Source organism: Somniosus microcephalus, chromosome 28, assembly GCF_052327205.1.
Source record: "Somniosus microcephalus isolate GS21.2 chromosome 28, FLI_Smic_1.0, whole genome shotgun sequence".
Taxonomy (NCBI): Eukaryota; Metazoa; Chordata; class Chondrichthyes; order Squaliformes; family Somniosidae; genus Somniosus; species Somniosus microcephalus.
Window position 1 is genome coordinate 11,777,728 of NC_141014.1, and position 59,516 is coordinate 11,837,243.

The 59,516-nt window shown below is 47.6% G+C and overlaps 6 non-coding genes across 6 annotated transcripts; all 6 read right to left on the minus strand.

The window, feature by feature from the left end:
* Positions 1 to 620: 620 nt before the first annotated feature.
* On the minus strand, positions 621 to 693 carry trnar-ucu (transfer RNA arginine (anticodon UCU)). The gene has a single exon. It is a non-coding gene; the product is annotated as a tRNA-Arg (tRNA).
* Positions 694 to 4,384: 3,691 nt separating this feature from the next.
* On the minus strand, positions 4,385 to 4,457 carry trnar-ccu (transfer RNA arginine (anticodon CCU)). The gene has a single exon. It is a non-coding gene; the product is annotated as a tRNA-Arg (tRNA).
* A 17,805-nt stretch (positions 4,458 to 22,262) lies between these two features.
* On the minus strand, positions 22,263 to 22,335 carry trnar-ccu (transfer RNA arginine (anticodon CCU)). The gene has a single exon. It is a non-coding gene; the product is annotated as a tRNA-Arg (tRNA).
* Positions 22,336 to 31,652: 9,317 nt separating this feature from the next.
* On the minus strand, positions 31,653 to 31,726 carry trnar-ccu (transfer RNA arginine (anticodon CCU)). The gene has a single exon. It is a non-coding gene; the product is annotated as a tRNA-Arg (tRNA).
* Positions 31,727 to 47,285: 15,559 nt separating this feature from the next.
* On the minus strand, positions 47,286 to 47,358 carry trnar-ccu (transfer RNA arginine (anticodon CCU)). The gene has a single exon. It is a non-coding gene; the product is annotated as a tRNA-Arg (tRNA).
* Positions 47,359 to 51,051: 3,693 nt separating this feature from the next.
* On the minus strand, positions 51,052 to 51,124 carry trnar-ccu (transfer RNA arginine (anticodon CCU)). Its single transcript has one exon. It is a non-coding gene; the product is annotated as a tRNA-Arg (tRNA).
* Between the last annotated feature and the right edge of the window lie 8,392 nt (positions 51,125 to 59,516).

Here is a 59,516-nt window from a genome sequence, read left to right on the forward strand (position 1 = left end):
CCCTGTGTCCATTCGGGTAGACATGTTGGTGGCTACTCCAGACCCAAGCCCATCACTTCTAGTTCCCTTTTTTCTTCTTTACCCCTCCTGTCACATCATGCCTCCTTTTATTCCTTCCCTCTCAAGTATTCTGCCCTCCACAATCCCTACCCCCACCTTTTACTAATCCTGACCTTCCTACACTCCTGCTGCCGGCCCGGGCTTGACTCCCTCTGGGATAATCTGACAGCTTCCCTCTGTGCGTCTTGACACCCTCCGAAGGGCCCATCGCTACCTCCTTACGAGCTCCAAACACAACTGCCCCATCGCACTGTCTCGCCGACCCTCCCACCCAGATTGCCAGCTGGGAGATAATCTTGTCCTTCCCAGCCCACTCACCCCGTGGACTCCACCAGCAGATCAGCGATCACTGCCCCCTCGCCACAACGTCCCATCACTTGTGAACAAGATCCTTACCATCCATGAGCTTATTGGGGGTGATTGCATTGACATCAGAGCCTTGATGGAACTTGACTCATGGGTGATGACACCTTCCTGTTAATGAAGCCTCCCCGCCCAGCTATACCTTCCACCACTAGCCCTAACTGAACTTTCCATCGTGTTAATGATTGAAAACACAGCACCCCAGATGGGACTCGAACCCACAATCCCTGGCTTAGAAAGCCAGTGCCTTATCCATTAGGCCACTGGGGCTGAATACAAAAAGCCACCCACCTGAGGGCAATTGACCGCTCCGAATTGTGACATCTGCCTCACATTTTCAGAGTCTTAGAAAGATAAGCACAGATGGGAGCTATTTTCACCCATCATATCTGCCACTGCTCGCGCCATACCAGAGCCATCTACAACAACAACTTGCATTGGTATAGCGCATTTATCGTAGTAACACAGGAGCATTTCTCAAACAAACTTTGACACCAAGCCACATAAGGATCTATTAGGACAGATGACCAAAATCTGGTTAAAGAGGGAGGTTTTATAGAGCATCTTAAAGGAGGAGAGAGAGGTAGCGAGGCGGAGATATTTAGGGAGGGAATTCCAGAGCTTAGGGCCTGGGCAGCTGAAAGAACGGCCGTTGATGAAACGAAGGAAAAAAGGAAAAAGACTTGTATTTATATAGCGCCTTCCGTGACCTGGACATCCCAAAGCGCTTTACAGCCAATGAAGCACTTTTTGAAGTGTAGTCACTGTTGTAATGTAGGAAATGCGGCATCCAATTTATGCACAGCAAGCTCCCACAAACAGCAACGTGATAATGACCAGATAATCTGTTTCAGTGATGCTGGTTGAGGGATAAATATTGGTCACAGGACACTGGGGAGAACACCCTTACTCTTCTTTGAAATAGAGCCATGGGATTGTTTGCCATGGCATCAGGCCAAACATGGGCAAGGAAACCTCATGCTGATTACCACCTACCACCCTCCAGTCAATGTCCATCACCAAAGGTGGCTCGGTACCACCACTACTGACCGAGCTGGCCCAGTTGCCAGACTGGGCCTGTGGCAGGTGGTGAGAGAACCAACATGAGGGAAAACCTAATTGACCAAAGCACCAACTCGCCAAGGTTTCTTCTACAGCACCTCCCAAATCCGTGACCGCGAAGGACAAGGGTAGCAGGCACATGGGAACACCACCAGCTCCATCTTCCCCATCAAGTCACACACCATCCTGACTTGGAAATATATCGCCGTTCCTTCATCATCGCTGGGTCGAAATCCTGGAACTAGATCCCTAACAGCACTATGGGAGCACCTTCACCACACGGAAAGCAGCGGTTCAAGAAGGCGGCTCACCACCACCTTCTCAAGGGCTATTAGGGATGGGCAATAAATGTTGGCTTTGCTAGCGACGCCCACATCCCGTGAATGAATAAAAAATTTGGAGGAAATTTCTGCTCATACAATACCGGATGTCAGATAAATCAGAGACAGTGACGGGGTCGCGAGAGATGGTGGTGAGGTGCAGCTGGGTATCGTCACTCTACATGTGGAATCTGACATTGTATTTTCAGCTGATGTTGCCAAGGGGCAGCATGTAGATGAGAAATAGGAGGGGGCCAAGGATAGATCCTTGGGGGACTCCAGAGGTAACAGTGTGGGAGCGGGAAAAGAAAACATTGCAGGTGATTCTCTGGCTACGATTGGCTGGATAAGAGTGGAACCAGGCGAGTGCAGACCCACCCAGCTGGACGATGGAGGACAGGCGTTGTAGCATGATGGTGTGGTCAACCATACTGAAGACAAGTTGAGAAGGTTGAAGAGGGATAGTTTACCATGGACACAGACACAAAGGATGTTATTTGTGACTTTGATAAAAGCCTTTTCAGTACTGTGGCGGGGCGGAAATCTAATTGGAGGGATTCAAACATGGAGTTGAGGGAAAGATGGGCATAGATTTGGGAGGTGACAGCAAGTTCAAGGACCTTGGATGAAAAGGGAGGTTGGAGATGGGGCGGTAGTTTGCAAAGACAGAGGCGTCAAAAGTGGATTTTTTGAGGAGGGGCGTGATGGCAACCGATTTGAAGGGGAGGGGGAGAGTTCCTGAGGAGAAGGAACCATTTAAATATCAGCTAACATGGGGTCAGGAAGTAAAGCTGTGTGGTGAAGCGCCACGGGACGTTTTACTATGTTAGAGGTGCTATATAAATGCAAGTTGTTGTAGATGTCTCTGGTATGTTGCTAGCGGCAGATACGATGGGTGAAAATAGATTCCATCTGTGCTTCACTTCCTAAGACTGAAAATGTGAGGATGATGTCACATTTCGGAGCGGTCAGTTGCCCTCAGGCAGGTTTCAGTGTATATTCTGCCCCAGTGGCCTAATGGATAAGGCACTGGCCTCTTAAGCCAGGAGTTTGTGGGTTCAAATCCCATTTGGGGTGATGTGTTTTTAAATATCGACACAACGGCAGTTCAGATGGGGCAAGTGGTGGAAGGAGCACTTAACGAAGTGGAAAATTGCCCAGAATACTCTAAACTTGTAGTTTGGGCAAAAATGCAGCCACTGTTAGAGACTGGAGAAATTAAACAATGGAAGAGAGGAGATTTGGGGGAGGGATGGCATCAGATGCCCAAAGATCTAGTTTAGAGCGCGGGTGGTGCCAGCCCAGGAACCATCTTCAATTTCCTACAAGGAAAGATTTTTTCATTTCATTGAGTTACCATGAAAATGGGACTCATCAATTGAGCTCATTCAAAATTCTGCTGCCCGTATCCTAACTCGCACCAAGCCTGGTTCACCCGTCACCCTGTGCTCACTAACCCACACTGACTCCCAGTCCAGCAACGCTTCGATTTTAAAATTCTCATCCTTGTGTTCCAATCCCTCCATGGCCTTTCCCCTCCCTGCCTCTGTAACCTTCTCCAGCTCTACAATAAACCAAGATCTCTGCGCTCCTCCAATTCTGGCCTCTCTCACATCCCCTATTTCCATCGCTCCACCATTGGCGGCCGTGCTTTCAACTGCCTGGGCCCCAAGCTCTGGAATTCACTTCCTAAACATCTCCAACTCTCTACCTCCCTCTGCTCCTTTAAGATGCTCTGTAAAACCTACCTGCTTAACCAAGCTTTTAGTCATCTGTCCTAATAGCTCCTTATCTGGCTTGGTGACAAATTTTGTTTGACAATCGCTCCTGTGTTACTACGATAAATGCGCTATACCAATGCAAGTTGTTGTTGTTGCTGGCCTGGTATGGCGCGAGCAGTGACAGATACGATGGGTGAAAATAGCTTCCATCTGTGCTTAATTTTGTGAGACACTTAAAATGTGAGCCAGATGTCATATTTCAGAGCGGTCAATTGTCCTCAGGTGGGTCACCTTGTCCATTAAGCTCCAGTGGCCTAATGGATGAGGCACTGGTCCTCCTAAACCACGGATTGTGGGTTCAAGTTCCATCTGAGATGATGATTTTTAAAGATTGACAATACGGCGGTGGTTTTATAGGGCAAGTGGTGAAAGGTACAGCCAGGTGGGGAGGCTGCATTAAGGAGGACGGTGTCATCACCTGTGAGACAAGTTTGAATCCACAATCCTTGGATTAGGAGACCAGTGCCTTATCGCTCACCGAATCTCCCACCCAGATCGCCAGCTGGGAGATAATCTTATCCTTCCCATCCCACACACCCCTGACCCTGTGGACTCCGCCAGCAGATCAGCTATCACCGCCCCTCTCCACAACTAATCCGGAATGTCCAATCACTTGTGAACAAGCTTCCAACCATCCATGGGCTTATTGTGGGTGATTGCATTGACATCACAGCCTTGATGGAATCTTGGCTCATGGGTAATGACACCTTCCTGTTAATGAAGCCTTGCCGTCCAGCTGTACCTTCCACCACTGGCCCTGATTAAACCTTCGATCGTGTCAATCTTTAAAAAAGACAGCACCCCAGATGGGACTCGAACCCACAATCCCTGGCTTAGGAGGCCAGTGCCTTATCCATTAGGCCACTGGGGCTGGATACAAAAACTAGCCCACCTGAGGGCAATTGACCGCTCCGAATTGTGACATCAGCCTCACAGTTTCAGAGTCTTAGAAAGATAAGCACAGATGAGAGCTATTTTCACCCATCATATCTGCCACTGCTCGCGCCATAACAAGCCATCTACAACAACAACTTGCATTGGTATAGCGCATTTATCGTAGTAACACAGGAGCGATTCCCAAACAAACTTTGACACCAAGCCACATAAGGAGCTATTAGGACAGATGACCAAAAGCTTGGTTAAAGGGGGAGGTTTTATAGAGCATCTTAAAGGAGGAGAGAGAGGTAGCGAGGGGGAGATATTTAGGGAGGGAATTCCAGAGCTTAGCGCCTGGGCAGCTGAAGACACGGCCGTTGATGAAACGAAGGAAAAATGAAAAAAGACTTGTATTTATATAGCGCCTTCCATGACCTGGACATCCCAAAGCGCTTTACAGCAAATGAAGCACTTTTTGAAGTGCAGTCACTGTTGTAATGTAGGAAATGCGGCATCCAATTTACGCACAGCAAGCTCCCACAAGCAGCAACGTGATAATGACCAGATGATCTGTTTCAGTGATGCTGGCTGAGGGATAAATATTGGTCACAGGACACTGGGGAGAACACCCTTACTCTTCTTTGAAATAGAGCCATGGGATTGTTTGCCATGGCATCAGGCCAAACATGGGCAAGGAAACCTCATGCTGATTACCACCTACCGCCCTCCAGTCAATGTCCATCACCAAAGGTGGCTCGGTACCACCACTACTGACCGAGCTGGCCAAGTTGCCAGACTGGGCCTGTGGCAGGTGGTGAGAGAACCAACATGAGGGAAAACCTAATTGACCAAAGCACCAACTCACCAAGGTTTCTTCTACAGCACCTCCCAAACCCGTGACCTCGAAGCACAAGAGTAGCAGGCACATGGGAACACCACCAGCTCCATCTTCCCCATCACGTCACACACCATCCTGACTTGGAAGTATATCGGCCGTTCCTTCATCATCGCTGGGTCGAAACCCTGGAACTCCCTCCCCAACAGCACTATGGGAGTACCTTCACCACACGGACTGCAGCGGTTCAAGAAGGCGGCTCAACACCACTTTCTCAAGGGCTATTAGGGATGGGCAATAAATGTTGGCTTTGCTAGCGACGCCCAGATCCCGTGAATGAATAAAAAATTTGGAGGAAATTTCTGCTCATACAATACCGGATGCCAGATAAATCAGAGACAGTGACGGGGTCGCGAGAGATGGTGGTGAAGTACAGTTGTGTATCGTCAGTGTACATGTGGAATCTGACATTGTATTTTCAGCTGATGTTGCCAAGGGGCAGCATGTAGATGAGAAATAGGAGGGGGGCAAGGATAGATCCTTGGGGGACTCCAGAGGTAACAGTGCGGGAGTGGGAAAAGAAACGATTGCAGGTGATTCTCTGGCTACGATTGGCTGGATAAGAGTGGAGCCAGGCGAGTGCAGTCCCACCCAGCTGGATGACGGAGGAGAGACGTTGCAGCATGATGGTGTGGTCAACCATACTGAAGACAAGTTGAGAAGATTGAAGTGGGATAGTTTACCATGGACACAGACACATAGGATGTTATTTGTGACTTTGATAAGAGCCTTTTCAGTACTGTGGCGGGGAGGAAATCTAATTGGAGGGATTCAAACATGGAGTTGAGGGAAAGATGGGCACAGATTTGGGAGGTGACAGCAAGTTCAAGGACCTTGGATGAAAAGGGAGGTTGGAGATGGGGCGGTAGTTTGCAAAGACAGAAGCGTCAAGAGTGTATTTTTGAGGAGATGGCGGCTGATTTGAAGGGGAGGGAGAGAGTACCTGAGGAGAAGGAACCATTTAAATATCAGCTAACATGGGGTCAGGAAGGAAAGTTGGGTGGCGAAACGCCACGGGACGTTTTACTATGTTAAAGGTGCTATATAAATGCAAGTTGTTGCTGTAGATGGCTCTGGTATGGTGCTAGCGGCAGATACGATGGGTGGAAATAGATTCCATTTGTGCTTCACTTTCTCAAACTGATAATGTGAGGCCGATGTCACATTTCGGAGCGGTCAGTTGCCCTCAGGAGAGGCATTTTGCATATTCAGCTCCAGTGGCCTAATGGATAAGGCACTGGCATCCTAAGCCAGGGATTGTGGGTTAAAATCCCATCTGGAGTGGTGTGTTTTTAAGGATTTATACAACGGTGGTTTAGGTGGGGCAAGTGGTGGAAGGAGCACTTCACAAAGTGGAAAATTGCCCAGAATGGGCAGTGAGCCCAGGTTACTTTAAACTTGTAGTTTGTGCTAAAATGCAGCCACTATTAGAGGCTGGGGAACTTAAACAATGGAAGAGAGGAGATTGGGGAGAAATGGTGAAGGATGGCATCTGATGGCCAAGGATAGAGTCGCAGAGCGAGGGAGCTGCCAGCCCAGGAGACATCTTGAATTTCCTTCAAGGAAAGTGTTTTATTTTATTGAATTAGCTCTTTTACTTTCATTCACTCATTTTATTCTTTCAGTTTACTGATTTGTTATGAATCAGTTGTGCGTTAATGCTTTCTCTTTTGTTTAGATGTATTCATTCATTAGGGAACAGTGGCATAATGGTTATGTTACTGGACAAATAACCCACAGACCTGGGCTAAAGATCCATAGACATGAGTTTAAATCCTGTGATGGCAGCTGGGGAATTTAAGTTCAGTTAATTAAATAAATCTGGAATAAAAGCTAGCATCAGTAATGGTGACAGATTTGTTATCAGTTAATGCTTTCTCTTGTGTTGCGATGTTTTCATTCTTCAGTTGTACTCATTAATTCTACTTATACTACAATTGTGCTCCTTTCTGTTACTCATCACTTTGGTGCTTCTCGTGTCAAGTAAATTATTTCAGTGAATTAAAGCTTTTTCTTCCATTTAGAAATTTTATTTCTTCTGTTGAACGGGGAAACACTATGAAAATGGGACTCATTAATTGAGCTCATCCATAATTCTGCTGCCCGTATCCTAACTTGCACCAAGTCCGGTTCACCCGTCACCCTGTGCTCACTAACCCACACTGACTCCCAGTCCAGCAACGCTTCGATTTAAAATTCTCATCCCTGTGTTCCAATCCCTCCATGGCCTCGCCCCTCGCTGTCTCTGTAACCTTCGCCAGCTCTACAATAATCCAAGATCTCTGCGCTTCTCCAAATCTGGCCTCTTTCAAATCCCCTATTGTAATCGCTCCACCATTGGCGGCCGTGCCTTCAACTGCACTTTGTCCAGTTTACAGCCCATCGCCCATCGTTGCTGTTACCTGCTGAGTCTGTGACTGCCCCACTGGCTTATTTTGCTGCTGTCTGGGTCCTGACCAGAAATTCACTCTCCTGGGCCGACGTCCATTTCTCCACCGTTTCCGGATCTTATGGTGGCCTCCAACTTCACCACCGCTTTCTGCCCCACGGCAATTCTCCACATTTCCACGGAAATATCTCTCGGTAACTCTGCCCTCACAAACCCCTACAGAATGTCCATCCACTTGTGAACATGGTCCTCACCATCCATGAGTTTACGGTGGATGATTACATTGACATCACGGCCTTGACGGAAACTTGGCTCACAGGTGATGACACCATCCTCCTTCATGCAGCCTCCCCGCCTGGCCATACAATTCACCACTTGCCCTGCCTAAACCGCCTTAGCATCAATCTTTAAAAAAGCATCACTTTAGATGGGACTCAAACCCACCATAAGGCGAGTGCCTTATCCATTAGGCCACTGGGGCTTAAACGACAATATTGCCCGCCTGAGGGCAAGTGACCGCTCCGAAATGTGACATCTGCCACATATTTTCAGAGTCTCACAAAGTTAACCCGAGATGGGAGCTATTTTCACCCATCATATCTGTCACTGCTCGCGCCATACCAAGCCATCTACAACAACAACTTGCATTGGTATAGCGCCTTTAGCGTAGTAACACAGGAGCAATTGTCAAAGAAAATTTGACACCAAGCCACATAAGGAGCTATTAGGACAGATGATCAAAAGCTTGGTTAAAGAGTTAGGTTTTACAGAGCATCTTAAAGGAGGAGAGGGCGGTAGAGAGGCGGAGACATTTAGGGAGTGAATTCCAGAGCTTGGGGCCCAGGCAGTTGAAAGCACGGCCGCCAATGGTGGAGCGATGGAAATAGGGGATGTGATAGAGGCCAGAATTGGAGAAGTGCAGAGATCTTGGATTATTGTCGGGCTGGAGAAGGTTACAGAGACAGCGAGGGGCGAGGCCATGGAGGGATTGGAACACAAGGATGAGAATTTTAAAATCGAAGCATTGCTGGACTGGGAGTCAGTGTGGGTTAGTGAGCACAGGGTGAAGGGTGAACCGGACTTGGTGCGAGTTAGGATGCGGGCAGCCGAATTATGGATGAGTTGAATTGATGAGTCCCATTTTCATGGTGTTTCCCCGTTCAACGGAAGAAATAAAATTACTAAATGGAAGAAAAAGCTTTAATTCACTGAAATAAATTACTTAACACAAGAAGCACCAAAGTGATGAGTAACAGAAAGGAGCACAATTGTAGTATAAGTAGAATCAGTGAGTACAACTGAAGAATGAAAACATCTCAACACAAGAGAAAGCATTAACTCAGAATTAATTCAAAACAAATCACTAAACTGAAAGAATAAAATGGGTGAAAGAAAGAAAATCCGTTAATTCAATGAAATAAAACACTTTCCTTGAAGGAAATTCAAGATGTCTCCTGGGCTGGCAGCTCCCTCGCTCTGCGACTCTATCCTTGGCCATCCGATGCCATCCTTCACCATTTCTCCGCAATCTCCTCTCTTCCAATGTTTAAGTTCCTCAGGCTCTAATAGTTTTGCATTTTAGCCCAAACTACAATTTGAAATTCACCTGGGCCTCAATGCTCACCCGTGGTAATTTTTCACTTTGTTAAGTATACGTTCCACCATTGACACAGGATTATATTACACAGGATATACGGCACAGAATCAGGCCCTTCGGCCTGTAGGATTTCGCAAAATTTTTGAAATTTTCTACAGCTCCGAAGATTTATTTTTAATTATAGAATACCTGGGTAGAATACACCTTTAAAAATCCAGGGATCAAAAATGGACGTCAGACCTCGTGGCAGAAGAAAAGGCAGCCTGTGTGTCTGTGAAAAGGATAATCAAAGATGGCTGTCCGACCTCATGGCAGAAGACACAACACAGCCCGTGTGCTGTGAAAAGGAAAATCAAAGATGGCTGACAAAGGATTTTAAAAAAAACCCAGCCCCTGAAGTAGTAAGGTATTTAAACCGTCAATCAAATGCGGTTTGGGAAACTGCTACAATGTTGACTCAAAAGATTAAGTGCTTGAGACTGTCAGCATGAACAAAGGAACTTTGTTTACACGAATGCTTTACAATATTGACTTAAGAGATTAAGCACTTCAGACTGCCAATCAATTGCGATTGGGCATGACCACAGGACAATCAGATTGTTTACATTAACCTCCAAGGGCTGTTTACTCAGCAATTAAGGAAATAGACATGTTTTCTTCAAACGGAGACAGCTTTATTCAACCCATCACTATGAATGGGGATACATTCAAAAACCCATCACAAGGGAAATGGGGAATTCATCCAAAACCCATCACAATGAATGGGACAGATCGATTCCCTTTTGTATAGTCCAGGTACATCCGGATTTGGCCGGGAAGATTTCGGCTCCAAATGGGGTATAAGATAGCTTCTCAGGAAGCCATCTCTCTCTCTCTCTGCAGCCTCACCTCCATGCCCTATCTACAACTCAGGAGCCTGCCCAAGGGAGTGGAATACCAGCAGTTACTTTTAAACACTGGGGTATCTCCATTTCAGGGTGGTGAAGAATCTAAGACCGCAGGGGCACGGAGCAGGCGTTTCACTGGTGAGCATAGTTTTTCTGTCCCATCACAAAGCAACTTAGATAGGTATTTAGGGGTGGGAATTAAGGGGGATTTTGTTAAAACTGTAATTTTAGTCAATTTTCCCTCGTTGTGTCTGTTTTCTCCTCCCCTGTTAAGTAACAGTGTTGCACTAAGCAAAAGAGTGCTGTAGTGGACACTAAGTACTGTGAGAAGTAAAGTGCTGCACTAGTTAAAGGTGCTGTATTTAAGTAAGTGTGTACTTTATTAAAGGTGCTGTATTTAAGAAAAGGAGTGTTGCACTGTTAAGTAAAAGTGCTGTATCGAGCACAGGTGTGTTGTATTCATTATTTAAAGTTGTTTTTTTTTGTTTCAATAAATACTGGTCTGTTTTGCACCCAACCACGAGTCTCGTTTCTGTCTACATCGCTACCGAATAAGTCCGGCGGTCAGGACCAGGAAAAGGGGAGCACTTCAAAACCGCACGGGGCTCTGGAGAAGCTCAGAGGCTTCTGACTGGCCAGAAACAATAACCCCATCCCCGTTAATAATTCCTACAGGCCCAACCAGTCCATGCCGGCGTTTATGCTCCACTCAAACCACCTCCCGTCTTTCCTCATCTAACTCTATCAGTGTAACCCTCTATTCCCTTCTCCCTCATATGCTTATCCAGCCTCCCCTTAAATGTATCTATACTATTCGCTTCAACCACTCCCTGTGGTAGCGAGTTCCACATTTTCACCACTCTCTGGGTAAAGAAGTGTCTTCTGAATTCCCTATATGATTTCTTGGTGACTATCTTATATTGATGGCCTCTAGTTTTGCTCTTCCCCACAAGTGGAAACATTCTCTCTGTATCCACTCTATCAAAACCTTTCATAATTTTAAAGACCTCTATTAGGTCACCCCTCAGCCTTCTCTTTTCACTTGCCCCGGTTAAACACTGAAATGTTAGTCTTTAAAACACATCCCCCAGATGGGTCTTGAGCCCACAATCCCAAGCTTAGGAGGCCAGTGCTTTATCTATTTTTTTTAATGGATTTAGTCAACATTTAAAACATTTACAACAACATGATCATTCCATTGTATCAGACAAATCCATGCCGTCACTCTGTAAAGTCATTCCTCCACCGTTCATTAACATCAAAAACTGAAGTTTAATTTGTCTGCATTAAGCCACTGGGGCTGAATACACAACAAGGCAACCCACCTGAGGGCAACTGACCGCTCCGAAATATCACATCTGTCTCACATTTTCAAAGTCTTAGAAAGTTAAGCACAGATGGATGCTATTTTACTCGACCCTACAAATAGCTTCTGGACTCACTCGTCCTCCATACCTGTCTCTGAACATGGACATAATTTCATCGATGCTCCAAGCTGACTCCACCCCATCGACCTCAACTTTATCCCACCACGGGACCTCCTGATTTTAACTTTGGACTCCCTTTCATTGTCTCCTCTCTATTCCCCGTTTATTACCAGGACATGTCTGGTCTAATCTTGCTGTGTAACCAGGCCTCTGTAACTTGACTTTCCCTGTGTCCATTCGTGTGTGCGTGTTGGTGGTCGCTCCAGACCCGAGCCCATCACTTCTAGTTCCCTTTTTCTTCTTTACCCCTCCTCAGCCTCTCTCCTGTCATCATGCCTCCTTTTATTTCTTCCCTCTCAGGTATTCTGCCCTCCACAATCCCTACCCCGACCTTTTGTGAACAAGATCCTTACCATCCATGAGCTTATTGTGGGTGATTGCATTGACATCAGAGCCTTGATGGAAACTTGACTCATGGGTGATGACACCTTCCTGTTAATGAAGCCTCCCCGCCCGGCTAAAGCTTCCACCACTGGCCCTGACTGAACTTTCCATCGTGTTAATCACTAAAAACAGAGCACCCCAGATGGGACTTGAACTCACAATCCCTGACTAAGGAGGCCAGTGCCTTATCCATTAGGCCACTGGGGCTGAATACGAAAAGCAGCCCACCTGACGGCAATTGACCGCTCCGAATTGTGACATCTGCCTCACATTTTCAGAGTCTTAGAAAGATAAGCACAGATGGAAGCTATTTTCACCCATCATATCTGTCACTGCTCGCGCCATACCAAGCCATCTACAACAACAACTTGCATTGGTATAGCGCATTTATCGTAGTATCACAGGAGCGATTCTCAAACAAACTTTGACACCAAGCCACATAAGGAGCTATTAGGGCAGATGAGCAAAAGCTTGGTTAAAGAGGGAGGTTTTATAGAGCATCTTAAAGGAGGAGAGAGAGGTAGCGAGGCGGAGATATTTCGGGAGGGAATTCCAGAGCTTAGGGCCGAGGCAGCTGAAAGCACGGCCATTGATCAAACGATGGAAAAAAGAAAAAAGACTTGTATTTATAAAGCGCCTTCCATGACCACTGGACATCCCAAAGCGCTTTACAGCCAATGAAGCACTTTTTGAAGTGCAGTCACTGTTGTAATGTAGGAAATGCAGCATCCAATTTACGCACAGCTAGCTCCCACAAGCAGCAACGTGATAATGACCAGATAATCTGTTTCAGTGATGCTGGCTCAGGGATAAATATTGGTCACAGGACACTGGGGAGAACACCCTTACTCTTCTTTGAAATAGAGCCATGGGATTGTTTGCCATGGCATCAGGCCAAACATGGGCAAGGAATCCTCATGCTGATTACCACCTACCGCCCTCCATTCAATGTCCATCACCAAAGGTGGCTCGGTACCACCACTACTGACCGAGCTGGCCAAGTTGCCAGACTGGGCCTGTGGCAGGTGGTGAGAGAACCAACATGAGGGAAAACCTAATTGACCAAAGCACCAACTTGCCAAGGTTTCTTCTACAGCACCTCCCAAACCCGTGACCTCGAAGGACAAGAGTAGTCGGCACATGGGAACACCACCAGCTCCATCATCCCCATCAAGCCATACACCATCCTGACTTGGAAGTATATCGGCCGTTCCTTCATCATCGCTGGGTCGAAATCCTGGAACTCCCTCCCCAACAGCACTATGGGAGTACCTTCACCACACGGACTGCAGCGGTTCAAGAATGCGGCTCACCACCACCTTCTCAAGGGCTATTAGGGATGGACAATAAATGTTGGCTTTGCTAGCGACGCCCAGATCCCGTGAATGAATAAAAAATTTGGAGGAAATTTCTGCTCATAAAATACCGGATGTCAGATAAATCAGAGACAGTGATGGGGTCGCGAGAGATGGTGGTGAGGTACAGTTGGGTATCGTCACTGTACATGTGGAATCTGACATTGTATTTTCAGCTGATGTTGCCAAGGGGCAGGGTGTAGATGAGAAATAGGAGGGGGCCAAGGATAGATCCTTGGGGGACTCCAGAGGTAACAGTGCGGAAGTGGGAAAAGAAACCATTGCAGGTGATTCTCTGGCTACGATTGGCTGGATAAGAGTGGAACCAGGCAAGTGCGGTCCCACCCAGCTGGACGACGGAGGAGAGGCGTTGTAGCATGATGGTGTGGTCAACCATACTGAAGACAAGTTGTGAAGGTTGAAGAGGGATAGTTTACCATGGACACAGACACATAGGATGTTATTTGTGACTTTGATAAGAGTCTTTTCAGTACTGTGGCGGGGCGGAAATCTAATTGGAGGGATTCAAACATGGAGTTGAGGGAAAGATGGGCACAGATTACGGAGGTGACAGCAAGTTCAAGGACCTTGGATGAAAAGGGAGGTTGGAGATGCGGCGGTAGTTTGCAAAGACAGAGGCGTCAAGAGTGTATTTCTGAGGAGATGGCGGCTGATTTGAAGGGGAGGGAGAGAGTACCTGAGGAGAAGGAACCAATTAAATGTCAGCTAACATGGGCTCAGGTAGGAAAGTTGGGTGGTGAAATGCCGCGGGACGTTTTACGATGTTAAAGGTGCTATATAAATGCAAGTTGTTGTTGTAGATGGCTCTGGTATGGCGCTAGCGGCAGATACGATGGGTGGAAATAGATTCCATCTGTGCTTATCTTTCTCAAACTGAAAATGTCACATTTCGGAGCGGTCAGTTGCCCTCATGTGGGCTCTTTTCAGTGTTCAGCCCCAGTGGCCTAATGGATAAGGCACTGGCTTTTTAAGCCAGGGATTGTGGGTTCAAGTCCCATTTGGGGTGATGTGTATTGAAGCAATGGTTGATTAGGCAGGGCTAAGTGGTGGAAGGTACACTTTACAAAGTGGAAAAATGGGCAGTGGGCCCAGGATGCTTTAAACTTGTTGTTTGGGCTAAAATGCAGCCACTTTCAGAGGCTGAGGAAATTAAACAATGGAAGAGAGGGGAGAAATGGTGAAGGATGGCATTGGATGGCCAAGGATAGAGTCGCAGAGCGAGGGAGCTCCCGAGGGAGCTGCCAGCCCAGGACACATCTTGAATTTCCTTCAAGGAAAGTGTTTTATTTTATTGAGTTAATGCTTTTACTTTCATTCACTCATTTTATTCTTTTAGTTTACTGATTTGTTTTGAATTATTTGTGAGTTAATGCTTTCTCTTGTGTTGCGATGTTTTCATTCTTCAGTTGTACTCACTGATTCTACTTATACTACAATTGTGCTCCTTTCTGTTACTCATCACTTTGGTGTTTTTTGTGTCAAGCCATTTATTTCAGTGAATTAAACATTTTTCTTCCATTTAATAATTTTATTTCTTCCGTTGAACAGGGAAACACCATGAAAATGGGACTCATCAATTGAGCTCATCCAGAATTCTGCTGCCCGTATTGTAAAGTCTGTAGGTATTATGGCGAATTAATACACAGACTACAAGAGTAACTTTAACAGGACTTTACTATTCGAAGGTCAGGGCGAATCTGCCCAATAAATCCTGACACAGCACTTATATACCAGTGTGGTCACCGTCGGTATTACAGTATACAGCAGCCAAGATAAAGTAGTGCCACACCTAAAATAGTTCTCTTAAAGGTGGACGGTTACATACAATAGTTCTCTTAAAGGTAGAACAGTTACATACGCTACAATCCTCCCTTTTTAGCTTACAACATACTTATTCCCCATTAACATAACATCATAACATATATACAACTTATGCAAAACAGTTCACAGATTCAGTCTCTCTGGGGCTTCCTGACTCTGTCCGGATAACGCCTCGGTGGTGTAGTAGTTTTCGGCGGGGTAGTCCGTTCTTCTGGCAAGGTCGATTCGGCTTGAAGGACAGTGTCAGGTTCATCTGATTCTAGTATTACCAGGTCGGAGGTAGGTGCTCTGGGTATCTCTGCTTCAACATTAACCGTGTAAGGTTGTGGAGTAGGTTGGTCCTTTGTGGATGACCCTATGATCTGGTCAACATGTCGCCTTATAATGCAGTCACCAATGTCCACGGTATACATCAGCGGGCCTAGCCTTTTCCCAATAGTTCCAGGCTGCCATTTCTCGGTACGGTAGTCCCGGGCCAAAACTTGTTGACCTATCTGAAAGGATCTAGTTGGCCTTTCATTCATGCCCTGTAATTGCCGGTTCTCTACGTCCCTTCTGACGTTTGGCTTAATCAAATCCAGCCGGCATCTTAGTCTTCTATTGAAAAACATCATGGCGGGAGTTTGGTTTGTGACCGCATGTGTTGCATTCCTGTACGCCAACAAGAAGTTATCTACCTTATGTTGTAGGTTGATGTCTTCATTACCCATGGCCTTTATGGCCTTCTTGAAGGTCTGGACAAACCTTTCAGCTAATCCATTGGTGGCGGGATGGTATGGGGCTGACGTGTAGTGCTTGACCCCATTCCTTTTTAAGAACTTCCTGAATTCTTCGGACACAAATTGCGGTCCATTATCAGAACAGATCTGTTCCGGCAGCCCATTCCTGGCAAATATGGTCCGTAATACTGTGATGGTTTTTTCCGTGGTGGTGGAGGACATCTTTATTACCTCCGGCCACTTGGAGTGTGCATCCACCGCGATTAGAAACATTGAGTCCATAAATGGACCAGCAAAGTCGACGTGTACCCTTTGCCAAGGAGATGAGGGCCACTCCCATGGATGCAGAGGAGCTTGTGGTGGCGCGTTTTAGACCTTCTGGCATCCTAGACAGCTCTTGGTTATTTCTTCGATGTCTCCATCAATACCTGGCCACCACACAAACGCTCTTGCTAGGTTCTTCATTTTCACTCCACCCAGATGCCCCTCGTGAAGCTCCTTTAGCACCTTATGCTGAAGTTTGGGTGGAATCACCACTCCAGATCCACACATCAAGGTTCCTCGGCACACTGACAGCTGTTCTTTTCTTTGCGAAAATGCGGGCAGCGTTGGTTCGCCATGTGCTGGCCATCCCTCCACCGTTAAATCGTAGACTCGTGAGAGAGTCGGATCATTTCTTGTTTCATTTTCGATCATCGAATTTGTTACTGGTAGACATTCCACTATGGATGAGTGGAACATCTCTACCGGGTCCACTGTAGCCGCCTCTTCTACTACTGGCAACGGTAGGTGCGATAACCCATCAGCATTTCCATGCTGTTTGGACCTTTTGTATTCGATGTCATATTGGTGTGCCCCAAGTAACACGGACCACCTCTGTAGCCTTTGCGCTGTCATAGTGGAAACGGCCTTGTTAGGGTTGAATATGGACACCAACGGCTGGTGGTCTGTCAGTAATGTGAACTTCTTGCCCTGCAGGTAATGATTGAATTTCTTTACTCCCCACACAAGGCTGAGGGCCTCCCTATTTATCTGAGCATAATTTCGCTCAGCGGAGGTCAATGATCGGGACGCAAATGCGACTGGCCTTTCCGAGCCATTTGGTAACTTGTGTGAAAGTACTGCTCCAATTCCATAACGGGAAGCATCACAAGCTAGACGAAGAGGTAACGTTGGGTTGAAATGAGCCAACACTTCCTCAGAGGTAATCAATGCCTTGCTTCTGCGAAAGGCCTTCTTACAGTCCTCGCTCCACTTCCATGGTACTTCTTTCCGCAACAGCGCATTCAGCGGATGCAGCACCGTGGATAGATTTGGCAGAAACTTGTGGTAATAATTAATCAACCCCAGAAACGATCTCAACTGTGATACATTTTCCGGCGCGGGGGCCTTCACGACAGCTTCTATCTTGTCAGGTGACTTGTGCAGCCCCTCTTGGTCAATGACATGACCGCAGTACGAGATCCGTTTCTGGAAGAACTCACATTTCTGGCGATTAACTCGAAGGCCATATTCCTTCAACCTGGTGAGCACCAGTTTCAAATTTGCGAGGTGTTCCTCCTCGTCCTCTCCTGTAATCAGGATATCGTCCAAGTAACACTGAGTGCTTGGAATCCCCTGTAAGACCTGCTCCATGGCCCTCTGCCAAATTGCTGGAGCCGAAGCTACTCCAAAAACCAGTCTATTATATCGATACAAGCCTCTGTGTGTGTTGATTGTGAGATACTGGCGCGACTCTTCCTCGACTTCCATTTGTAAGTATGCTTGTGCCAGGTCTATCTTGGTGAAGTGTTCCCCGCCAGACAATGAAGCAAAGATATCCTCAATCCGCGGAAGCGGGTATTGTACCGTGTGAAGCACCGGATTAACTGTGATCTTGAAGTCTCCGCAGATGCGGACCTTTCCCGGTCCCCCTGGCTTGTTACTTGATGAAGACTTCATGACGGGAACAATGGGCGTGGCCCACTCACTCCAGTCCACCTTAGACAGTACCCCTGAACGTTCAAGCTCTTCCAGTTCTGCCTCCACAGCAGGTCGTATCGCGTAAGGCTTTGAAAAATTTTGGGCTTGCATGTTCTGCAATCTTGATTTTTGCCTTAATTCCTCTCAGTGTTCCCAGTCCTTGCTGAAATACCTCTTTAGCTTCGTCCAATATTCTGGACAACCGTTCAGGTTTGACATCTTCCTTTCCGGAATCTACCGTCATTGTGTTTAGTGAGTGCCAGTCTATCTTTATTTTCCTGATCCACTACCGTCCCAGAAGTGGTGGACCTCCCTCGGGTAGCACATACATGTCCATTCCTCGGTGATCTTTGCCCTTGTGTCTCACCTTGACTTTTATCTTTCCGATGGGGTATACTTTATGCCCCGTGTATGTCTGCAATACTATCTCCGTATCCCGTAGGGGAATATGTTTGAACCACTTTTTGTAATCTTGCTTATTCATGACCGTCAACGCCGATCCGGTGTCCACTTCCATTTTCACTTGGACTTTTGCAATCTGTAGTGTGACCCAGATAGTTTGTCGGTCAGCTTCTTTACTCACATTGTGAATCCTCAGACTACCTAGTTCCTTGCTGTTGGAGTCTGAATCCGAATTCTGTTCATTTGTACTCTTCCCAGTCACCTTATGTACCTTTCTGTACTTCTTCTGCGGTGACTTATTATTGCTGGTCTTCTTTCCTGACCGGCATACTTTAGCTATGTGACCAGGCTTGCCACATTTCCTACATTCCTGGTTTTTAAACCAGCATTGGTTCTGATCGTGTGTTGTCTTCCCACAACGATAACATTTCGTTGTACCCGAAGTCAATTGATCCATACTGAGTACCGCTGTCTTCCGCTGCATTTCCGCCGTGCCTCTCGCTGCGGCTTCGTGCGATGCTGCAATAAGGACAGCCTTCTCAAGTGTAAGATCGTTCTCTTCGAGCAGTCGTTTTTGTATTCCTTCCTTCGACATTCCGCACACGAACTTGTCTCTCAGTGCCTCTGACAGATTTACCCCAAACTGGCAGTATTTTGCTAGTCTACGCAGTTCAACCAGGTACTCTGCGTTGCTTTCCTCTTTTAGTTGCGTTCTCATGTAAAATTTAGATCGTTCCGCTAACATCAGCGGTGCGGGGTTAAAATGATCCTTCAGGACAGCAACAATATAAGTGAAAGACTGATCCGCCGGTTTAGCTGGTGATAGAAGATGCTTTAATAACCCGTATGTCTTCGCACCCATTGAGTTTAGTAAGGTTAGAGCTTTGTCATAATTTGCTATCTTATTGACCTTACAATATATCTCGATGCGTTCTACATATGTGGCCCAATCTTCCACATCGGAATCGAAACCGTTGATGTTACTACTCTTAGGCATCTTCACACTCTTCCTGAGAAACAACAATGAAATATTTCTTTAACTTTTTTTTTTCCAAAATGGCGGTTTCCCGCGCTTGTCTTCTTTCCCCGCCCACTTTCAAAATGGCGGTTTCCCGCTTCTGTCTTCTTCCCCGCCTACTGGCGGCTTCCCGCATTTCTTCCCCTGGCGGGAGGGGTAAGCTTTTCCCTCGGGCGACGACCGCTGGCTTTCGGGGTTCGCAGCCTGCGCGTCGGCTTCAGTGCGTTCCTTGTTCCCTTTTCTCGGCAGGGCAACCGGCGCTGGGTACAACCCATTGACGGCGAACAGTTTCAGCCGCTGGGCTGGATCTCGCTCAGTCTCCCTCGCTCGGGCTCTGTCCCTCCCGCTCGCTCGGGCTCTGTCTCTCCCTCAGCGGCTTCCAATCGCGCCTCCCAGCCCTCTCGCAGTCCGGTGCTTTCCTCCCCGGCTGCGGCTGAGTTCTCCGCGATTTATTTATTTTTATATCTTCCCGCGCCTTACGATCCCGGTTGCAGCGCTTCGTGGCCTCGGTCGCTGCCCGGCCTTTTTCGCCGGTCACGGTCTAGCTGTCTCACGACGCCGTTGCGTCTCCCAGCCCGCTTGTACCGCGGCTTCTGTGCTCCACGCTGCCCCAGTCTCAGCGCCTCTGGGCCCGACTTCTGTCCGGCTCCTTTCCCCCCGACCGTGGTCGAGTTCACCGCCCTTATTCTCCGTTTATTTTTTTTATTTTCCCTTTACTCACAGTCACCGTGGCCGACTTGCTTCTCGTGCTGATCGGCTCACTCACCACCGTGGCAGAAGGGACAATCAGTGCCTGTGGCTGATGGAAGGCTTCGTGTCTGAATTCTTCTTTCTTCCTTGCTCTGCAGACTCGAGTTTTCTCTCAGCAGAACGACGAGGGCGGGTGCCTCTTCTCGACGCTCGTTAACTGCTTCGGAAGTATTGTTGCCGCAGGGTAAGATCGAACTCGTCGCCACTGTAAAGTCTGTAGGTATTATGGCGAATTAATACACAGACTACAAGAGTAACTTTAACAGGACTTTACTATTCGAAGGTCAGGGCGAATCTGCCCAATAAATCCTGACACAGCACTTATATACCGGTGTGGTCACCGTCGGTATTACAGTATACAGCAGCCAAGATAAAGTAGTGCCACATCTAAAATAGTTCTCTTAAAGGTGGACGGTTACATACAATAGTTCTCTTAAAGGTAGAACAGTTACATACACTACACGTATCCTAACTCGCACCAAGTCTGGTTCACCCGTCACCCTGTGCTCACGAACCCACAATGACTCCCAGTCCAACAAGGCTTTGATTTTAAAATTCTCATCCTTGTCTTCAAATCCCTCCATGGCCTCGCCCCTCGCTGTCTCTGTAACCTTCTCCAGGCCGACAATAAACCAAGATCTCTGCGCTTCTCCAATTCTGGCCTCTATCACATCCCCTATTGTAATTGCTCCACCATTGGCAGCCTTTGTCCAGTTTACAGCCCATCGCTGCTGTTACCTGCTGAGTCTGTGACTGTCCCACTGGTTTATTTTGCTGATGTCTGGGTCCTGACCAAAAATTCCCTCTCCTGGGCCAACGTCCATTTCTCCACCGTTTCCAGATCTTATGGTGGCCTCCAACTTCACCACCGCTTTCTGCCCCACGGCAATTCTCCACATTTCCACGGAAATATCTCACAGTAACTCTGCCCTCCCAAATCCCTACAGGATGCCCATCCACTTGTGAACCTCACCATCCATGAGTTTACTGTGAATGATCACATTTACATCACAGCCTTGACATAAACTTGGCTTACAGGTGATGACACCATCCTCTGTCATGCAGCCTGCCTGCCCGGCTGCACCTTCCACGACTTGCCCTGCCTAAACCACCGTACAGTCAATCTTTAAAGCAGCGTCACCCCAGATGGGACTTGAACCCACAATACCTGACTTAAGAGGCTAGTCGCCTTATCCATTAGGGCACAAGGGCTGAACATGCAATATAACCCACCTGAGGACAACTGACCACCCCGAGATGGAAGCTATTTCCACCCACCATATTGGCCACTGCTCGCGCCATACCAAGCCATCTACAACAACAACTTGCATTGGTATAGCGCCTTTAGCGTAGTAACACAGGAGCGATTGTCAAACAAAGTTTGTCACCAAGCAACATAAGGAGCTATTAGGACAGATGACCAAAAGCTTGGTTAAAGAGTTAGGTTTTACAGAGCATCTTAAAGGAGGAGAGGGCGGTAGAGAGGCGGAGATATTTAGGGAGTGAATTCCAGAGCTTGGGGCCCAGGCAGTTGAAAGCACGGCCGCCAATGGTGGAGCGATGGAAATAGGGGATGTGAGAGAGGCCAGAATTGGAGAAGCGCAGAGATCTTGGATTATTGTCGGGCTGGAGGAGGTTACAGAGGCAGGGAGGGGAAAGGCCATGAAGGGATTGGAACACAAGGATGAGAATTTTAAAATCGAAGCATTGCTGGACTGGGAGTCAGTGTGGGTTAGTGAGCACAGGGTGACGGGTGAACCAGACTTGGTGCGAGTTAGGATACGGACAGCAGAATTTTGAATGAGCTCAATTTATGAATCATAATTTTCATGGTAGCTCAATGAAATAAAATAAATCTTTCCTTGAAGGAAATTGAAGATGGTTCCTGGGCTGGCACCGCCCGCGCTCGAAACTAAATCTTTGGGCATCTGATGCCATCCCTCCCCCAAATCTCCTCTCTTCCATTGTTTAATTTCTCCAGCCTCTAATAGTGGCTGCATTTTAGCCCAAACTACAAGTTTAAAGTATTTTGGTCAATTTTCCACTTTTTTAAGTGCTCCTTCCACCGCTTGCCCCGCCTAAAGCGCCATTGTGTCAATCTTTAAAAACACATCACCCCAGATGGGATTCGAACCCACAATCCCTGGCTTAGGAGGCCAGTGCCTTATCCATTAGGCCACTGGGGCTGAATACACAAAGGACCCAACCTGAGGGCAATTGACCGCTCCGAAATGTGACATCAGCCTCACAGTTTCAGAGTCTTAGAAAGATAAGCACAGATGGGAGCTATTTTCACCCATCATATCTGTCACTGCTCACGCCATACCAGAGCCATCTACAACAACAACTTGCATTGGTATAGTGCATTTATCGTAGTATCACAGAAGCGATTGTCAAACAAACTTTGACACCAAGCCACATAAGGAGCTATTAGGACAGATGACCAAAAGCTTGTTTAAAGAGGTAGGTTTTATAGAGCATCTTAAAGGAGGAGAGAGAGGTGGCGAGGCAGAGATATTTCGGGAGGGAATTCCAGAGCTTAGGGCCCGGGCAGCTGAAGACACGGCCGTTGATGAAACGAAGGAAAAAGGAAAAAAGACTTGTATTTCTACAGCGCCTTCCATGACCACTGGACATCCCAAAGCACTTTCCAGCCAATGAAGCACTTTTTGAAGTGTAGTCACTGTTGTAATGTAGGAAACGCGGCAGCTAATTTATGCACAGCAAGCTCCCACAAGCAGCAACGTGGTAATGACCAGATAATCTGTTTCAGTGATGTTGGTTGAGGGATAAATATTGGTCACAGAACACTGGGGAGAACACCCTTACTCTTCTTTGAAATAGAGCCATGGGATTGTTTGCCATGGCATCAGGTCAAACATGGGCAAGGAAACCTCATGCTGCTTACCACCTACTGCCCTCCATTCAATGTCCATCACCAAAGGTGGCTCAGTACCACCACTACTGACCGAGCTGGCCAAGTTGCCAGACTTGGCCTGTGGCAGGTGGTGAGAGAACCAACATGAGGGAAAACCTAATTGGCCAAAGCACCAACTTGCCAAGGTTTCTTCGGCAGCACCTCCCAAACCCGTGACCTTGAAGGACAAGGGTAGCAGGCACATGGGAACACCACCAGCTCCATCTTCCTCATCAAGTCACACACCATCCTGACTTGGAAGTATATCAGCCGTTCCTTCATCATCGCTGGGTCGAAATCCTGGAACTCCCTCCGCAACAGCACTATGGGAGTACCTTCACCACACGGACTGCAACGGTTCAAGAAGGCTGCTCACTACCACCTTCTCAAGGGCTATTAGGGATGGGCAATAAATGTTGGCTTTGCTAGCGACGCCTGTAGTGTATGTAACTGTTCTACCTTTAAGAGAACTATTGTATGTAACCGTCCACCTTTAAGAGAACTATTTTAGGTGTGGCACTACTTTATCCTGGCTGCTGTATACTGTAATACCGACGGTGACCACACCGGTATATAAGTGCTGTGGCAGAATTTATTGGGCAGATTCGCCCTGACCTTCGAATAGTAAAGTCCTGTTTAAGTTACTCTTGTAGTCTGTGTATTACTTCACTATACAACCCACAGGCTTTACAGTGACGACGAGTTCGATCTTACCCTGCGGCAACAATACTTCTGAAGAAGTAAACGAGCGTCGAGAAGAGGCACCCGCCCTCGTCGTTTTGCTGAGAGAAAACTCGAGTCAGCAGACCAAGAAAGGAGGAAGATTTCAAACACGAAGTCTTCCATCAGCAACAGGCACGGATTGTCCCTTCTGCCACGGTGGTGAGTGAGCCGATCAACACGAGAAGCAAGTCGGCCACGGTGACTGTGAGTAAAGGGAAAATAGAAACAAATAAACGGAGGATGAGGGCGGTACACTCGACCACGGTCGAGGGGGAAAGGAGCCGGACAGAAGTCGGGCCCAGAGGCGCTGAGACTGGGGCAGCGTGGAGCAGAAGCCGCGGTACAAGCGGGCTGGGGAGCGTCGTGAGACGACTAGACCGTGACGGCGATAAAGGCCGGACAAATACCGCGACCACGAGGCGCTGTGACCGGGATTGTAAGGCACGGGAAGATATAAACATAAATAAGCCACGGAGAACTCAGCCACAGCCGGGGAGGAAAGCACCGGAGTGCGAGAAGCTGGGAGGCGCGATTGGGGTGAAAAAGGCCAGACAGTGACTGAGGCCACGAAGCGCTGCGACCAGGATCGTAAGTCGCGGGAAGAGATAAAATAAATAAATCACGGAGAACTCAGCCGCAGCCGGGGAGGGAAGCACCGGACTGCGAGAGGGCTGGGAGGCGCGATTGAGAGCCGCGCGAGCGGGAGAGACAGAGCCCGAGCGAGAGCCGCGCGAACGGGAGAGACAGAGCCCGAGAGAGAGCGAGCGAGAGCCGCGCGAGCGGGAGAGACAGAGCCCGAGGAAGACTGAGCGAGATCCAGCCCAGCGGCTGAAACTGTTCGCCGTCAACGGGTTGTACCCAGCACCGGAGAGACAGAGCCCGAGCGAGGGAGACTGAGCGAGATCCAGCCAGCGGCTGAGACCGTTCGCCGTCAACGGGTTGTACCCAGAGCCGGTTGCCCGGCCGAGAGAAGGGAACGCGCTGAAGCCGAAGCACAGGCTGCGAACCCCGAAAGCCAGCGGCCGTCGCCCGAGGGAAAAGCTTACCCCTCCTGCCAGGGGAAGAAAAGCGGGAACCGCCATCTTGAAAGTGGGCGGGGAAAGAAGATAAGCGCGGGAAACCGCGGGAAGCCGCCAGTAGGCGGAGAAAAAGACAGAAGCGGGAACCGCCACTTTGAAAGGGGCGGGGAAAGAAGATAAGCGCGGGGAAACCGCCATCTTGGAAAAAAAAATAAAAACAAAAAGAGTTAAAGAAATATTTCGTTGTTGTTTATCAGGGAGGTGAAGATGCCTAAGCGTGGTAACATCAACGATTTCGATTCCGAGGTAGAAGATTGGGCCACGTATGTAGAACGCATTGAGATATATTGTGAGGCCAATAAAATAGAGGATGATGATAAAGCTATAACCTTGCTAAACTCGATGGGGGCGAAGACATACGGGCTATTGAAGCATCTTCTAGCACCAGTTAAACCGGCGGATCAAACCTTCGATAATATTGTTGCTGTTCTGAAGGATCACTTGAACCCCACACCGCTGATGTTGGCGGAACAATTCAAATTTTATGCGAGAACGCAACGGAAAGAGGAAAGCAACGCGGAATACTTGGTCGAACTGCGTAGGCTAGCGAAATACTGCCAGTTTGGAGGAAATCTGACAGAGGCATTGCGAGACAAGTTCGTGTGCGGGTTGTCGAAGGAAGGAACGCAAAAGCGACTGCTCGAAGAGAACGACCTTACACTGGATAGGGCTGTCCTTATTGCAGCATCACACGAAGCCGCAGCGAAAGGAACTGCGGAAATGCAGCTGAAGGCAGCGGTCCTCAGTGTGGATCAAATTACTTCGGGTGCAACGAAATGTTATCGTTGTGGGAGGACAACACACGACCAGAACCAATGCTGGTTTAAAAACCAGGACTGTAGGAAATGTGGCAAACTGGGTCACATAGCCAAAGTATGCCGGTCAGGGAAGAAGACCAACAACCAAAAAAAAAAGCCATCACAGGAAAAGTACAACAAAGTACACAAGGTGATTGAGAAGAGTTCAGATGAACAGAATTCGGATTCAGACCCAAGCGGCCAGGAACTGGGTAGTCTGAGAATTCATAATGTGAGTAAGGAAGCTGACCTACAAACTATCTGGGTCATGCTAAAAATAGCCGGAGTCCAAGTGAGAATGGAATTGGACACTGGATCAGCCCTATCAGTCATAAATCGAAGGGATTACAACCGGCTATTCTCACATATACCCTTGAGAGATACCAAGTTCATATTGCAGACATACACGGGGCATAAAGTATACCCCATGGGAAAGATAAGAGTCAAGGTGAGAGACAGGGGCAAAGAACACCCCGGAATGGACTTATACGTACTACCTGAGGGAGGACCACCACTTCTAGGACGGGAGTGGATCAAGAAAATAGACATGGAATGGCACTACCTCAAAGCAATAACGAGTGAGGACTCGGGGCAGACAATCAGCTCAGACTCTGAAACGGATGACGATAAGACCAGCCCAAGCATGAAAGACAAGTCTAAAATGAACTTGCTGACTAAGGTTGGTAGAACGAATGTGGGCATAAAGGCTTATGCTCCAGAGGAGAACAAAGTTTCAGAACAGAATTCCTCTGAACAACAACAACATAGCTTGACAGAGAATTCTGAGTCTGTTCAAGTTACAGACATATATATTACTGAGGAACATCGAGCTCGAACGCAAACTTATTTCAGATTACGACAGCAATTAGAACAATTGAATTGCCGTCTCGAGCAAGAGATGAAAGCAATGAAAAAGTTCTATGATACCGAATGGGAGAATCTGGAAAGACAACAGAAGCAGCTGGGGAAGAAAAGAGAGCAGGAGCACACAAACCGTCTGCACGAGGAGGCCAAACGAATCAAAGCTGATTCGGCTTCTGAAGGGGCGTGCTCCAATCCGGTGGAACAAGATGTGCCGCAACTGAAGGCGATGGTTAGCAGGCAGAAAAAGCTGAGTTGGTCGACATGACTTCCGAGCTCCTACTGAAGTTGGGTGCAGCATCACCGGACGATTCATTTGTGGAAATTCGAATGATGGGGGCTGCGGATGATGGCGAAGTAGAAGCAGCAAAGGAGCCCCAGGACAAGGTTCTAAACAGCCCTGCAGCTAATGGAAAAGGGATGAGGACAGAAGAGTTAACAGTCAGCCAACTCCTCCAGGGCAAGGTTATAAACAGCCCTGTAGTTAATGGAAAAGGGATGATGGCAGAAGAGTTAACAGTCAGCCAACTCATTCATATGCTGAGGGATAAAACTCTAAAATGGGAAAAACTTAAATACGAGCCTCAATCTTCAAAGGGAAGGGAGCTCTCAAAAGTCATTGGAAGAGCTGAGGTGGCAACCCAGACTGAGAAGTCCGCAGCAGAACAGCCCTTGGATGCCAAAAGTACGCTGACGCATGGCAATGTAGAACAACAGAATACTGAAACAGCGACTTCAGTAGAGGGATTGAATAGTCCGATCAATCAATCTCCGAATGAAGTTGAAGTATTGAAATCACAAATGAGGTCATTAGTAAAAGACTTGCAGGAAGCCCAGAAAAAGCGGGATGAATCTGAACGCATGATGAAGTCTCTTCAGGACAGATGTCGGGATTTGGAACAAAATTCGGCTAACGTCCAGCTGGGTAAGGAGGAAATAGAAGACCCTCTCGCTGGCCTAGCTCAGGACGACACCGAATATTACCATGATCTGTTGAGTGACACTGAATATTACGAGGACCTGGTCTGCCCAGCTTGTGCCGAGAACTCCCAAAGTGCCGAAATCAGGATGAATCACTTAAAGTCTAAGGAACATAGGGAGATGGTGGCGTTACAGCTGGCAGCTGACAATGGAGCTCCGAGAGTCTCCAAGAAGCAAAAAAGGAAAAGACGAAGCAGAAGATGATAACCATCTGAACCATTATTACCTCTACCCGATCACACACGTGGTCCCCCGAACGGAGCCAAATCAGTTGGAAAGTAGGAAAATTTCCCAAGGCAATCCAACTGTTTTTTTTGTTTATTTTAAAATGTCAGCAATGCTGGTTCAGAAGTGATGGAAGTAAAGCTGTTAAGTCTAGGGAAGGACTATGGGATGAGTCCCTCTAGCAAGGTGACCCGACTACACCACGGAGGCATGGTCCGGACCGAGTCAAGAAGATCAGAGACTGAATCTGTGAACTGTTTCCCGCAGAGACTGAACCTGTGAACTGTTTCCGCAGAGACTACCTCTGTGAACTGTTGTAACATGAAGTTGGATATGTTATGATGTTATGTTAATGGGAAATAAGTATGTTGTAAGCTAAAAAGGGAGGATTGTAGTGTATGTAACTGTTCTACCTTTAAGAGAACTATTGTATGTAACCGTCCACCTTTAAGAGAACTATTTTAGGTGTGGCACTACTTTATCCTGGCTGCTGTATCCTGTAATACCGACGGTGACCACACCGGTATATAAGTGCTGTGGCAGAATTTATTGGGCAGATTCGCCCTGACCTTCGAATAGTAAAGTCCTGTTTAAGTTACTCTTGTAGTCTGTGTATTACTTCGCTATACAACCCACAGACTTTACAACGCCCAGATCCCGTGAATGAATAAAAAATTTGGAGGAAATTTCTGCTCATATAATACCGGATGTCAGATAAATCAGAGACAGTGACGGGGTCGCGAGAGATGGTGGTGAGGTACAGTTGGGTATCGTCACTGTACATGTGGAATCTGACATTGTATCTTCAGCTGATGTTGTCAAGGGGCAGCATGTAGATGAGAAATAGGAGGGGGCCAAAGATAGATCCTTGGGGGTCTCCAGAGGTAACAGCGCGGGAGCGGGAATAGAAACCATTGCAGGTGATTGTCTGGCTACGATTGGCTAGATAAGAGTGAAACCAGGCAAGTGCAGTCCCACCCAGCTGGACGACGGAGGAGAGGCATTGTAGCATGATGGTGTGGTCAACCATACTGAAGACAAGTTGAGAAGATTGAAGAGCGATAGTTTACCATGGACACAGACACATAGGATGTTATTTGTGACTTTGATAAGAGCCTTTTCAGTACTGTGGCGGGGCGGAAATCTAATTGGTGGGATTCAAACATGGAGTTGAGGGAAAGATGGGCACAGATTTGGGAGGTGACAGCAAGTTCGAGGACCTTGGATGAAAAGGGAGGTTGGAGATGCGGCGGTAGTTTGCAAAGACAGAGGCGTCAAGAGTGTATTTTTGAGGAGATGGCGGCTGATTTGAAGGGGAGAGAGTACCTGAGGAGAAGGAACCATTTAAATATCAGCTAACATGGGGTCAGGAAGGAAAGTTGTGTGGTGAAACGCCACGGGACGTTTTACTATGTTAAAGGTGCTATATAAATGCAAGTTGTTGTTGTAGATTGCTCTGGTATGGTGCTATCGGCAGATACGATGGGTGGAAATAGATTCCATCTGTGCTTATCTTTCTCAAACTGAAAATGTCACATTTCGGAGTGGTCAGTTGCCCTCATGTGGGCTGCTTTATGTGTTCAGCCCCAGTGGCCTAATGGATAAGGCACTGGATTTTTCTAAGTTAGTTATGATTGTGGGTTCGAGTTCCATCTGGGACGAAGTGTTTTTAAGGATTGACGCAATGGTGGTTTTGACAGGGCAAGTGGTAGAAAGTGCACTTTCGAAAGTGGAAAAAGGGGCAGTGGGACTAGGGTGCTTTAAACTTGTCATTTGGGCTAAAATGCAGCCACTATTAGAGGCTGGGGAAATTAAACAATGGAAGAGAGGAGATTGGGGAGAAATGGTGAAGGAGGGCACCGGATGGTCAAGGATAGAGTCGCAGAGCGAGGGAGCTCCCGAGGGAGCTGCCAGCCCAGGAGACAACTTGAATTTCCTTCAAGGAAAGTGTTTTATTTCATTGAGTTAACGCTTTTACTTTCATTCTCTCATTTTATTCTTTTAGTTTACTGATTTGTTTTGAATTATTTGTGAGTTAATGCTTTCTCTTGTGTTGCGATGTTTTCATTCTTCAGTTGTACTCACTGATTCTACTTAGACTACAATTGTGCTCCTTTCTGTTACTCATCACTTTGGTGCTTTTCGTGTCAAGTCATTTATTTCAGTGAATTATCATTTTTCTTCCATTTAATAATTTTATTTCTTCCGTTGAACGGGGAAACACCATGAAAATGGGACTCATCAATTGAGCTCATCCAGAATTCTGCTGCCCGTATCCTAACTCGCACCAAGTCCGGTTCACCCGTCACCCTGTGCTCACTGACCCACACTGACTCCCAGTCCAGCAACGCTTCAATTTTAAAATTCTCATCCTTGTCTTCAAATCCCTCCATGGCCTCGCCCCTCGCTGTCTCTGTAACCTTCTCCAGCCCGACAATAAACCAAGATCTCTGCGCTTCTCCAATTCTGGCCTCTATCACATCCCCTATTGTAATTGCTCCACCATTGGCAGCCTTTGTCCAGTTTACAGCCCATCGCTGCTGTTACCTGCTGAGTCTGTGACTGTCCCACTGGTTTATTTTGCTGATGTCTGGGTCCTGACCAAAAATTCCCTCTCCTGGGCCAACGTCCATTTCTCCACCGTTTCCAGATCTTATGGTGGCCTCCAAATTCACCACCGCTTTGTGCCCCACGGCAATTCTCCACATTTCCACAGAAATATCTCACAGTAACTCTGCCCTCCCAAATCCCTACAGAATGCCCATCCACTTGTGAACCTCACCATCCATGAGTTTACTGTGAATGATCACATTTACATCACAGCCTTGACATAAACTTGGCTTACAGGTGATGACACCATCCTTCGTCATGCAGCCTGCCTGCCCGGCTGCACCTTCCACGACTTGCCCTGCCTAAACCACCATACAGTCAATCTTTAAAGCAGCGTCACCCCAGATGGGATTGGAACCCACAATACCTGACTTAAGAGGCTAGTCGCCTTATCCATTAGGGCACAAGGGCTGAACACGCAATATAACCCACCTGAGGACAACTGTCCACCCCGAGATGGAAGCTATTTCCACCCACCATATTGGCCACTGCTCGCGCCATACCAAGCCATCTACAACAACAACTTGCATTGGTATAGCGCCTTTAGCGTAGTAACACAGGAGCGACTGTCAAACAAAGTTTGTCACCAAGCCACAAAAGGAGCTATTAGGACAGATGAGCAAAAGCTTGGTTAGAGTTAGGTTTTTCAGAGCATCTTAAAGGAGGAGAGGGCGGTAGAGAGGCGGAGATATTTAGGGAGGGAATTCCAGAGCTTGGGGCCCAGGCAGTTGAAAGCACGGCCGCCAATGGTGGAGCGATGGAAATAGGGGATGTGAGAGAGGCCAGAATTGGAGAAGCGCAGAGATCTTGGATTATTGTCGGGCTGGAGGAGGTTACAGAGACAGCGAGGGGCGAGGCCATGGAGGGATTTGAACACAAGGATGAGAATTTTAAAATCGAAGCATTGCTGGACTGGGAGTCAGTGTGGGTTAGTGAGCACAGGGTGACGGGTGAACCGGACTTGGTGCGTGTTAGGATATGGGCAGCAGTATTTTGAATGAGCTCAATTTATGAATCATAATTTTCATGGTAGCTCAATGAAATAAAATAAATCTTTCCTTGAAGGAAATTGAAGATGGTTCCTGGGCTGGCACCGCCCGCGCTCGAAACTAGATCTTTGCGCATCTGATGCCATCCCTCCCCCAAATCTCCTCTCTTCCATTGTTTAATTTCTCCAGCCTCTAATAGTGGCTGCATTTTTGCCCAAACTGCAAGTTTAAAGTATTTTGGTCAATTTTCCACTTTTTTAAGTGCTCCTTCCACCGCTTGCCCCGCCTAAACCGCCATTGTGTCAATCTTTAAAAACACATCACCCCAGATAGGACTCGAACACCACAACCCCTGGCTCAGGAGGCCAGTGCCTTATCCATTAGGCCACTGGGGCTGAATACAAAAAGCACACAACCTGAGGGCAATTGACCGCTCCGAATTGTGACATCAGCCTCAGTTTCAGAGCCTTAGAAAGATAAGCACAGATGGCAGCTATTTTCACCCATCATATCTGCCACTGCTCGCGCCATACCAGAGCCATCTACAACAACAACTTGCATTGGTATAGCGCATTTATCATAGTAACACAGGAGCGATTGTCAAACAAACTTTGACACCAAGCCACATAAGGAGCTATTAGGACAGATGACCAAAAGCTTGGTTAAAGAGGTAGGTTTTATGGAGCATCTTAAAGGAGGAGAGAGAGGTAGCGAGGCGGAGATATTTCGGGAGGGAATTCCAGAGCTTAGGGCCCGGGCAGCTGAAGACACGGCCGTTGATGAAACGAAGGAAAAAGGAAAAAAGACTTGTATTTATATAGCGCCTTCCATGACCACTGGACGTCCCAAAGCACTTTACAGCCAATGAAGCACTTTTTGAAGTGTAGTCACTGTTGTAATGTAGGAAATGCGGCATCCAATTTACGCACAGCAAGCTCCCACAAGCAGCAACGTGATAATGACCAGATAATCTGTTTCAGTGATGCTGGCTGAGGGATAAATATTGGTCACAGGACAATGGGGAGAACACCCTTACTCTTCTTTGAAATAGAGCCATGGGATTGTTTGCCATGGCATCAGGCCAAACATGGGCAAGGAAACCTCATGCTGATTACCACCTACCACCCTCCAGTCAATGTCCATCACCAAAGGTGGCTCGGTACCACCACTACTGACCGAGCTGGCCAAGTTGCCAGACTGGGCCTGTGGCAGGTGGTGAGTGAACCAACATGAGGGAAAACCTAATTGGCCAAACCACCAACTCACCAAGGTTTCTTCGGCAGCACCTCCCAAACCCGTGACCTCGAAGGACAAGGGTAGAAGGCACATGGGAACACCACCAGCTCCATCTTCCCCATCAAGCCATACACCATCCTGACTTGGAAGTATATCGGCCGTTCCTTCATCGTCGCTGGGTCGAAATCCCAGAACTCCCTCCCCAACAGCACTATGGGAGTACCTTCACCACACGGACTGCAGCGGTTCAAGAAGGCTGCTCACCACCACTTTCTCAAGGGCTATTAGGGATGGGCAATAAATGTTGGCTTTGCTAGCGACGCCCAGATCCCGTGAATGAATAAAAAATTTGGAGGAAATTTCTGCTCATACAATACCGGATGTCAGATAAATCAGAGACAGTGACGGGGTCGCGAGAGGTGGTGGTGAGGTACAGTTGGGTATCGTCACTGTACATGTGGAATCTGACATTGTATTTTCAGCTGATGTTGCCAAGGGGCAGCATGTAGATGAGAAATAGGAGGGGGCCAAGGATAGATCCTTGGGGGACTCCAGAGGTAACAGTGCTGGAGTGGGAAAAGAAACCATTGCAGGTGATTCTCTGGCTATGATTGGCTGGATGAGAGTGGAATCAGGCAAGTGCAGTCCCACCCAGCTGGACAACGGAGGAGAGGCGTTGTAACATGATGGTGTGGTCAACCATACATAGAAACATAGAAACATAGAAGCATAGAAGATAGGAGCAGGAGTAGGCCATTCGGCCCTTTGAGCCTGCCCCGCCATTCAACGAGATCATGGCTGATCATCCAAACCCTAGCACCCGGTCCCTACCCGGTCCCTACCCTACACCGACTGAAGACAAGTTGAGAAGGTTGAAGAGGGATAGTTTACCATGGACACAGACACATAGGATGTTATTTGTGACTTTGATAAGAGCCTTTTCAGTACTGTGGCGGGGCGGAAATCTAATTGGAGGGATTCAAACATGGAGTTGAGGGAAAGATGGGCACAGATTTGGGAGGTGACAGCAAGTTCAAGGACCTTGGATGAAAAGGGAGGTTGGAGATGGGCCGGTAGTTTGCAAAGACAGAGGTGTCAAAAGTGGATTTTTTGAGGGGGGGCGTGATGGCAACCGATTTGAAGGGGAGGGGGAGAGTACCTGAGGAGAAGGAACCATTTAAATATCAGCTAACTTGGGGTCAGGAAGGAAAGCTGTGTGGTGAAGCGCCACGGGACGTTTTACTATGTTAAAGTTGCTATATAAATGCAAGTTGTTGTAGATGTCTCTGGTATGGTGCTAGCGGCAGATACGATGGGTGGAAATAGATTCCATCTGTGCTTCACTTCCTAAGACTGAAAATGTGAGGATGATGTCACATTTCGGAGCGGTCAGTTGCCCTCAGGCAGGGTTCACTGTGTATTCTGCCCCAGTGGCCTAATGGATAAGGCACTGGCTTCTTAAGCCTGGAACTGTGAGTTTAAATCCCATCTGGGGCGATGTGTTTTTAAAGATGGACACAACGGCAGTTCAGGCGGGGCAAGTGGTGGATGGAGCACTTAACAAAGTGGAAAATTGCCCAGAATACTTTAAACTTGTAGTTTGGGCTGAAATGTAGCCACTATTAGAGGCTGGAGAAATAAAACAATGGAGGAGAGGAGATTTGGGGGAGGGATGTCATCAGATGCCCAAAGATCTAGTTTAGAGCGAGGGAGGTGCCAGCCCAGGAACCACCTTCAATTTCCTACAAGGAAAGATTTTTTTATTTCATTGAGTTACCATGAAAATGGGACTCATCAATTGAGCTCATTCAAAATTCTGCTGCCCGTATCCTAACTCGCACCAAGTCCGGTTCACCCGTCACCCTGTGCTCACCAATCCACACTGACTCCCAGTCCAGCAACGCTTCGATTTTAAAATTCTCATCCTTGTGTTCCAATCCCTCCATGGCCTTTCCCCTCCCTGTCTCTGTAACCTTCTCCAGCTCTACAATAAACCAAGATCTCTGCGCTCCTCCAATTCTGGCCTCTCTCACATCCCCTATTTCCATCGCTCCACCATTGGTGGCCGTGTTTTCAACTACCTGGGCCCCAAGCTCTGGAATTCACTTCCTAAACATCTCCAACTCTCTACCTCCCTCTGCTCCTTTAAGATGCTCTGTAAAACCTACCTGCTTAACCAAGCTTTTGGTCATCTGTCCTAATAGCTCCTTATCTGGCTTGGTGACAAATTTTGTTTGACAATCGCTCGTGTGTTACTATGCTAAAGGCACTATACCAATGCAAGTTGTTGTTGTTGCTGGCCTGGTATGGCGCGAGCAGTGACAGATATGATGGGTGAAAATAGCTTCCATCTGAGCTTAATTTGGTGAGATACTAAAAATGTGAGCCAGATGTCATATTTCAGAGCGGTCAATTGTCCTCAGGTGGGTCACCTTGTCCATTAAGTTCCAGTGGCCTAATGGATAAGGCACTGGTCCTCCTAAACCATGGATTGTGGGTTCAAGTTCCATCTGAGGTGATGATTTTGAAAGATTGACAATACGGCGGTGGTTTTATAGGGCAAGTGGTGAAAGGTACAGCCAGGCGGGGAGGCTGCATTAAGGAGGACGGTATCATCACCTGTGAGACAAGTTTGAATCATCAATCCTTGGCTTAGGAGACCAGTGCCTTATCGCTCACCGAACCTCCCGCCCAGATTGCCATCTGGGAGATAATCTTATCCTTCCCATCCCACTCACCCCTGTCGCTGTGGACTCTGCCAGCAGATCAGCTATCACCGCCCCTCTCCACAACTAATCCAGAATGTCCAATCACTTGTGAACAAGGTGCTTACTGTAAAGTCTGTGGGTTGTTTAGCTAATTAATACACAGACTACCAGAGTAACTTAAAACAGGACTTTACTATTCGAAGGTCAGGGCGAATCTGCCCAATAAATCCTGACACAGCACTTATATACCGGTGTGGTCACCGTCGGTATTACAGTATACAGAAGCCAACAAAGTAGTGCAACACCTAAAGTAGTTCTCTTAAAGGTGGACGGTTACATAGAATAGTTCTCTTAAAGGTAGATGGGTACATACACTACAATCCTCCCTTTTTAGCTTACAACATACTGATTCCCCACTAAACATACATTGTAACATATATACAACTCTATGCAAGACAGTTCACAGATTCAGTCTCTCTGGAGGTTTCCGGACTCTGTCCGGATAACGCCTCGGTGGTGTCGTAACTCCCGGCGGGGTAGTAGGTGCTTCTGGCAAGGTCGATTCGGCTTGAAGGACAGTGTCAGGTTCATCTGATTCCAGTATTACCAGATCGGAGGTAGGTGTTCTGGGTATCTCTGTCTCAACATTAACTGTGTAAGGTGGTGGAGTAGGTTGGCCATTTGTGGCTGACCCTATGATCTGGTCAACATGGCGCCTTATTATACTGTCCCCAATGTCCACCGTATACATCAACGGCCCTAGCCTTTTTCCAATAGTTCCAGGCTGCCATTTCTCGGTACGGTAGTCCCGGGCCAAAACTTGTTGACCTATCTGAAAAGATCTAGTTGGCCTTTCATTCATGCCCTGGAATTGCCGGTTCTCTACGTCCCTTCTGATGTTTGGCTTAAGCAAATCCAGCCGGCATCTTAGTCGTCTATTAAAAAACATCATGGCGGGAGTTTGATTTGTGACCGCATGTGTTGTATTCCTGTACGCCAACAAGAAGCTATCCACCTTATGTTGTAAGTTAATGGCTTCATTACCTATGGCCTTTATGGCCTTCTTGAAGGTCTGGACAAACCTTTCAGCCAATCCATTGGAGGCGGGATGGTATGGGGCTGACATGTAGTGCTTAACCCCATTGCTCTTTAAGAATTTCTTGAATTCTTCGGACACAAATTGCGGTCCATTATCAGAACAGATCTGTTCCGGCAGCCCATTCCAAGCAAACATGGTCCTTAACACTGTGATGGTTTTTTCCGTGGTGGTGGTGGACATCTTTATTACCTCCGGCCACTTGGAGTGTGCATCCACCGCTATTAGAAACATTGAGTCCATAAATGGACCAGCAAAGTCGATGTGTACCCTTTGCCAAGGAGATGAGGGCCACTCCCATGGATGCAGAGGAGCCTGTGGTGGCGCGTTTTGGACCTTCTGGCATCCTAGACAGCTCCTAGTGATTTCTTCGATGTCCCCATCAATGCCTGGCCACCACACAAACGCTCTTGCTAGGTTCTTCATTTTCACTCCACCCAGATGTCCCTCGTGCAGCTCCTTTAACACCTTCTGTTGAAGTTTGGGTGGAATCACCACTCTAGATCCACACATCAGGGTTCCTCGACACACTGACAGCTGTTCTTTTCTCTGCGAAAATGCTGGCAGCGTTGGTTCGCCCTGTGCTGGCCATCCCTCCACCGCTAAATCATAGACTCGTGAGAGAGTCGGGTCATTTCTTGTTTCGTTTTCGATCATCGAATTTGTTACTGGTAGACATTCCACTATGGATGAGTGGAACATCTCTACCGGGTCCACTGTAGTCGCTTCTTCTACTATCGGCAATGGCAAGCGCGATAACCCATCAGCATTTCCATGCTGTTTGGACCTTTTGTATTCGATGTCATATTGGTGTGCCCCAAGTAACACGGACCACCTCTGTAACCTTTGCGCTGTCATGGTGGAAACGGCCTTGTTAGGGTTGAATATGGACACCAACAGCTGGTGGTCTGTCAGTAATGTGAACTTCTTGCCCTGCAGGTAATGATTGAATTTCTTTACGCCCCACACAAGGCTGAGGGCCTCCCTATCTTTTTGAGCATAATTTCGCTCCGCGGAGGTCAATGATCGGGACGCGAATGCCACTGGCCTTTCCGAGCCATTTGGTAACTTGTGTGAAAGTACTGCTCCAATTCCATAGGGGGAAGCATCACAAGCTAGACGAAGAGGTAACGTTGGGTTGAAATGAGCCAACACTTCTTCAGAGGTAATCAACGCCTTGCTTCTGCGAAAGGCCTTTTTACATTCCTCACTCCACTTCCATGGTACTTCTTTCCGCAACAGAGCATTCAGCGGATGCAGCACCGTGGATAGATTCGGCAGAAACTTGTGATAATAATTAATCAACCCCAAGAATGATCTTAACTGTGATACGTTTTCCGGAGCGGGGGCCTTCACGACAGCTTCTATCTTGTCAGGTGACTTGTGCAGCCCCTCTCGGTCAATGACATGACTGCAGTACGAGATCCGTTTTTGGAAGAACTCACATTTCTTGCGATTAACTCGAAGGCCATATTCCTTCAACCTAGTGAGCACCAGTTTCAAATTTGTGAGGTGTTCTTCCTCGTCTTCTCCCGTAATCAGGATATCGTCTAAGTAACACTGCGTGCTTGGAATTCCTTGTAATACCTGCTCCATGGCCCTCTGCCAAATTGCTGGAGCCAAAGCTACCCCAAAAACCAGTCTATTATAACGATACAAGCCTCTGTGTGTGTTGATGGTGAGGTACTGACGCGACTCTTCCTCGACTTCCATTTGTAAGTATGCCTGTGCCATGTCTATCTTGGTGAAGTGTTTCCCTCCAGCCAACGAAGCAAAGATATCTTCAATCCTCGGAAGCGGGTATTGTACCGTGTGAAGCACCGGATTCACTGTGATCTTGAAGTCTCCGCAGATGCGGACCTTCCCCGGTCCCCCTGGCTTGTTACTTGGTGAAGACTTCATGACGGGAACAATGGACGTGGCCCACTCACTCCAGTCCACTTTTGACAGTACCCCTGATCGCTCAAGTTCTTCCAGTTCTGCCTCCACAGCAGGTCGTATCGTGTAAGGTACCGATCTGGCTTTGAAAAATTTTGGGCTTGCATGTTCTGCAATCTTAACCTTTGCTTTAATTCCTCGCAGTGTTCCCAGTCCTTGCTGGAATACCTCTTTAGCTTCGTCCAATATTCTGGACAACCGTTCAGGTTTGACATCTTCCTTTCCGGAATCTACCGTCATGGTGTTTAGTGAATGCCAGTCTATCTTTATTTTCCTGATCCACTCCCGTCCCAGAAGTGGTGGACCTCCCTCAGGCAACACATACAGGTCCATCCTTTGGTGATCTTTGTCCTTGTATCTCACCTTGACTTCTATCTTTCCGATGGGGTATACTTTGTGCCCCGTGTATGTCTGCAATACTAGTTCCGTATCCCGTAGGGGAATATGCTTGAATAACTTCTTATAATCATGCTTATTCATGACCGTCAACACCGATCCGGTGTCCACTTCCATTTTCACTTGGACTTTTGCAATCTGTAGTGTGATCCAGATAGCTTGTCGGTCAGCTTCATTACTCACAATGTGAATTCTCAGACTATCCAGTTCCTTGCAGTTGGAGTGTGAGTCCGAATTCTGTTCTTCCGGACTCTTCCTAGTCACCTCATGTACCTTCCTGTACCTCTTTTGTGGTGACTCATTATTGTTGGCCTTCTTTCCTGACCGGCATACCTTAGCTATGTGACCGAGCTTGCCACATTTCCTACATTCCTGGTTTTTAAACCAGCATTGGTTCTGGTCGTGTGTTGTCTTCCCACAACGATAGCATTTCGTTGTACCCGAAGTAATTTGCTGCACACTGAGTGCCGCTGCCTTTAGCTGCATTTCCGCCGTTCCTTTCGCTGCGGCTTCGTTCGATGCAGCAATAAGGACAACCTTATCAAGTGTAAGATCGTTCTCTTCGAGCAGTCGTTTTTGTGTTTCTTCCTTCGACATTCCGCACACGAATTTGTCTCTGAGTGCCTCTGCCAGATTTTCCCTAAACTGACAGTGTTTCGCTAGCCTACGCAGTTCAATCAGGTACTCCGCGTTGCTTTCCTCTTTCCGTTGCGTTCTCGCGTAAAATTTGGATCGTTCCACTAACATCAGTGGTGCGGGGTTAAAATGATCCTTCAGGACAGCAACAATATCATCGAAAGTCTGATCCGCCGGTTTAGCTGGTGCTAGTAGATGCTTCAAGAGCCCGTATGTCTTCGCGCCCATCGAGTTTAGCAAGGTTATAGCTTTGTCATCTTCTTCTATTTTATTGGCCTCACCATAGATCTCAATGCGTTCCACATACGTGGCCCAGTCTTCTACCTCGGAATTAAAATCGTTGATGTTACCACGCTTAGGCATCTTCCTCTCTTCCTGATAACACCACGGATTATTTCTTTAAATTTTCTTTTTTTTTCTTCAAGATGGCGGTTCCCGCGAAAATGGCGGTTTCCCGCGCTTATCTTCTCTCCCCGCCCACTTCAATGGTGGTTCCCCGCTTCTGTCTTCTTCTCCACCTAATGGCGGCTTCCCGCGTTTCTTCCCCTGGCGGGAGGGGTACACTTTCCCGACGGGCGACGGCCGCTGGCTTTCAGGTTCACAGCCTGCGCGTCGGCTTCAGTGCTTTCCCTTTTCTCGGCAGGGCAACCGGCGCTGGGTACACCCCGTTGACGGCGAACAGTTTCAGCCGCTGGGCTGGCTCTCGCTCAGTTCCCCTTGCTCGGGCTCTGTCTCTCTCCCGCTCGCTCGGCTCTACCGGCGCTGGGTACACCCCGTTGACGGCGAACAGTTTCAGCCGCTGGACTGGCTCTCGCTCAGTCTCCCTGGGTCGGCTCTGCCTCTCCCGCTCGCTCGGCTCCCAATCGCGCCTCCCAGCCCTCTCGCAGTCCGGTGCTTCCCTCCCCGGCTGCGGCTGAGTTTTTATATCTTCCCGCGCCTACGCTCCCGGTCGCAGCGCTTCGTGGCTTCGGTCGCTGCCCGGCCTTTTTCGCCGGTCGCGGTCTAGCTGTCTCACGATGCCGTTGCGTCCCCAGCCTGTCTGTACCGCGGCTTCCTTGCTCCACGCTGCCCCTGTCTCAGCGCCTCTGGGCCCGACTTCTGTCCGGCTCCTTTCCCCCTCGACCGTGGTCGAGTGCACCGCCCTTATCCTCCGGTTATTCTTTTTACTTTTCCCTTACTCACAGTCACCGTGGCCGGCTTGCTTCTCGTGCTGATCGGCTCACTCCTCACCGTGGCAGAAGGGACAGTCAGTGCCTATTGCTGATGGAAGTCTTTGTCTCTGAATTCTTCCTCCTTTCCAGCTCTGCAGACTCGCGTTTTCTCCCAGCAGAATGACGAGGGCGGTTGCCTCTTCTCAACGCTCGTTAACTGCTTCGGAAGTATTGTTGCCGCAGGGTACGATCGGACCCGTCGCCACTGTAAAGTCTGTGGGTTGTTTAGTTAATTAATACACAGACTACCAGAGTAACTTAAAACAGGACTTTACTATTCGAAGGTTAGGGCGAATCTGCCCAATAAATCCTGACACAGCACTTATATACCGGTGTGGTCACCGTCGGTATTACAGTATACAGAAGCTAACAAAGTAGTGCAACACCTAAGTTAGTTCTCTTAAAGGTGGACGGTTACATACACTAGTTCTCTTAAAGGTAGACGGGTACATACACTACACTTACCATCCATGAGCTTATTGTGGGTGATTGCATTGACATCACGGCCTTGATGGAATCTTGGCTCATGGGTAATGACACCTTCCTGTTAATGAAGTCTCCCTGCCTTACTATACCTTCCACCACTGGCCCGGATTAAACCTTCGATCGTGTCAATCTTTAAAAATACATCACCCCAGATGGGACACGAACTCACAATCCCTGAACTTAGGAGGCCAGTGCCTTATCCATTAGGCCACTGGGGCTGAATACAAAAAACACCCAACCTGAGGGCAATTGACCGCTCCGAATTGTGACATCAGCCTCACAGTTTCAGAGTCTTGGAAAGATAAGCACAGATGGGAGCTATTTTCACCCATCATATCTGCCACTGCTCGTGCCATACCAGAGCCATCTACAACAACAACTTGCATTGGTATAGCGCATTTATCGTAGTAACACAGGAGCGACTGTCAAACAAACTTTGACACCAAGCCACATAAGGAGCTATTAGGACAGATGACCAAAAGCTTGGTTAAAGAGGTAGGTTTTATGGAGCATCTTAAAGGAGGAGAGAGAGGTAGTGAGGCGGAGATATTTCGGGAGGGAATTCCAGAGCTTAGGGCCCGGGCAGCTGAAGACACGGCCGTTGATGAAACGAAGGAAAAATGAAAAAAGACTTGTATTTACCTAGCGCCTTCCATGACCACTGGACATCCCAAAGCACTTTACAGCCAATGAAGCACTTTTTGAAGTGTAGTCCCTGCTATAATGTAGGAAATGCGGCATCCAATTTACGCACAGCAAGCTCCCACAAGCAGCAACGTGATAATGACCAGATAATCTGTTTCAGTGATGTTGGTTGAGGGATAAATATTGGCCACAGGACACTGGGGAGAACACCCTTACTGTTCTTTGAAATAGAGCCATGGGATTGTTTGCCATGGCATCAGGCCAAACATGGGCAAGGAAACCTCATGCTGATTACCACCTACCGCCCTCCATTCAATGTCCATCACCAAAGGTGGCTCGGTACCACCACTACTGACCGAGCTGGCCAAGTTGCCAGGCTGGGCCTGTGGCAGGTGGTGAGAGAACCAACATGAGGGGAAACCTAATTGGCCAAAGCACCAACTTGCCAAGGTTTCTTCGGCAGCACCTCCCAAATCCGTGACCGCGAAGGACAAGGGTAGCAGGCACATGGGAACACCACCAGCTCCATCTTCCTCATCAAGTCACACACCATCCTGACTTGGAAGTATATCGGCCATTCCTTCATCATCGCTGGGTCAAAATCCCGGAACTCCCTCCCCAACAGCACTATGGGAGTACCTTCACCACACGGACTGCAGCGGTTCAAGAAGGCTGCTCAGTACCACCTTCTCAAGGGCTATTAGGAATGGGCAATAAATGTTGGCTTTGCTAGCGACGCCCAGATCCCGTGAATGAATAAAAAATTTGGAGGAAATTTCTGCTCATACAATACCGGATGTCAGATAAATCAGAGACAGTGGTGGGGTCACGAGAGATGGTGGTGAGGTACAATTGGGTATCGTCACTGTACATGTGGAATCTGACATTGTATTTTCAGCTGATGTTGCCAAGGGGCAGCATGTAGATGAGAAATAGGAGGGGGCCAAGGATAGATCAGAGGAGAGGCGTTGTAGCATGATGGTGTGGTCAACCATACTGAAGACAAGTTGAGAAGATTGAAGAGGGATAGAGTTACCGAGAGATATTTCCGTGGAAATGTGGAGAATTGCCATGGGGCAGAAAGCGGTGGTGAAGTTGGAGGCCACCATAAGATCCGGAAACGGTGGAGAAATGGACGTCGGCCCAGGAGAGGGAATTTCTGGTCAGGACCCAGACAGCAGCAAAATAAACCAGTGGGGCAGTCACAGACTCAGCAGGTAACAGCAACGATGGGCGATGGGCTGTAAGCTGGACAAAGTGCAGTTGAAGGCACGGCCGCCAATGGTGGAGCAATTACAATAGGGGATTTGAAAGAGGCCAGAATTGGAGAAGCGCAGAGATCTTGAATGATTGTAGAGCTGGAGAAGGTTACAGGGACAGCGAGGGGCGAGGCCATGGAGGGATTGGAACACAGGGATGAGAATTTTAAATCGAAGCATTGCTGGACTGGGAGTCAGTGTGGGTTAGTGAGCACAGGGTGATGGGTGAACTGGACTTGGTGCGAGTTAGGATACGGGCAGCAGGATTCTGGATGAGCTCAATTACAGCACCAAAGTGATGAGTAACAGAAAGGAGCACAATTGTAGTGTAAGTAGAATCAGTGAGTACAACTGAAGAATGAAAACATCGCAACACAAGAGAAAGCATTGACTGATAACAACTCTGTCACCATTACTGATACTAACTTTTTATTCCAGATTTATTTAATTGACTGAACTTAAATTCCCCAGCTGCCATCACAGGATTTGAACTCATGTCTATGGATTTTTAAGCCCAAGTTTCTGGCTTATTTAATCCAGTAACATGACCATTATGCCATCGTCCCCTAATGAATGACTGCATCTAAACAAAAGAGAAAGCATTAACTCTCAAATAATTCATAACAAATCAGTAAACTGAAAGAATAAAATGAGTGAATGAAAGTAAAAGCGTTAACTCCAAAGTTAAGTCCAAAGATGTGCGGGTTAGGTTGATTGGCCATGATAAAAATTGACCCTTAGTGTTAGGGGGGATTAAATACGTGGGGTTACGGGGTTACGGGGATCGGGCTTGGGTGGGATGGCTGTCGGTGTAGGGACCGGGTGCTATGGTTTGGATGATCAGCCATGATCTCGTTGAATGGCGGAGCGGGTTCGAAGGGCCGAATGGCCTACTCCTGCTCCTATCTTTTATGTTTCTATGTTTCTATGTAACTCAATAAAATAAAACACTTTCCTTGAAGGAAATTCAAGATGTCTCCGGGGCTGGCACCTTCCTCGCTCTGCAACCCTATCCTTGGCCATCCGATGCCATCCTTCACCATTTCTCCCCAATCTCCTCTCTTCCAATGTTTAAGTTCCTCAGGCTCTAATAGTTTTGCATTTTAGCCCAAACTACAAGTTGAAATTGACCTGGGCCCCAATGCTAATCCGGGGTAATTTTTCACTTTGTTAAGTATACGTTCCACCATTGACACAGGATTACATTACACAGGATATACGGCACAGAAACAGGCCCTTCGGCCTGTAGGATTTCGCAAAATTTTTGAAATTTTCTACAGCTCCGAAGATTTATTTTTAATTATAGAATACCTGGGTAGAATACACCTTTAAAAATCCAGGGATCAAAAATGGCCGTCAGACCTTGTGGCAGAAGAAAAGGCAGCATGTGTGTCTGTGAAAAGGATAATCAAAGATGGCTGTCCGACCTCATGGCAGAAGACACAACACAGCCCGTGTGCTGTGAAAAGGAAAATCAAAGATGGCTGACAAAGGATTTAAAAAAAAAACCAGCCCCTGAAGTAGTAAGGTATTTAAACTGTCAATCAAATGCGGTTTGGGAAACTGCTACAATGTTGACTCAAAAGATTAAGCGCTTGAGACTGTCAGCATGAACAAAGGAACTTTGTTTACACAAATGCTTTACAATATTGACTTAAGAGATTAAGCACTTGAGACTGCCAGTCAATTGCGGTTGGGCGTGAGCACAGGACAATCAGATTGTTTACACTAACCTCCAAGGGCTGTTTACTCAGCAATTAAGGAAATAGACATGTTTTCTTCAAACGGAGACAGCTTTATTCAACCCATCACAATGAATGGGGATACATTCAAAAACCCATCACAAGGGAAATGGGTAATTCATCCAAAACCCATCACAATGAATGGGGCAGATCGATTCCCTTTTGTATAGCCCAGATACATCCGGATTTGGCCGGGAAGATTTCGGCTCCAAATGGGGTATAAAATAGCTTCTCAGGAAGCCATCTCTCTCTCTCTCTGCAGCCTCGCCTCCATGCCCTATCTACAACTCAGGAGCCTGCCCAAGGGAGTGGAATACCAGCAGTTACTTTTAAACACTGGGGTACCTCCATTTCAGGGTGGTGAAGAATCTAAGACCGCAGGGGCACGGAGCAGGCGTTTCACTGGTGAGCATAGTTTTTCTGGCCCATCACAAAGCAACTTAGATAGGTATTTAGGGGTGGGAATTAAGGGGGATTTTGTTAAAACTGTAATTTTAGTCAATTTTCCCTCATTGTGTCTGTTTTCTCCTCCCCTGTTAAGTAACAGTGTTGCACTAAGCAAAAGAGTGCTGTAGTGGACACTAAGTACTGTGAGAAGTAAAGTGCTGCACTAGTTAAAGGTGCTGTATTTAAGTAAGTGTGTACTTTATTAAAGGTGCTGTATTTAAGAAAAGGAGTGTTGCACTAAGCAAAAGAGTGCTGTAGTGGACATTAAATGTACTGTGTTAAGTAAAAGTGCTGTATCGAGCACAGGTGTGTTGTATTCATTATTTTAAGTTTTTTTTTTGTTTCAATAAATACTGGTCTGTTTTACATCCAACCACGAGTCTCGTTTCTTTCTACATCGCTACCGAATAAGTCCGGCGGACAGGACCAGGAAAAGGGGAGCACTTCGAAACCGCATGGGGCTCTGGAGCAGATCAGAGGCTTCTGACTGGCCAGAAACAATAACCCCATCCCCGTTAATAATTCCTACAGGCCCAACCAGTCCATGCCGGCGTTTATGCTCCACTCGAGCCTCCTCCTGTCTTTCCTCATCTAACTCTATCAGCGTAACCCTCTATTCCCTTCTCCCTCATATGCTTATCCAGCCTCCCCTTAAATGTATCTATACTATTCGCTTCAACCACTCCCTGTGGTAGCGAGTTCCACATTCTCACCACTCTCTGGGTAAAGAAGTGTCTTCTGAATTCCCCATTTGATTTCTTGGTGACTATCTTATATTGATGGCCTCTAGTTCTGCTCTTCCCCACAAGTGGAAACACTCTCTGTATCCACTCTATCAAAACCTTTCATAATTTTAATGACCTCTATTAGGTCACCCCTCAGCCTTCTCTTTTCAGTTGCCCCGGTTAAACACTGAAGTGTTAGTCTTTAAAACACATCCCCCAGATGGGTCTTGAGCCCACAATCCCAAGCTTAGGAGGCCAGTGCTTTATCTATTTTTTTTAATGGATTTAGTCAACATTTAAAACATTTACAACATCGTGATCATTCCATTGTATCAGACAAATCCATGCCGTCACTCTGTAAAGTCATTCCTCCACCATTTATGAACATCAAAAACTGAAGTTTAATTTGTCTGCATTAGGCCACTGGGGCTGAATACACAACAAGGCAACCCACCTGAGGGCAATTGACCACTCTGAAATATCACATCTGTCTCACATTTTCAAAGTCTTAGAAAGTTAAGCACAGATGGATGCTATTTTACTCGACCCTTCAAATAGCTTCTGGACTCACTCGTCCTCCACACCTGTCTCTGAACCTGGACATCATTTCATCGATGCTCCAAGCTGACTCCACCCCATCGACCTCAACTTTATCCCATCACAGGATCTCCTGACTTTAACTTTGGACTCCCTTTCATTGTCTCCCCTCTATTCCCCGTTAATCACCAGGACATGTCTGTTCTAATCTTGCTGTGTAACCAGGCCTCTGTAACTTGACTTTCCCTGTGTCCATTCGTGTGTGCGTGTTGGAGGCCGCTCCAGACCCGAGCCCATCACTTCCAGTTCCCTTTTTCTTCTTTACCCCTCCTCGGCCTCTCTCCTGTCATCATGCCTCCTTTTATTCCTTCCCTCTCAAGTATTCTGCCCTCCACAATCCCTACCCCCACCTTTTACTACTGCTGACCTTCCGACACTCCTGCCGCCGGGCCAGGCTTGACTCCCTCTGTGATAATCCGACAGCTTCCATCTGTGCGTCTTGACACCCTCAGAAGGGCCCATCGCTGTCTCCTTATGAGCTGCAAACACAACTGCCCCATCGCACTGTCTCGCCGAACCTCCCACCCAGATCGCCAGCTGGGAGATAATCTTGTCCTTCCCATCACACTCACCCCTGACTCTGTGGACTCTGCCAGCAGATCAGCTATCACCGCCCCTCTCCACAACTAATCTAGAATGTCCCATCACTTGTGAACAAGATCCTTACCATCCAAGAGCTTATTGTGGGTGATTGCATTGACATCAGAGCCTTGATGGAAACTTGACTCATGGGTGATAACACCTTCCTGTTAATGAAGCCTCCCCACCCGGCTATACCTTCCACCACTGGCCCTGACTGAACTTTCCATCGTGTTAATCATTAAAAACACAGCACCCCAGATGGGACTCGAACCCACAATCCCTGGCGTAGGAGGCCAGTGCCTTATCCATTAGGCCACTGGGGCTGGATACGAAAAGCTACCCACCTGAGGGCAATTGACCGCTCCGAATTGTGACATCGGCCTCACATTTTCAGAGTCTTAGAAAGATAAGCACAGATGAGAGCTATTTTCACCCATCATATCTGCCACTGCTCGCGCCATACCAAGCCATCTACAACAACAACTTGCATTGGTATAGCGCATTTATCGTAGTAACACAGGAGCGATTGTCAAACATACTTTGACACCAAGCCACATAAGGAGCTATTAGGACAGATGACCAAAAGCTTGGTTAAAGAGCGAGGTTTTATAGAGCATCTTAAAGGTGGAGAGAGAGGTAGCGAGGCGGAGATATTTCGGGAGGGAATTCCAGAGCTTAGGGCCCGGGCAGCTGAAGACACGGCCGTTAATGAAACGAAGGAAAAAAGAAAAAAGACTTGTATTTATATAGCGCCTTCCATGACCACTGGACATCCCAAAGCGCTTTACAGCCAATGAAGCACTTTTTGAAGTGTAGTCACTGTTGTAATTTAGGAAATGCAGCATCCAATTTACGCACAGCAAGCTCCCACCAGCAGCAACGTGATAATGACCAGATAATCTGTTTCAGTGATGCTGGCTGAGGGATAAATATTGGTTACAGGACACTGGGGAGAACACCCTTACTCTTCTTTGAAATAGAGCCATGGGATTGTTTGCCATGGCATCAGGCCAAACATGGGCAAGGAAACCGCATGCTGATTACCACCTACCGCCCTCCAGTCAATGTCCATCACCAAAGGTGGCTCGGTACCACCACTACTGACCGAGCTGGCCAATTTACCAGGCTGGGCCTGTGGCAGGTGGTGAGAGAACCAACATGAGGGAAAACCGAATTGACCAAAGCACCAACTCACCAAGGTTTCTTCGGCAGCACCTCCCAAACCCGTGACCTCGAAGGACAAGGGTAGCAGGCACATGGGAACACCACCAGCTCCATCTTCCCCATCACGTCACACGCCATCCTGACTTGGAAGTATATCAGCCGTTCCTTCATCATCGCTGGGTCGAAATCCTGGAACTCACTACCCAACAGCACTATGGGAGTACATTCACCACACGGACTGCAGAGTTTCAAGAAGGCTGCTCACCACCACCTTCTCAAGGGCTATTAGGGATGGGCAATAAATGTTGGCTTTGCTAGCGATGCCCACATCCCGTGAATGAATAAAAAATTTGGAGGAAATTTCTGCTCATACAGTACTGGATGTCAGATAAATCAGAGACAGTGACGGGGTCGCGAGAGATGGTGGTGAGGTACAGTTGGGTATCGTCACTGTACATGTGGAATCTGACATTGTATTTTCAGCTGATGTTGCCAAGGGGCAGCATGTAGATGAGAAATAGCAGGGGGCCAAGGATAGATCCTTGGGGGACTCCAGAGGTAACAGTGCGGGAGCAGGAAAAGAAACCATTGCAGGTGATTCTCTGGCTACGATTGGCTGGATAAGAGTGGAACCAGGCAAGTGCAGTCCCACCCAGCTGGACGACGGAGGAGATGCGTTGTAGCATGATGATGTGGTCAACCATACTGAAGACAAGTTGAGAAGGTTGAAGAGGGATAGTTTACCATGGACACAGACACATAGGATGTTATTTGTGACTTTGATAAGAGCCTTTTCAGTACTGTGGCGGGGAGGAAATCTAATTGGAGGGATTCAAACATGGAGTTGAGGGAAAGATGGGCACAGATTTGGGAGGTGACAGTAAGTTCAAGGACCTTGGATGAAAAGGGAGGTTGGAGATGGGGCGGTAGTTTGCAAAGACAGAGGCGTCAAAAGTGGATTTTTTGTGGAGGGGCGTGATGGCAACCGATTTGAAGGGGAGGGGGAGAGTTCCTGAGGAGAAGGAACCATTTAAATATCAGCTAACATGGGGTCAGGAAGGAAAGCTGTGTGGTGAAACGCCACGGGATGTTTTACTATGTTAAAGGTGCTATATAAATGCAAGTTGTTGTAGATGTCTCTGGTATGGCGCTAGCGGCAGATACAATGGGTGGAAATAGATTCCATCTGTGCTTCACTTCCTAAGACTGAAATTGTGAGGATGATGTCACATTTCGGAGCGGTCAGTCAGCCTCAGGCGGGGCGCATTGCGTGTTCAGCCCCAGTGGCCTAATGGATAAAGCACTGGCCTCTTAAACCAGGAACTATGGGTTCAAATCCGATTTGGGGTAATGTGTATTTAAATATTGACACAACAGCAGTTCAGGCAGGGCAAGTGGTGGAAGGAGCACTTAACAAAGTGGAAAATTGCCCAGAATACTTTAAACTTGTAGTTTGGGCTAAAATGCAGCCACTATTAGAGGCTGGAGAAATTGAACAATGGAAGAGAGGAGATTTGGGGGAGGGATGGCATCAGATGCCCAAAGGTCTAGTTTAGAGCGAGGGAGGTGCCAGCCCAGGAACCATCTTCAATTTGCTACAAGGAAAGATTTTTTTAATTCATTGAGTTACCATGAAAATGGGACTCATCAATTGAGCTCATTCAAAATTCTGCTGCCCGTATCCTAACTCGCACCAAGTCCGGTTCACCCGTCACCCTGTGCTCACTAACCCACACTGACTCCCAGTCCAGCAACGCTTCGATTTTAAAATTCTCATCCTTGTGTTCCAATCCCTCCATGGCCTTTCCCCTCCCTGTCTCTGTAACCTTCTCCAGCTCTACAATAAACCAAGATCTCTGCGCTCCTCCAATTCTGGCCTCTCTCACATCCCCTATTTCCATCGCTCCACCATTGGCGGCCGTGCTTTCAACTGCCTGGGTCCCAAGCTCTGGAATTCACTTCCTAAACATCTCCAACTCTCTACCTCCCTCTGCTCCTTTAAGATGCTCTGTAACACCCAGCTGTTTAACCAAGCTTTTGGTCATCTGTCCTAATAGCTCCTTATCTGGCTTGGTGACAAATTTTGTTTGACAATCGCTCGTGTGTTACTATGCTAAAGGCACTATACCAATGCAAGTTATTGTTGTAGCTGGCCTGGTATGGCGCGAGCAGTGACAGATATGGTGGGTGAAAATAGCTTCCATCTGTGCTTAATTTTGTGAGACACTTAAAATGTGAGCCAGATGTCATATTTCAGAGCAGTCAATTGTCCTCAGGTGGGTCACCTTGTCCATTAAGCTCCAGTGGCCTAATGGAATAAGGCACTGGTTCTCCTAAACCAGTGATTGTGGGCTCAAGTTCCATCTGCGGTGATGATTTTTAAAGATTGACAATACGGCGGTGGTTTTATAGGGCAAGTGGTGAAAGGTACAGCCAGGCGGGGAGGCTGCATTAAGGAGGACGGTGTCATCACCTGTGAGACAAGTTTGAATCCACAATCCTTGGATAAGGAGACCAGTGCCTTATCGCTCACCGAACCTCCCGCCCAGATCGCCAGCTGGGAGATAATCTTATCCTTCCCATCCCACACACCCCTGACCCTGTGGACTCCGCCAGCAGATCAGCTGTCACCGCCCCTCTCCACAACGAATCCAGAATGTCCAATCACTTGTGAACAAGGTTCTTACCATCCATGAGCTTATTGTGGGTGATTGCATTGACATCACGGCCTTGATGGAAACTTGACTGATGGGTAATGACACCTTCCTGTTAATGAAGCCTCGCCGCCTGGCTACACCTTCCACCACTGGCCCTGACTAAACCTTCCATCGTATTAATCATTAAAAACACATCACCCCAGATGGGACTCGAACCCACAATCCCTGGCTTAGGAGGCCAGTGCCTTATCCATTAGGCCACTGGGGCTGAATACAAAAAGCAGCCCACCTGAGGGCAATTGACCGCTCTGAATTGTGACATCAGCCTCACAGTTACAGAATCTTAGAAAGATAAGCACAGATGGAAGCTATTCTCACCCATCATATCTGCCACTGCTCGCGCCATACCAAGCCATCTACAACAACAACTTGCATTGGTATAGCGCATTTATCATAGTAACACAGAAGCGATTGTCAAACAAACTTTGACACTGTAGGAATTGACGAATTCCTACGAATAAATGAGATTGACACAGGAGAACAATGAAACAGGTCTTTACTCAACGGAGATGCCACGAGGACTGCCTGGGCAGTCGCGTGGTTTGCGACGTGACGTCATCGCGTTTGCCCGCGTTTTCCCGCGCTCTTAAAGGGGCCACGCCCCGTACATGCAAACTCTATATACAAAACACAGTAACGCCTAACACAATGGTACAGCCTTAGGCTGGTGTTAGAACATCGTTAAAGAGAATTATGTACAGTTAGCCAGAGTCATTCAGTGGTTCTGCCACAACACCAAGCCACATAAGGAGCTATTAGGACAGATGGCCAAAATCTTGGTTAAAGAGGGAGGTTTTATAGAGCACCTTAAAGGAGGAGAGAGAGGTAGCGAGGGGGAGATATTTCGGGAGGGAATTCCAGAGCTTAGGGCCCGGGCAGCTGAAAGCACTGCCGTTGATGAAACGAAGGAAAAAAGAAAAAAGACATGTATTTATATAGCGCCTTCTGTGACCTGGAAATCCCAAAGCGCTTTACAGCCAATGAAGCACTTTTTGAAGTGTAGTCACTGTTGTAATGTAGAAAATGCGGCATCCAATTTACACACAGCAAGCTCCCACAAGCAGCAATGTGATAATGACCAGATAATCTGTTTCAGTGATAAATATTGGTCACAGAACACTGGGGAGATACACCCTTACTCTTCTTTGAAATAGAGCCATGGGATTGTGTGCCATGGCATCAGGCCAAGGAAACCTCATGCTGATTACCACCTACCACCCTCCAGTCAATGTCCATCACGAAAGGTGGCTCGGTTCCACCACTACTGACCGAGCTGGCCAAGTTGCCAGACTGGACCTGCGGCAGAAACATAGCAGGAGTAGGCCATTTGAGCCTGCTCTGCCATTCAACAAGATCACGACTGATCATCCAAACCCTAGCACCCGGTCCCTACACCAACAGCCATCCCACCCAAGCCCTATCCCCATGTATTTAATCCCTCCTAACACTATGGCCAATCAACCTAACACACACATCTTTGGACTGTGGGAGAAAACCAGAGCACCCAAAGGAAACCCACGCAAACACAGGGAGAATGTGCAAACTCCACACAGACAGTCACCCGAGGCCGGATTTGAACCCCGGTCTCTGGCGCTGTGAGGCAACAGTTCTAACCACTATGCCACCGTGGTGGTAAGAGAGCCAACATGAGGGAAAACCTAATTGACCAAAGCACCAACTTGCCAAGGTTTCTTCGGCAGCACCTCCCAAACCCGTGACCTCGAAGGACAAGGGTAGCAGGCACATGGGAACACCACCAGCTCCATCTTCCCCATCAAGTCACACACCATCCTGACTTGGAAGTATATCGGCCGTTCCTTCATCATCGCTGGGTCGAAATCCTGGAACTCCCTCCCCAACAGCACTATGGGAGTAACTTCACCACACGGACTGCAGCCGTTCAAGAAGGCTGCTCACCACCACTTTCTCAAGGGCTATTAGGGATGGGCAATAAATGTTGGCTTTGGTAGCTGTAGTGTATGTACCCGTCTACCTTTAAGAGAACTATTGTATGTAACCGTTCACCTTTAAGAGAACTATTTTAGGTGTGGCACTACTTTGTTTGGCTTCTGTATACTGTAGTACCGACGGTGACCACACCAGTGTATAAGTGTTGTGTCAGGATTTATTGGGCAGATTCGCCCTGACCTTCGAATAGTAAAGTCCTGTTTTAAGTTACTCTGGTAGTCTGTGTATTAATTAACTAAACAACCCACAGACTTTACAGTGGCGACGAGTCCGATCGTACCCTGCGGCAACAATACTTCCGAAGCAGTTAACGAGCGTCGAGAAGAGGCAACCGCCCTCGTCATTCTGCTGGGAGAAAACTCGAGGCTGCAGAATTAGAAAGGAGGAAGAATTTAGAGACAAAGACTTCCATCAGCAACAGGCACTGACTGTCCCTTCTGCCACGGTGAGGAGTGAGCCGATCAGCACGAGAAGCAAGGCGGCCACGGTGACTGTGAGTAAGGGAAAGTAAAAAGAATAACCGGAGGATAAGGGCGGTGCACTCGACCACGGTCGAGGGGGAAAGGAGCCGGACAGAAGTCGGGTCCAGAGGCGCTGAGACTGGGGCAGCGTGGAGCAAGGAAGCCGCGGTACAGACAGGCTGGGGGACGCAACGGCGTCGTGAGACAGCTAGACCGCGACCGGCGAAAAAGGCCGGGCAGCGACCGAAGCCACGAAGCGCTGCGACCGGGAACGTAGGCGCGGGAAGAGATAAACTCAGCCGCAGCCGGGGAGGGAAGCACCGGACTGCGAGAGGGCTGGGAGGTGCGATTGGGAGCCGAGCGAGCGGGAGAGGCAGAGCCGACCAAGGGAGACTGAGCGAGAGCCAGTCCAGCGGCTGAAACTGTTCTCCGTCAACGGGGTGTACCCAGCGCCGGTAGAGCCGAGCGAGCGGGAGAGAGACAGAGCCCGAGCAAGGGGAACTGAGCGAGAGCCAGCCCAGCGGCTGAAACTGTTCGCCGTCAACGGGGTGTACCCAGCGCCGGTTGCCCTGCCGAGAAAAGGGAAAGCACTGAAGCCGACGCGCAGGCTGTGAACCTGAAAGCCAGAGGCCGTCGCCCGTGGGGAAAGTGTACCCCTCCCGCCAGGGAAGAAACGTGGGAAGCCGCCATTAGGCGGGGAAGAAGACAGAAGCGGGAAACCGCCATTGAAGTGGGCGGGGAGAGAAGATAAGCGCGGGAAACCGCCATTTTCGCGGGAACCGCCATCTTGAAAAAAAAAAAATTTTAAAGAAATAATTCGCGGTGTTTATCAGGAAGAGAGGAAGATGCCTAAGCGTGGTAACATCAACGATTTTAATTCTGAGGTAGAAGACTGGGCCACGTATGTGGAACACATTGAGATCTATTGTGAGGCCAATAAAATAGAAGAAGATGACAAAGCTATAACCTTGCTAAACTCGATGGGCGCGAAGACATACGGGCTCTGGAAGCATCTACTATCACCAGCTAAACCGGCGGATCAGACTTTCGATGATATTGTGGCTGTTCTGAAGGATCACTTGAACACCACACCGTTGATGTTGGCGGAACGATTCAAATTCTATGCGAGAACGCAACGGAAAGACGAAAGCAACGCAGAATACTTGGTCGAACTGTGTAGACTAGCGAAATACTGCCAGTTTGGAGGGAATCTGACAGAGGCATTGCAAGACAAGTTCGTGTGCGGATTGGCAAAGGAAGGAATGCAAAAGCGACTACTCGAAGAGAACGACCTTACACTTGACAGGGTTGTCCTTATTGCAGCATTGCACGAAGCCGCAGCGAAGGGAACTGCGGAAATGCAGCTAAAGACAGCGGCACTCAGTGTGGATCAAATTACCTCGACAACAACAAAATGTTATCGTTGTGGGAAGACAACACACGACCAGAACCAATGCTGGTTTAAGAACCAGGAATGTAGGAAATGTGGCAAACTGGGTCACATAGCTAAGGTATGCCGGTCAGGGAAGAAGACCAACAACCAAAGGACCAACAACCAAAGGAAGCCATCACAGGAAAAGTACAACAAGGTACACAAGGTGGCTGAGAAGAGTTCAGACGAACAGAATTCGGACTCAGACCCAAACGGCCAGGAGCTGGGTAGTCTGAGAATTCACAATGTGAGTAAGGAAGCTGACCTACAAACTATCTGGGTCATGCTAAAAATAGCTGGAGTCCAAGTGAAAATGGAGTTGGACACTGGATCAGCTCTATCAGTCATAAATCGAAGGGATTACCACCAGCTATTCTCACATATACCCTTAAGAGATACCAAGTTCGTATTGCAGACATACATGGGGCATAAAGTATACCCCATGGGAAAGATAAGAGTCAAGGTGAGAGATAGGGGTAAAGAACACCCAAGAATGAACTTATACGTACTACCTGAGGGAGGACCACCACTTCTAGGACGGGAGTGGATCAAGAAAATAGACATGGAATGGCACTATCTAAAAGCCATAACGAGTGAGGACTCGGTGCAGACAATCAGCTCAGATTCTGAATCGGATGACGATAAGACCAACCCAAATGTGAAAGACAAGGCTAAAATGGACTTGCCGACTAAGGTTGGAAAAACGAAGGCATGCAGAAAGGCTTATGCTCCAGAGAAGAACAAAGTTTCAGAACAGATCTCCACCGAACAACGACAACATAGTTTGACAGAGAATTCTGAGTCTGTTCAGTTTAAGGACATATCCATGACGGAAGAACACCGAGCTCGGACTCAACTTTATTTCAAATTACGACAACAATTAGAACAATTGAGTTACCGTCTCGTACAAGAGATGAAAACAATGAAAAAGTTCTATGACACCGAATGGGAGAATCTGGAAAGACAACAGAAGCAGCTAGCTCAAGCAGAGAGCGACCATAGAGCCATCGTGACCAATCACCGATCACATCTCCCTTATGATGTTCAGGAGTTAGAATATTTGCAGAAAGAAGCAAATGAAGAGGAATCTTCAGGAAGCCAGGATTTTATTCCAGTTCTTCTCTACGACTCCTTATAAGCAGAGTTTGAGAAGTTGAAGGAACAGTATGAACAGGCCCAGGCTACAATCCTGGAGGGGGTTAACTCGGCAACCTCTGAAAAGCTAGTTTCAGTGGAAGCTTATGAGCAACTAAAGGTTGAACATGAGCAAGAAGTCCAAAGGCTGCAGGAAATTCTTGATGAGCTCAAGGCCAAGACAGACTCATCGGTAGAAGTTCCATCCATAGATGAGAAATTAGAGGTGAAAGACATGGCAGAACATGAAAGTCAAGATGTCCAAGAACTCATAAAAATATTGAAGGAAACCCAAGACAAATATGAGGCGGCAATGACCGAGGTTCAACAACTTGAAGAACAGATTCAACTGGGAATTCTTTCAGTGAAAGAAAAGGCAACTGTAAGAAACACAGAGACTGTAAGAATGGCCCCTGAACATGAGCTAGAGAGCATCAAGGCGCAACTTCTCCGAGCGCTTAAAGCCAAAGTACAAGAGGAAAAAAAGGTGAAAGCATTGGAGGAAAAGGTGGATGAAATGGAGAAGACTCTGATCCACAGGGTCCCCGTGGAAGAGTTAACGGTAAGCCAACTCCTTCATATGCTGAGAGACAAGACTCTGCAATGGGAACCATTTGAACACGAGCTTCAATCTTCAAAGGGAAGGGGTTCGGAGCTCTCAAAAGTTTGGGGAATAGTTGAGGTTGCAACACAGATTTTACGGGGCTGCCGAAAGTACGCTGAATCACGTCAATGTGAACTACAGAATGTTGAAACAGCTGCTCCAGTAGAAGGATTGAATAGCCCGATCAATCAATCCCCGATGGAAGGGGAAGTATTGGAATCACAAATGAGGTCATTAGTGAAGGATTGGCAGGAAACCCAGGAAGAGCGGGATGAATATGAACGCATGAAGAAGTCTCTTCAGGAAAGATGTCTAGGGAGGTCATTAGTGAAGGATTGGCAGGAAACCCAGGAAGAGCGGGATGAATATGAATGCATGAAGAAGTCTCTTCAGGAAAGATGTCTAGGGAGGGAACAACAGTCGGCTAACGTCCAGTTGGGTAAGGAAGAAGTAGCAGGCCCACTCGCTAGACTAGCTCAGGACGACACCGAATATTACCATGACCTGTTGAGTGACACGGAATATTACGATGACTTGGTCTGCCCAGCTTGTGATGAAAACTCCCAAAGTGCAGAAATCAGGATGAAGCACCTAAAGTCTAAGGAACATAGGGAGATGGTGGCGCTACAGCTGGCAGCGGATAAGGGAGCCCCGAGAGTCTCCAAGAAGCAGAAAAGAAAAAGACGAAGCAGAAGACGATAACCATCTAAATCATTATCACTTCTATCAGATCATGCACGTGGGCCCTACGAAGGGGGCCAAATCAGTTGGAAAGTAGGAAAAATTACCAAGGCAGTCCAGCTGTTTGGTAAAAGTCAGCACTGCTGGTTCAGCAGGACGGAAGTTCAAGCTGTTAAGCCAAGGGAAAGACTATTGGATGAGTCACGCTAGAAATGTGAACCAGCTACACCACAGAGATGTTGTTCGGACCGAGTCAAGACCAGAGACTGAATCTGTGAACTGTTCCGCAGAGACTGAATCTGTGAACTGTTTCCCGCAGAGACTATATCTGTGAATTGTTTTACATGAAGTTGATTATATGTTATGTTTAATGGGGAATAAGTATGTTGTAAGCTAAAAAGGGAGGATTGTAGTGTATGTACCCGTCTACCTTTAAGAGAACTATTGTATGTAACCGTTCACCTTTAAGAGAACTATTTTAGGTGTGGCACTACTTTGTTTGGCTTCTGTATACTGTAGTACCGACGGTGACCACACCAGTATATAAGTGTTGTGTCAGGATTTATTGGGCAGATTCGCCCTGACCTTCGAATAGTAAAGTCCTGTTTTAAGTTACTCTGGTAGTCTGTGTATTAATTAACTAAACAACCCACAGACTTTACAGTAGCGATGCCCAGATCCTGTGAATGAATAAAAAATTTGGAGGAAATTCCTGCTCATACAATACTGGATGTCAGATAAATCAGAGACAGTGGTGGGGTCACGAGAGATGGTGGTGAGGTACAGTTGGGTATCGTCACTGTACATGTGGAATCTGACATTGTATTTTCAGCTGATGTTGCCAAGGGGCAGCATGTAGATGATAAATAGGAGGGGGCCAAGGATAGATCCTTGGGGGACTCCAGAAGTAACAGTGCGGGAGTGGGAAAAGAAACCATTGCAGGTGATTCTCTGGCTACGATTGGCTAGGTAAGAGTGGAACCAGGTGAGTGCAGTCCCACCCAGCTGGACAACGGAGGAGAGGCGTTGTAGCATGATGCTGTGGTCAACCATACTGAAGACAAGTTGAGAAGGTTGAAGAGGGATAGTTTACCATGGACACAGACACATAGGATGTTATTTGTGACTTTGATAAGAGCCTTTTCAGTACTGTGGCTGGGCGGAAATCTTATTGGAGGGATTCAAACATGGAGTTGAGGGAAAGATGGGCACAGATTTGGGAGGTGACAGCAAGTTCAAGGACCTTGGATGAAAAGGGAGGTTGGAGATGGGGCGGCAGTTTGCAAAGACAGAGGCGTCAAAAGTGAATTTTTTGAGGAGGGGCGTGATGGCAACCGATTTGAAGGGGAGGGGGAGAGTACCTGAGGAGAAGGAACCATTTAAATATCAGCTAACATAGGGCCAGGAAGGAAAGCTGTGTGGTGAAGCGCCACGGGACGTTTTACTATGTTAAAGGTGCTATATAAATGCAAGTTGTTGTAGATGTCTCTGGTATGGTGCTAGCGGCAGATATGATGGGTGAAAATAGATTCCATCTGTGCTTCACTTCCTAAGACTGAAAATGTGAGGATGATGTCACATTTCGGAGTGGTCAGTTGCCCTCAGGCAGAGTTCATTGCGTATTCTGCCCCAGTGGCCTAATGGCTAAAGCACTAACTTCTTAAACCAGAAACTGTGGGTTCAAGTCCCATCTGAGGTGAAGTGTTTTTAAAGATTGACACAACGGCAGTTCAGGCGGGGCAAGTGGTGGAAAGAGCACTTAACAAAGTGGAAAATTACCCAGAATACTTTAACTTGTAGTTTGGGCTAAAATGCAGCCACAATTAGAGGCTGGAGAAATTAAACAATGGAAGAGAGGAGATTTGGGGGAGGGATGGCATCAGATGCCCAAAGATCTAGTTTAGAGCGCAGGCGGTGCCAGCCCAGGAACCATCTTCAATTTCCTTCAAGGAAATTTTTTTTTATTTCATTGAGTTACCATGAAAATGGGACTCATCAATTGAGCTCATTCAAAATTCTGCTGCCCATATCTTAACTCGCACCAAGTCCGGTTCACCTGTCACCCTGTGCTCACTAACCCACACTGACTCCCAGTCCAGCAACGCTTCGATTTTAAAATTCTCATCCTTGTGTTCCAATCCCGCCATGGCCTTTCCCCTCCCTGTCTCTGGACCCTTCTCCAGCTCTACAATAAACCAAGATCTCTGCGCTTCTCCAATTCTGGCCTCTCTCACATCCCCTATTTCCATCGCTCCACCATTGGCGGCCGTGCTTTCAACTGCCTGGGCCCCAAGCTCTGGAATTCACTTCCTAAACATCT